At 45.6% G+C, this 71,016-nt stretch overlaps 2 protein-coding genes, 1 long non-coding RNA gene, 1 other non-coding gene and 1 pseudogene across 11 annotated transcripts; 2 read left to right on the top strand and 3 right to left on the bottom strand.

Annotated features, from left to right (window-relative positions):
- The first annotated feature begins 162 nt into the window (after window positions 1-162).
- Window positions 163-581, top strand: Gm40250. The gene is made up of 2 exons (XR_868150.2): window positions 163-291; window positions 486-581. It is a non-coding gene; the product is annotated as a predicted gene, 40250 (long non-coding RNA).
- Window positions 577-5,094, bottom strand: 5730409E04Rik (RIKEN cDNA 5730409E04Rik gene). Of its 2 annotated transcripts, none has more exons than NM_001145950.1 (2): window positions 4,936-5,094; window positions 577-3,272 (listed from the first exon to the last, which is right to left on the bottom strand). In NM_001145950.1, the coding sequence occupies exon 2, from the start codon at window positions 3,265-3,267 to the stop codon at window positions 2,575-2,577; it is 693 nt and encodes a 230-aa protein (NP_001139422.1). In that variant the 5' UTR covers window positions 3,268-3,272; window positions 4,936-5,094; the 3' UTR covers window positions 577-2,574. The 2 variants fall into 2 exon arrangements, with proteins under 2 accessions (NP_001139422.1, NP_001013777.2); NM_001013755.3 differs by having other exon boundaries at window positions 577-3,267.
- A 15,320-nt stretch (window positions 5,095-20,414) lies between these two features.
- Window positions 20,415-57,991, bottom strand: Clspn (claspin). 7 transcript variants are annotated; one of them, XM_006503124.3, is made up of 26 exons: window positions 57,811-57,991; window positions 55,632-55,740; window positions 54,596-55,029; window positions 53,029-53,190; window positions 50,964-51,041; window positions 49,943-50,015; window positions 49,150-49,258; window positions 48,367-48,977; window positions 42,478-42,669; window positions 41,601-41,812; window positions 40,132-40,307; window positions 39,789-39,853; window positions 38,906-39,102; window positions 38,452-38,606; window positions 37,106-37,335; window positions 36,514-36,625; window positions 33,913-33,988; window positions 33,419-33,516; window positions 28,946-29,110; window positions 28,722-28,843; window positions 27,263-27,390; window positions 24,306-24,408; window positions 23,682-23,764; window positions 23,192-23,353; window positions 22,147-22,296; window positions 20,415-20,976 (listed from the first exon to the last, which is right to left on the bottom strand). In XM_006503124.3, the coding sequence occupies exons 1-25, from the start codon at window positions 57,832-57,834 to the stop codon at window positions 22,186-22,188; spliced, it is 3,987 nt and encodes a 1,328-aa protein (XP_006503187.1). In that variant the 5' UTR covers window positions 57,835-57,991; the 3' UTR covers window positions 20,415-20,976; window positions 22,147-22,185. The 7 variants fall into 7 exon arrangements, with proteins under 7 accessions (XP_006503187.1, XP_006503186.1, XP_006503185.1 ...); XM_006503123.4 differs by lacking the exon at window positions 20,415-20,976 and adding an exon at window positions 21,034-21,908; XM_006503122.4 differs by lacking the exon at window positions 20,415-20,976 and adding an exon at window positions 21,034-21,905.
- Window positions 30,139-30,439, top strand: Gm12936 (annotated as a pseudogene).
- Mir7119 (microRNA 7119) lies at window positions 55,030-55,088 on the bottom strand. Its single transcript, NR_106067.1, has one exon. It is a non-coding gene; the product is annotated as a microRNA 7119 (primary transcript).
- Window positions 57,992-71,016: the final 13,025 nt, after the last annotated feature.

Raw genomic sequence — 71,016 nt, 5'->3', positions numbered from 1 at the left:
TCTGGGACTGAGAATTCTGACAGTTGTGTGCTTCCATGTAGGTGCTGAGAGTTGAACCAGGGAGGGTCCTCTGGAAGAGCAACCATGCTCTTAAACTTGGAGCCATTTTTTTTCCAGTGCCCAGAGTTTCTTTGTATAGCCTTGGCTGTCCTGGTACTCGCTGTAGACCAGGTTGGCATCGAACTCAAGAGATCCGCCTGTCAAGCACTGAGATTAAAGACCTGGGCCACCAAATCCAGTATGACCCTTGGCCTTTTGCAGTCAAGGCACCCTTCAGGACAGGGATCTATGGTATGTGCCTTCCAAATCTGTTCAAATACAAGTGTGACTCAGGACAAGGGCAATCCCCTGTGGTGCTATTACAGCAGGGGCCAAATCTCCACTGTCGGCCTGGGAGGCCCTGACACTGCTGGGAAAATCCTGCTTTTCTTTTATTGATTGATTGATTGATTGATTTCTGCTTTTCTTGTCCCCATAATCCCTAGGCTTCGAGCATTTGGCTCCAGCTTAAAAGTGGAACTCATTGTGAAAGAGACCACCAGGCAACAGATAGAACAAAAACATATCCTGGAACAATTGAATTTGCTCCCTTAGTTTATTTATGCTGCATCGGCCCAGAGGCCAGATTCACATTCAACATGCAAGTACTATAAAAGTCCCCAGGGCTCACAATTCACCTACCCTCCCATCAAGGATAGAACTGTTTGGAGATGGTGCGGGAAGGGTCCCCACTTTGCAGATGGGGAGACTGAGGCCAGACACAGCACAGGTGCTGTCCCTGTCACCTGCTGCTGCTCCTCCTTTGAGTCATTGCTTCACCCACTAGGATCCTGCCTTACCTTGACACCCAGAAACAAAACAAAGGGCTCCAGAACCTTAACTACTGACCTACCCAATACACATTCAACCTCACAGCATGAAGCCTTCCCTAGGGCCTGCCAATCCCTGTTCAAAGGGGCCGCATGTCCTAAGAGCTTCGGGAAGCTGGACTGACCCTGTCCTCTGACTGCTTAGAAAGCTGAGCTCTGGCTTCTCCAGAAAGTCCGATTCTGAAAAATGAACCAAACCAATCTGACATTCACTGCTGCTAAAGCGACGTAGGCAGAGGAGGGAAAGGTGAAGAGAAGGGAGGTCCCCCAACTGCCCGTGGCCTTGGTGCATCTGGCCCATGATCTGCATGCTTATATGCACAGTCCCATTCTACAGACTTAACTCAGTATGGCTTTCGGCCTCTCCTCACAGTGGAGCAGGATGGTGTTTTGGGAATTCTCCTGTTCTTCACAGAGTTCTACCAGAGTCATTCTCTCCCACCGCCACCTCCCACAGAGGAGCCAGACAGGGTTCAAAACAACACACCCACCCTCCCTCCCTCCCTCCCTCCCTCCCTCCCTCCCTTCCTTCCTTCCTTCCTTCCTTCCTCCCTCCCTCCCTTTCTCTCTCTCTCTCTCTCTCTCTCTCTCTCTCTCTCTCTCTCTCTCTCTCTCTCTCTCTCTTTCTCTCTCCTCTTTCTTTCTTTTGGGTTTCTATATGTAGCCTGGCTGTCCTTGAACTCACTCTGTAGCCCAGGCTGTTCTGGAACTCAGAGTTCCAGTTGCCTCAGCCTCTTGAGTGCTGGGATTAAAGATGTGCACCACCAGAACCCAGCTAAGAGGACAGTTTCTTATATCTTTCTTTATCTCCACTCCCACCCCTGCTGCAGCCTCCGCCACTGTGCCAGTTCCCTCCCTTGAGACCAATTCTCCACAAATTGTCCTGTGCACAGGAAGGCCAGTGCAGCCAATAAATCTCTGAACCGGGGCTAGGTGTGCAGCTCAGTGGTAGGACATTTGCCTAGCATGCACAGGGCTCTGGGCTCAATTCCTTGTACAGTAATAAGCAAAATAAACAAAAAGCAACCACCCCAAATTAAAAAAAAAAAAAAAACTCTTAGGAACAAGCCAACATTAGGGACAGTGGTCTTAGAGCAAGGTTGGAGGGGAAGGGATAGGAAAGGTAGCCTGGGAAACTGCAGGAGAACAGGTCAGCCACAGCCCTCAGAACAGGAGAACAGGCCACAGCCCTCAGATCTATGACAGTGGGAGAGGCTTCTATCTCTAGGAAGCTGGGAGGTGAGACTCAGTAGAATATAAGGCTGGGGTAGACTTTGGGAACACAGGAGATGGGTGGACGCCCTGCAGGTGCAATTGAACATACATTTACACACACCTGCCCTTAAGTCTCTGCAAACACACACATTCCTAGCACATGTTTCTTATGCCAGCACTGGAACGTGTAAGTCTCAACACACACCCAACACAAGCCTGTACATATAAACTGATACACATGCATATATATCTTTTGTCTCTACATTCAGGAATATATATACACATTCCTGGGTACCTAGCCACACATGCATACATAAACACACATGCCTTACATACCTGCTTACATGTTAGCATATAGATATTCACTTATGCTTACTTGCATACATGCCAGCTAATACTCACATCCTTCCTTGTGTATAACCACTCAAAAGCCTGCAAATGCACACACTTGTGCACACACACACTTGTGCACACACACTTGTGCACACCCTTAGCCCTGGTCCTGGTGCCTGCAAGGTGCTTCCCTCTGTTGCAGACAGCGGATAAGCTCCTTCCGGTTGTCCAGGATGGTGTCAAAGCTCTCTTGCAGTCGGGCCTGCTGGTCGACCAACTGGTGCTGCAGAGCCCGGATCCACTGGAGCAGCGCCAAGCGCCGATACATCACCAAATGCGCGTGGTGTTTCTCCTTCTCCTGTTCTTTGTAGCGCTCCTGAGCCTGCAGCTGCTGCACGGCCTGGGCCACGGAGGGCAGAAGGGGATCCAGAGGGCTCGGACCTCGAGGGGTATCGCAGACAGGTTCTGGACTGCTGCTGAAGCTGTCGATGCTCAAGGAACTGCTGGCATAGCCAATGTCCTCCAGAGGAGAGCAGACACTGCTGGCACCGCTCAACTTCTCTGGCTCAGCACCAGGGATCTCCGCACCCTCCGGGGGACTGCGGACTCCGGCCTCAGGGAGCCTGGTGGCTTGGAAGACCTGGTTATCAGAGGGTGACTCAGAGGAGCTCCTTATCAGAATAGGATCCACTTTGCCTGGCACACCATGCCAGTTCTTATTGGCATCCTTAGCACTCTCCACAAAGTTGGAGTTATTGTCTGGTTGGAGGTCTGGTTGGCATACTCCAGGAGGCAGGCTCCCTGGGTACTGGGCCCCCTCTGCTAGTCCTGGCTGGATGGCAGCGAACATCTGGACTGGGAAGGAGAAGGAGAATGAGACAGAGCAGGACAGGATAGAATGGCAACCTAGAGCCCAAGAACCTTGCAATGGTGTCCCTCCCTTCTCTCTGATTATTTGGTCTGTCTCCCTCCCAGGGTTTTCCCTCTAAGGCTCACCATCTCTTCACTCTACAAACTTCTCCCAAGGTCACTTCATCCTGTTATAGCTTCAAGAACCATCCTGTGTAGGTGACTCTCAGATCTGTGTCCAGCCCAGATTCAACCCCTACTCAACCCTATGACCTACCACCAGTTCTTCAGATCTACACATCCTGACAGCTCTCCTTCCAGGGTCCTTGGGCAGGACAGCTCTGCCATCTGAAGACAAGTCTATCTAGCCATGCCTAGGAGCACCCTGGATTACTGACCCTCCTCCCATGCCCACCTCACTGTCCACATTTTGACAAACTCTCCTTTGGCCCTGGTCATTTTGACCTGGGTGATTGCCACAGCCTTTCCACTGACCCTCGTTCAATTAAAAATATAAATTTAGGAGCTGGAGATATGGCTCAGCAGTTAAGAGCACTGGTTGCTCTTCCAGAGGACCCATGTTCCCAAGTCAGATGGTTTACAACTGTAGGCATCGCTGGCTTCACACCAGCCCCCACCCCCCAGCCTCTCTGTTCACCCACATGCATGCATGCATACATACACATGCACACACACAGATATGCTAATATTTTTTTTTAAAAAAGATGTCCTGTTAAATAACAAATAATACTTGTAAAAGGAACATATGTCTACATCTATACAGATGTATAGATATAGACAGGTATATTTCATAAGTCCACAGAAAACCACAAACATTTCCATGATGTCTCATAACAGTAGCAAAATTACAGTTATGAAATAGGAACAAAAGCTAAGTGGTGGCGGCGCACGCCTTTAATCTCAGCGCTTGGGAGGCAGAGGCAGGCGGATCTCATGAGATTGAGACCACCCTGGTCTACAGAGCGAGTTCCAGGATAGCAAGAGCTACACAGAGAAACCCTGTCTGGAAAACTCAGAAATCCACCTGCTTCTGCCTTCCGAGTGCTGGGATCAAAGGCGTGCGCCACCATGCCCGGCTACTGACCACATTTGTATGACTTGAAGAACTGAGGCCTCGTGAGTGAGACATACTATTAAGTCAATCAAGCAGCTACTAAGAAGGTTCCCCTATAGGGTGGCAGCGACCCTCCCCACACCCAGCAATGGGCAGAAGTCATGAAGAGAGACTGAGGTTGGGACAGATGTTTCACTCCTTTGGCTTGTGAGAAAAGGCCTGAAGACACCACCACCACCACCACCACCACCACCACCACCACCACCACCACCACCACCACCACCACCCCACCCCTCCAACTCTCTTTCCCTCTCCCTCTCTTAAAATTTGTCCTAAATCTGGCCACAAAGGAAGCTGGGGTGGGGCGGGGCTAAGGATCCAGGTTCAAAAAGTCAGTGAAATGAGTGCAGACATCCTAAGATCAGGATTTTCCCAAGTTAACCCACAGTATGGGGGCATGGGAGCGGCTGTAGCACGGGGATTGGCGGACTTGGCAGTGGTCCGAGCTCTGCGACCCTAATCTCTGCAGAGGCAGCTCCCTAACCCGCTTTCCGGCGGCTGGGCCCCAAGCCCTCCATCAGGGCCCGGACTCACGGCCTAGAGGCGCCCGCTCCTGCGGGGCTTGCTACGGTCCCTCGGGTCCTGCTCGCTGCAGGGTGGGGGATTCCTGGACCTGCGCGTGCACGCGTGGTGACGCGGCTGCTTGGTCCAGGCACAGCGGCCCTAGCCCCAGCCCGGGCTGCGGAGTCCAGCAGCGTCTGCGCGGCTGGGCGGAGCGGTCTGACCCACGTGGGCCGGTTCGGTTCTCCGCGCAGGAACTGCCTCCTCCCGCAGCTTGACCCGAGAGCCTTGTAGGTCCGGTGTCATCTCCTAACCACCCTGGCGAGGCGCCACGGATCCATTGGTTCTCCTTGCTGCAGACATGGCGACGAAATGCCTCCTTCCTGGGTTTCCCAGGGGCTCGGCAATTGGCGAGGCCGTGGTGCGGGTCTGGACCCGCTGTGGTCCTTTCTGTGCTCCAGCTCGGCACCTTTTCTGCCGAGAATTTTCAGTTCATCCCCACTTACTCTATTTTAGGATCTTTGAGCACCTTTCTGGCTTCTAGATCTGTTTTTTACTTATTATTTATTTATTATATGTAAGTACACTGTAGCTGTCTTCAGACACTCCAGAAGAGGACATCAGATCTCATTACGGGTGGTTGTGAGCCACCATGTGGTTGCTGGGATTTGAACTTTGGACCTTCGGAAGAGCAGTCGGGTGCTCTTACCCACTGAGCCATCTCACCAGCCCCTAGATCTGTTTTTTAAAAAGACCCCTTCACTGTACTGTACCTATTTGATTAAATGCTATGAGGATTTTATTGTTTGTTGTTTTGAAACAGAGACTCATTATGTAGCCCTGGCTACCCTGGAAAGCACTATGTAGACCAGGCTGGTTTCCAGTTGCACAGGGAGATCTGCCTGCTTCTGCCTCCCAAGTGCTGGGATTAAAGGCATGTCCCATCACCACCAGCCAGCTTTCTTTAAGATTTTATTTTTTATTTATGTATATGTGTTTCTCCCTCTCCTCCCCCCCCCCCATTTCTCTCTCTGTGTATATAACTAAGAAGGAGCCCCATTCCAGGTAAGTCACAGTTCAAACTATGGCTGCAGCAATCATATTTCCTGTCAAGTGGAAGAAGCCAAGTCTATGTACTAGGAGAAAAAATGATACTGACACACAGGAGCTCAAAGACAAATGGCTGACTAACATCCCAGCTTCTGCTTCCTGGGTTTCTAGTTTTGATGCCTTCCCATGAAGTTCATATCTTGCCATACCCAACCTGAGTGGAATTTATCTCACTGATAATCAAAAGATTCTTGAATTAATACACTAACACAATGAGGTACCCCTGGATTCTGATCATTCACTGCTACTGTGTAGCTGTTTGCTGTAAACTGAAGAGGGGGGCAGACGTGAGATTCGGAAGATTCTAGAAGGCCCTCTTCAAGGTAGTGGGTGATGTAAGGGGTTGCTGGGACAACAGAGACTCTTCAGTGACACTGCCTGCTAGTTGTGTTGGGAGCTCCAGGGATGCAGATTTTCTGAGTGGCCACCCAGCTGGACTCAGGTGCCTTTGACCTAGCTGCCGTTGAGCTAGCGATGGCACTGTGAGTGAGCCCCAACCCTTAAGCAACCCCGGTCAACTCATTGGTTCACCAAGCTAGACTTTGATGGGACTGCTCCCTGAGTCTAGCATCACTGACCTCTCTAGTGGGAGTGGTATCTGTTCATGTCAACCCAGAAGGGGACTTGCCTAACCCTCGGTAGGCACTAGCAGTTCATTTGCCCTTGATAGTCTCCATCAAGACGATAGGTCCTGTAGATCCTGATAGATCCGCCATCATGTAGAAGTTGAAAGGGTCTGAAACATAAAGAAACCATCTCTGTGTTCCTGGCTAGAAACATTCTCCCCTAGACACCCAAACTTCCTGACGCAGCAGAACCTAGGATCTCAGAAACAAGAAGCAAATGCGCAAAGTCTTCAACTGCATACGGTACTGAACCCTTCCACTACATACATACATGCATGCATACATACATGCATACATACACATATGTATTTACTGAACCCTTCCACTACATACATACATGCATACATACATACATGCATACATACTCATATGTATTTACTGAACCCTTCTACTACATACATACATGCATACATACACATATGTATTTACTGAACCCTTCCACTACATACATACATGCATACATACATACATGCATACATACTCATATGTATTTACTGAACCCTTCTACTACATACATACATGCATACATACACATATGTATTTACTGAACCCTTCCACTACATACATACATACATGCATACATACACATATGTATTTACTGAACCCTTCCACTACATACATACATGCATACATACACATATGTATTTTCTGAACCCTTCCACTACATACATACATGCATACATACACATATGTATTTTCTGAACCCTTCCACTACATACATACATATATGTATTTTGATTTGGTTTGGTTTTGTTGGGGGGGGGTGCTTCTTTTTTTGAGACCGAGTCTCACTGTTCAACATGGTAAACAGATTTATAGATCCAGGCCAGAGAGCCTTGCTGTTCTGCTGTTCCTGCAGGAGGACAATTGTTTGTTCCCAGTACCCATGAGGCAGCATACAACTGGCTGTAATTCCAGTTCCAGAGGATCAGACCTCGTCTTCTGGCCTCTACATGATCATCATGCAAGCAATCAGTCATACACATAAAATAAAAGTAAATATATCTTTTAAAAAAAAGACTATAGATAGAGAGAGCTGGAGAGCTAGCTCAATAAGAAGAGTAGAAGTAAGCGTACTTGTTGATCTTGCAAAGGACCTGGGTTCATTTCCCAGCACCCACACGGGGGCTCGTGATAGCCATAACTCCTCTTCTAGGGGACCTGACACACTCTTCTGGTCTCCACGGGCAACATATGTGATATACATGCTTACACACAGGCAAATACTCATACTCAAATAAAATTTAAAATTTAAATAAAATTTAAAATTGTGTACCAATTATGATTGTTGGTTTGAAGACTATAGTATACTTTGCATCATAACACCCCAACCTGGTACAGCTCACTCAATTCCATTGTTCTCTGTAGACCAAGCTGACCTTAAATTCCAGATTCTGCTACAGCCCCTGGAGTAGCTAAGGGTGATAGATCTATGTCACCAGGCCTGGCTTCTATCATCCTATAAAACTAGTTGGACTGAACTTGATGCCATATACCCTTAATCTCAGCACTTCAGAGGCAGAGGCAGAGGCAGAGGCAGAGGCAGATGGATCTCTGTGAGTTCAAGGCCAACCTGGTCCACAGAGCAAGTTCCAGGTGAGCCAGGGCTATACAGTGAGACTCAGTCTCAAAATAAGAAGCACGCTCCCCCCCCCCCAACAAAACCAAATAAAAAACAACCCCCCCCCAAAACAAAAAACAAACCCCTGCCAGTTGCTTCCAAATGGCACAGTGACACATAAGCCAAGTGGATCCAAGAGACAGTAGCCTCTTGGTCAAGGGTGATGTTGGCAGGAGACACTCCAGCATTGTATAAATGATGCATACAGCGATTCCAGCTGTTCCAGACTTCCCAGAAACATGAGACTGTGGAGACCGAAAGGCTCAGGTAGCCGTGGCTATCTATGTCTGGAGACAGAAGAAAACTGTTATTCAATCACCAGCAGCTTCTCCAGTCGGGATGCTGAGGGATCCATCTCCCCAAACATAGAAGTATCTTCCACTGCATTCACCCATCTCCTTGTATAGGCCAGAGACAAAGAAACCACAAGCTAACCAGGGCTCAGCTGCAGGCCAGGCCATCATGAAGACCTAGAAGTGAACATCACAAAGATTGGCAAACAGGATGGGGGCCTGGCTCAGCTCATCAAGTGTTTGCTTCCTGCACAAATTTGAGGACCTAAGTTTGGGTCCCCAGCACCCACATAAAAGCCAGGCAATGGCGTCATGCACCTGTAGCCACTAGCACAGGGGAGGCAGAGACGATCCCTGGGGTTCACTGCCTAGTCAGAATAGCTGACATCAGATAAGTCCAGGTTCTTGAGAGACTCAAAAAATCAGGTGAAGGTTGCAGGCGAGGTGGCTCAGCAGGTAAGAGAACTGGCTCTTGCAGAGGATTATGGTTTCCGTTCCCAGAACCCACATGCTGGCTCACAACCATATGTACTGCAAGTTCCAGGGGACCTAAAGCCTTCTAATCACCCCAGGCACTAGGTACAAGTTCAATGCATGAACATAATTACAAGCAAAATACTCATTCACATAAAATAAACCTGAAAAAAAAAAACACGATAACGTACAGAGGGACATAGGAAGATACTCGAAGTAAATCTCTGGTCTCCATGTGCGTATACAGAGACAAACACACACACATGGGCATACACAATGCATGCACGCATTAGCTAGGGACAGGTGACAGAGGCAAGAGAGGCCAGCAGTGAGTAGCCAGGTTCAGGCCCCGGGGTCTGCGGTATCAGACAAGGAGAAAAGAGGAGAGGAAATTCCCCGGCAACAAGGACAAAGATGAGGGCTCCTAATGGGCAGGTGATGTCTCAGGGTCAGTATGCCCAGGAGGAGAGGGGTGGATGGGATCTTAGTCTTTGGGCTTCAGCAACCTAGTCCCTTCCCATGCATCCACTCACAAGCAGTGCACAGCCACAAAGTGCTCGGTTTAGATACTGCGGTAGGAATTCAGGACAGAATCAAGCAGTCTCAAAGGGCTCCTCGTTTAGAAAAGGAAACAGAGAAGAGTAGATGCCAGACTTGGATGGGCCCTGCGGCAGAGCTGCTGGAGAACAGAATGAGCACAGGAGAGAGGGGAAAGCTTCCAGAGGCTATTATCAGAGACTGGGCTTGACTGAATGGAAGTCACCAACACACAGCGTGTTCCCAGGGCACTAAGACGGCGTGTTCCGAGGGCACTAAGAAAATGGAGTATTGGGGGCTGGTGAGATGGCTCAGTGGGTAAGAGCACCCGACTGCTCTTCTGAAGGTCCAGAGTTCAAATCCCAGCAACCACATGGTGGCTCACAACCATCCACAACAAGATCTGACTCCCTCTTCTGGAGTGTCTGAAGACAGCTACAGTGTACTTACATATATTAATAATAAAATAAATCTTTAAAAAAAAAAAAAAGAAAAGAAAATGGAGTATTGGCCTGGCGTGGTGGCGCACGCCTTTAATCCCAGCACTCGGGAGGCAGAGGTAGGCGGATTTCTGAGTTCGAGGCCAGCCTGGTCTACAGAGTGAGTTCCAGGACAGCCAGGGCTATACAGAGAAACCCTGTCTCGAAATCCCAAAGTGGCCGGAACTTGGGGATGAAGCCGAGGTAGGACATTCGGCTGAAAACTCAGCTCACAATCCAGCCTGGGGCTGCAGGTTGGTAACTGGGGGAGTCCCTAACTACTACACTGCAGAACATCCTAGCCGTGGAGGATATACTTACTACTTGTGTTCACTTTCTTCTCTTTTCCTGATATCACCTGTCCACTTTCGCTGGCAGCTTTGGGAACTTGGACAAACATTTCAACCTTTTTACAGTAAGTATAAGGCTAGTGTGCCTTTTGAATAGTTGGACATAAGTTACCTGTGAACTTTGTTATTTGTGCTTCAAAACATAGGCACAACACTGAAGGATCTTTGACTTAAGCCCGAGAGCCCCAGGGCAGATTAGAAGGAAGATTGCACCCCAGAATTGGCTGTTCTTGGGAAAGGAAGGTCCAGGGAGCCTGTGACCTAGTTTTGTTCATCCCTTTTCCTCCACCTCTTAAAGGTAAAGGCCACCTTAGACTATCTCAAAGGGACTTTGTGACTTGGGTTAAAAAGTCAGCTGTTTTCTCAGATAGGAAATGAGAGTGGCCTACTTCTAAAACCAGAAGTTTTACACTTCTTTTTGGGTTTTGGTTTTGTTTATTGTCTTAGGGGCAGAAAAACAGTTTTTAGTGTTGGATGGGGTCCCAGTCAAAAACTCAGGGCCTCTTACATGCTAGGCAGGGACTCTGCCACTGAGCTGTGCTCCCACCCCTGGTGCTGCAGGCTTCACAGGAGCCACTAAGATGCCTGGGAATCACTCTCTATGTTCTGTGAACCAAAATTTTATTCCTGCCAGGCAGTGGTGGCACATGCCTTTAATCCCAGCATTTTCGAGGCAGAGGCAGGCAGATTTCTGAGTTCGAGGCCAGCTTGGTCTATAGAGTGAGTTCCAGGACAGCCAGGGCTATACAGAAAAACCCTGTCTCAAAAAACCTAAAAAAAAAAAAATTTTTTTTTTTTAATTCCTAGCTGGGGGTGGTAGCAGATGCCTTGAATCACAGCACTCGAGAGGCAGAGGTAGATGGATCTCTGAGTTCAAGGTGAGCTTGGTCTATAAAGCAAGTTCCAGGACACACACAGAGAAACTTTGTCTCAAAAAAAAAAAGTAATAAAGGAAATCAATAACCAAATATAGATTTTCTTTTTGTTTTTTAATCTTTTGAACAAGGTCTCACTATGTAGCCCTAGGAATGCACTATGTAGACCAGGCTGGCCTCAAACTCACCATGTAGATCAGGCTGGCCTTGCACTCACAGAGATTCCCTGCTGGGTTAAAGGCCAAGTGCCATCACACGCAGCCTATCTGAGATCTTCTCTCTTGATTTCTCTACCCCAACGGCTCATGAGAGGACACTGAGGAAGCCTTTATTTTTGTGTCTTGTGGGTTTGTTTTCATTTGTTGTGCTGAGGACTGAACTGGGGGACATCTTAGATGCTAAACCTCTGAGCTACACATCCATACTAAGGGCAGGTGTCATTCATTCACTCATTCATTCTTGTGGGGAAGGAAATGCAGGCACACATGTGCGTGGGACAACTTGCAGGGGAAGCCTGTTCCACCATGGATTCCGGGGAATGAAATTAGGACCTCAGAGTTGTACAGCAAGATTTAAAACAACAACAACCACCACCACCTCCACCACCAAACTATTACTCCATCTTTCCATCCCCAAGGAAGGTTTTTTTTTTTTCCCCTGGGACAGAGTTTCTCTGGGTAGCTTTGGCTGTCCTGGACCCAAAGCCTGCGGATGGTTTTAAAGTTCAGTGGGGCACAGTTTCAAACCCACTACACCACGAGAACCCCAGAAAAATGGATATTCTTTCTATCCCTACTCCCATACCCCAAGAGAAAAGGAACAAGGTTGCTGGAAACCATGGAAACTCTCTGTAACACCTTCAAGTAGTGAATATCTTTTCCCAACACCTTCCAAGAGATCAGAGAAGTCAAATCCACAGCCCGAGGTTGTGGAACAGCCCAGGGCCCACAGCGGGAGTGGCTAGATGAGAAACGGAACAGAAGGAGGAATGAGGGGAGGGGATGCCTGCTCGGTCTTCCTAAGCATACCCCTTCCTAGCAGCTGCTTCTGTAGGCTCCCTAATCCCCTTCCCTCACCTCCCTCACCCTATCCTCTGGCCGCCCACCTCTCCTCCACCCATCCCATTCATCAGTAGGAGAGCACCATATTAGTGCAGCGTTTCAGGGCCTGACAGATCCTTTCTGGGTGCCCCCCACATGTAACCACTTAACCCCTAGCACAAAAGGCCATGGTGAATGGGCTTGAAGCCAGTGGCTCGTGCGGAGGGGGAGGTCTCAATAGGATTTGGGGAGCTGGGTGTATAAAGCGCTCTGCTCCAGCAGCCCTCAATGGAGGAGCTGAAGTTAGGCATGTGCCGAGGGGAGGAGCCCGGCAGCTGCATCCCGCCCCTGAACAATGATTTATTCATTCTCTTGGCACGCTCAGAGAAAACAGGCTCCAGGGAACGCGGCCCCACAAATCGCCCTGGGCCTCAGCTAATTCCCACCACCATCACTGAAGTTCAGAGACCTCACTCCCAACCCCCATAATTCACTGCCTAATGCCTGAGGTTCCTCTTCCCTGTCAGGGAGGCTTCTCGAAGCCCTAGGTGGGGATGGAATGGGTCAGGCAGGTCTCCTCAAGTTCCTTCTGGTGCCCATCTCACAGCCTATAGAGACCCATGTATACTCCCCTCCCTAAAGTAAAGAAATAAAATTGCAAGGCGCGGGGAGGGGGGGGGAGAGGACGGGGGGGGGGAAGGCGGGGCAAAAAAAAAAAAAAAAAAAAAAGCAAGGCGCATAGGGTGGCTTGGTTTAGAACTGCCTGCACAGGGTAGGCCAGAGGAAGAAGCAGGGTGTTGAGTGGCTTAATCTAGATAAACTAATAGGCAGCAGGAAAGCCATAAAGGGTCGCTGGGTAAAGTGCGGGCTGCTAGCCAAAAGTTTTGTTCTTGCTGTCCCCACTCTTCTGCCAACTCACATTCCTGCAGCAGAATCTCTGGAAATGGTGGGGATTGAGAACCATAATAAAAATGGGTAAGGTCGCCGGGCAGTGGTGGCACACGCCTTTAATTCCAGCACTTGGGAGGCAGAGGCAGGCGGATTTCTGAGTTCGAGGACAGCCTGGTCTACGGAGTGGGTTCAAGGACACAGAGAAACCCTGTCTTGGAAAAAAAAAAAAAAAGTAAGCTCTAGGTAGACACGGTCGCCCGGGCTCCACGGAAAGAACCAATCCAATAAATAAATAAATAAATAAATAAATAAAACGTCACGTTTGTATCCCTTTTCATTCCTGAGGAATTCAATCTGTGAGCCCTTGAGGATGCTAGCCTTGGAGGTCATCAGAAAAGATGGGATTTCAGTGTTGGTGATGTTGATGGTCAGACAAGTAGTTTCTTTCTTTTTTTAAAAAAATTATTTTGCCTGCATGTATGTATGTCCCCTCTGTGAGTGCCTGATGTTTGGCTTTATAGTTGAAACCCTATCTCATAATATCAAGTACCCTTTGGTACTTGATATTATGGGTCAAAGGAGGGTTGTGAGCTGCCCTGTGGATGCTGAGAATTGAACCTGGGTCCTCTGTAAGAACATTCAGTGCTCTCAACCACCGAGCCATCTTTCTATCCCCAAGACCGGTAGCTTCAAAAACAAAATTATGACAAGCAAACCTGCCTTCCTGCCTTCATAGCTCATGTCACCAGGGCCAGACATTTAAAAAAATCATAATAAATAAAACTAAAAAAAAAAAAAATCAATAATGTTAGCAGAACAGGAGTGTCAGGTTGATGTGACCATCCTCAGACTGGCCCCTGGGCCTCTGAGCTCCAAGCTTGTAATTACCTTGTCACACAGAAAACAAATCTACTGTGGGCCTTCCCAGTGAGAGGTGGGAGAGCCCAGGCAAGGAGGTCGCCCAGTTGGGAAGGGGAGGAAAAAACAGGAAGACTGATTGATGCTCAGTGCTGGAGGCAAAGAGAGCTTGAAACTGACAAGCTAAAGCCTAGAGAACTCAGAAAGTTTTCTTCCTTCAGAAGGGCCCACACACCAGGGGAGAGGACACAGTGACGAGGATGGGACCCCTTCCTGGAAGCCTCAATGAGGTGATTACTAAGAGGCTGCTGCCCTCTGGTGGGCAAAAAGAGAACCCTCAACGCCACCAACGCTGAAATCATACCTTTTCCAGTGACCTCCAAGGCTAACATCCTCACAGCTTTAATTCCTCAGGAACGAAGGTGATAGATACAGAGTGTAGCACTCACTCGGAATGCTTACTAGGAAGTTCTTTTTGCAATGGCATGGAGTCACCAACCTTTAATCCTAGAACCCAGGAGGTAGAGCTAGGGGGATCTGTAAGACTACGTGGTCTGTGTAGTGAAGCTTGATCTCAAAAACAAACAAACAAAAAAGTGCCCTTGCTCTTTGACTGGGGGTGTACCAGAGCAATGCCTCAGCCCTGCATGGTAGTGCATGGTGCAAAGCTGTAATCCCAGCACTCAGAGAGCAGAGGAAGGAGGATCAAAAGTTTATAGCAAGTTCCAGGCTGGTGGGATGGCTCAGTGGTTAAGAGCGCCACCTGTTCTTCCAAAGGTCCCGAGTTCAAATCCCAGCAACCACATGGTGGCTCACAACCACCTGTAGGGAAATCTGATGCCCTCTTCTGGAGTATCTGAGGATACTACAGTGTACTTAGTTAGTGTTTTTTTTAAAAAAGTTTATAGTAAGTTCCAAGCCAGCCCAGGCAACATGAGACTCTACATCAAGCACACCAACAGGCAACCCCAGTTCCCAGTGAGATATTGGGCTCAGTAGCCGTGAAAACAGGAAAGAAACAGGATCAGGCAAAGGAAGCTGGGTGGTAACTTAAGCCTGTGGCAGTCTCAGGTCCCCATAGGAGCTCAGAGCTTAGAATGGCTCTTCTGAGTTGTCCCTACCTGATCTGAGCGGCCATGCCTTTATACACCCTGTCACCACTGCAAGGTGGTGTGGAAAGAGACCGGACCTTGCAGGGTGCCCTGTGGCTGAGACAAGTCTCAAAGGGTGAACACAGGAAGCTGTCCTCAGAAAGTTCCCAGCAGTAAAGCTTTTAGGGATGGGTTCACCCCACACACCAGAGCTGCTCACCAAACGTGTTAAATCGACCATAGGTTCAGCTTGAGCTACAAGCTCTGGGCTCCAGGCTCAGCGGGACAGTGTATCAGTCCCAGTTACTGGCCTGCTATGCTCTGAGCCTTGGGGACGCTCAGGCGAGCTTAATATTTAGATTGTGAACTCATTCACCCAGCTACCATTCACTGAGATTTCCTGGGCCAGGCCTGGAGGCAGACAATTTCCATTTTTTCTATTTAATCCTCACAACTGTGGAGCGAGCATTAAGTCAGATTATTCAGATGAGATCAAGTTATTAAGTGGCTTTCACAGTCCAATGACACTTTAAAAAATGATACTCACAATGGGACAAGTGTTATTTCTGCTGTCAAGGATTCTTCAGGCCACAAAAGGCCTTGGCTCTGTTCTGCCTGTGTGTGCCCTCTGAATAGGATGGTTTGAGGTTTGCAGTCAGAGCATAGCCTCGGCTGTAGCTAAGAGCTCTGTTCCACAGGCCCTGGCTTCAGCTCTTTCCTAACAGTGCCACTTCCCAAAGGTAAGAGAGCCACAGACTGGCATAAGTCACTGACAGCCAGGAGGAAGCAAGGGTCTGCATTCCAGAAACCCCTCAGCTCCCTGTATCTCTCGCTGATCTCTCTGTTCTGTATAATATGACAAAGACTGGGGAAAGAAAGCCATCAGCTGCTGCTGTGACAGCCCTGACTTGTTTTCATTCTTGGTCAATTAAGCCTTTCCGACCCTGGTAGTGTGCCTTTGTAAATCCAGAACTTGGGAAGCAGAGGCAGGTGTGGGAGTGTGAGGCTAGCCTGGGCTACACAGGAGACCATCTCAAAAAACAAAACCAGAACCTTTCAGCACACCCAGGCATCAACAGCAAGTAGTTTCCTCATTTTAGTTTCAATTAAGACGAGGGGAGGGATATTATAATTTCTTTCTGAAAATGACTGGAGACATTTACTCAATACTTCTCTCCTCCTCACTACACACACACACACACACACACACACACACACACACACACACACACAGAGTCTTCCCTCCTGGGCTCCCAGAACCTAATTTTTCACGTTTAGAAAACCCAGATGATTTTTGCCTGGGTCCATCTGGTTTTCCAAATAACCTGTCTTTTTGATAAATAACGTAAGTTAAATTAGACAAGACAAACAAAGAGAGGGGCGAACAAACAGCTTTCCCCCCTTCTCTCAGCCTCTGAGAAAAAGAGGGGGCTGAAAAGCCCAAAGCACAGTGCATGCCCAACCAGGCCCCAACACTTTCAACCCTCTGGACTGGGCCCAGTACTTCCCCAGCCTGGAGCCAGGGGCAGCTCTGTCACCCCACTGCTGGCCTGCTAGACCACCAGTCATAAGAAAACCCACCACATGCAGTGTTTCATCTGAACATTAGCAAAGAACCCAAGTGTTCGACCCCAAAGCTTCCTCCAATCACCCTTAGGCTGTGGCTACTTCAGAAGCCTCTTCTCATTATGTACCCCACCGCAGGGAAGGACGAGATCAATACACTGAAAATGAAAAACCTTTAAGGTGAGAGAAGATGGGAAGAAAGAGGGGACTGGCGGGCCACGGGTAAAACTAAGATGCTACAACTAAGAGACTGCCTTGTTCTCAAAAGGTTGGGAGACTGACGCCAGCTACACACAAAGCCAGGCCTATCTCCCTGGTTCACTGGGAGAGCCCTGGCAATACCCATAGGCCTCCATTCCTACACCTGTCAATGATTCAATACAGCACTGTCATTGGCTGCTGGATCAGCCCCATGGGCTGGGAGACTGAAGAGCTTTGCTGAGGGTGGCTTCCTCTACCCACAGCGCACCCAGGCATCAGCCCTAGCCCTTCCTGAGCAGCGTGTTAGATATGCAGTGTTAAATATGTATAATCATGCCACATTCCATTATACCTTTAGACCAACCATAGCCCAGTGAGCTGCATAGTTAGTGTCCATGAGCATCCTCTGGTTGCTGGGTAAAGTCTAGAGAATGATTTAATCTAAGGTCACACCACTTGTAAGCTAGAGTCTCACAGTCATCTCTACTACTCCATCCTACACTGGAAAGCTTTGTAAGCCAGCCAGGCATGGTGGCTCACACCCTTATCCTGACACTGTGGAGGCTAAGAGAGGAGTGCAGTAAGTTTAAAGCTAGCCAAAGCTACACAGCGAGTCTAGGCCAGCTATATTGGGCTATACTGTTACATTCTTACCTCAAAAATACAAAAACAGGAGACCTGACTGATGGCTTAGGTAGTTCACAGCCGGCATGTGGGTGCTGGGAACCAAACTCATGAAGTGTTCTTAACTGCTGAGCCTGATTAGCAGGTTAGTGGTGGCGCACGCCTTTAATCCCAGCACTTGGGAGGCAGAGGCAGGCGGATTTCTGAGTTCGAGGCCAGCCTGGTCTATAGAGTGAGTTCCAGGACAGCCAGGGCTACACAGAGAAACCCTGTCTCGAAAAAAACTAAAAAAAAAAAAAAAAAAAACCAAACAAAAAACAAACAAAAACTAAAAAAAAAAATTTACACGTATGTATGTATGTATGTATGTATGTATGTATATGAGTACTCTGTTTGCATGTATTCCTGCATGACAGAAGAGAGAGTCAGATTCAGACAAAAGAGGGCATCAGATCTCATTATAAAGGGTTCTGAGCCACATGAGGGCATCAGATCTCATTATAAAGGGTTCTGAGCCACCATGTGGTTGCTGGGAATTGAACTCAGGACCTGTAGATGAGCAGCCAATGCTCTTAACTGCTGAGCCAATCTCCCCAGCCTCGTTTACACAGGGTTTCACTATTACAGTCCCCTGCAGCTACTTCTAATTTATGGCAATCCTCCTGCCTCTGCCTATTGAGTGCTAGGATTATAGGCATTCAAAGCTTGTTTTTGTGGTTAGGGATTGAACCCCAAACCTGTGCCTGTTAAGCAAATCCCCTGCCCGTGAACACCAACCCTCCCTGGGGAGAGGTTTAAGTTAAGACAGTGCATCCTGCACACATTATGTATGTGTAAAGGTCACCTTCTGGCTGCTATGTAGATTGGATGCAAGAGAAGCAAAAGCAGAAGTGGGGACATCAGGAGACTACTGCAGTACCTGGGAAGAAGCTGAAGTTAAGAGCACAGCCCTGGCTGCAGAGCGGGAATAGGCGAGCTGATTCCAGATACAAGTTCTAAGAAAGAAGCTAGAGAAAGGCCTGGCAAAGGACAAGAATGCTCTTCATTCTTCCTACCTGAAGGGCAGGGGAACAGCGATAACTATTTCTTCAAGATTTATATTTATTATTTTAATAATTATGTGTTAGGGTGAGTTTGTGCATGAGAGTGCATGGGGTGTGTGTGTGTGAATTCCCCTGGAGGTGGAGTTACAGGCAACTGTGAGCCACATGACATGGCTACAGGGATCTGAACTCAACTCTGGAAGAGCAGCCTCTAAAGCATTAGAAATGAACTTTTAAGCAGGTGTGGAGCTTGACCTGGAGGATTGACCCATACCTTCATTCCTGATGGGTCTGCGTCCTTTGTCATCCTGCTTGGATTAGGCTGTTGTAGTTTCCCATTGACTTTAATCACAGGACATGGTAGTACTAAGAGACGCCCTAAGGGATCTCCTGCACTCCAGACATAATCTTGCTTACCACCATTGTGAAGAGGTAATCCAATTTCCCCATGGTAATCTGGATCTACCCCTCCTAACACTGTTATTCCTTTTTTAGCCTGTTGGTTTAAGGGCATTAGAAGCCCAAAATGACCAGGGGGAAGTCTGAGCTTCCAGTTCAATGAAATGTTTGTTGTAGCTCCTGTGAGACAGGGTTTCTCTGTATAGCCCTGGCTGTCCTGGAACTCACTTTGTAGACCAGGCTGGCCTTGAACTCAGAAATCCACCTGCCTCTGCCTCCCGAGTGCTGGGATTAAAGGTGTGCGCCACCACGACCGGCCTGGCACACGCCTTTAATCCCAGTATTTAGGAGGCGGAGAGGCAGAGACAGGTAGATCTGTGTGAGTTTGAGGCCAGCCTAGACTTCAGAGCCAAGTTCCAGGCTAGCCAGGACTACACAAAGAAATCTTGTCTCAAAACAAAACAAAAAACACCCAGCAACAACAAAGAAAAAAAAAAATCTTAAACCAGGGAGTTTACAGAGAAGTTGGAATGTCAGGGGATCTTACGGAGATCTGAGAGGCTTGGCCTCCAGAGATCTGGGGAACATAATTTGATACTTTATAGGAAGAGTCTACATAGTTTATACAACTGTGGACTGAAGTGGTTAGATAAGATAGAAACTGGATTAAATGACTTCAATACTGCCTGCCCCTAATTTCGTATACAATGAGGAAGAGACAAAGGATACTGACTTAGGCTTAGGCTCTAATTCCTTCTAATAGGTAATTTCCAAGATGGCGAAGCTGAGTCCTACGAGGAGTCAGAAGGACAGAAGCTGGTGGCTCAACACCCTGGACAATGGTCAGGCAGAATCGCTTCAATCCCTGGCAGGTATATTTTCATAGTGAAAAGTGACCTATAGTTAAAGACTACATTTTTTTCTTCTCTAAAGTGTAGCGAGAACTTCTTGTGCACTGTATGGAAGCACCTATTAGCTGAGGCAGAAAATAGGAGGGCGAAAGGAACTCTGGGATAGAGTTAGGCGTGGGGTCTCTGTAGGAGACAGACACCTGAAGCTGAGGAGAGGTAACTAACTATGTGGCACACATAGACTAGAATAAAAGGGTTCCTTAAGTTATGAGCTAGTGGAGGAACAAGCCCAGGCTTATGGCCTAGGCATTTATTCAAACACAAAGTCTCTGGGGCATTATTCTGGGAACACACAGACCAAATAGAAAACGGCTCAACAGGTAAAGGCACTTGCAGCCAAACTTCATGGGTTCAATCCCCAAGGCTTATATGGTGGAAGGAGAAAACTAACATTTGCATATTATCCTCTTATTCCTCCATGTGTGTCTACACATACACACAAGCATACACATGCACACATACACAGAAACAAAATACATGAGATGCAGCAAGAGTAAGAAAATAGAATGCATTTACCCAGAAACTCAGAAAAGCAATTTATTTCCCAGGTACTGATTTTTCTCTTCAGACACACCAGAAGAGGGTGTCAGACCCCATTACAGATGGCTGTGAGCCATCATGTGGATGCTGGGAATTGAACTCAGGACCTCTGGAAGAGCAGCCAGTGCTCTAACCACTGAGCCATCTCTCCAGCTCCTGATTGTCTTCTATTTAGTGGTCAGTTCTTTTTTTTTTTCATTTCTCCCAAGGAGAGCATGTGGAAAGGCTGGAATGCCTGCTCAGCCTAGGCAAGGCCCTCAGCGTGCTCAGGGGGATGAGGGGTGCCTATATTAGGTGCTTTTGATAACACTGAGAGAGCAGCAATAACTATCACCTCGGATCCAGAGTAACACTGAAGTACACGGAGGCCAGCCAAGGGAAGTGTCTCTCCGAGGAGGTAGAATGTATGAAGTCTCTCCACATGAGCAGCTCTGAGTTCAGACCACTGAGTGGGTTGTCTGATCACTTCCTGGGGATGGAGAAGCCAGTGAGGGGCAGCTGCAGCACCCTCTACGCTGGTCGCAGAGTTCCCGGGAGGGAGCATCCTGAAAATGAAACCCTCTCTCACCTTAGGCACTGACCGAAGAAATGACCACTAGAGCTGGACAGCAAATCCTGCCCACAAGGCAATGAGATTTATTGAAAACCTACATACATATTAAAACAGCTTTGTACACATTTCTCCCATTACAAGATTACAAATATACAAATGTATGTTCTGTCCAAGTCAGCATCCTGAGTATTAGAAAAACCCAAACCAAAAGCCCCAGCACCTAACAGAAAACCTACATCTTAATCTCATCAGTCGAACAGGCTGCTTTATGTCTCTCAATAAAGGACGGACACAACCTCATCCAACTTCTCACGCTCAGCTTTCGACACTGAAGCCAACGTTCACCTGCCATGGTTTTTGCAAAGCAGCACTGAATTCTGCTCTGATAGAAGAGAACTGGCCTATGTTTCTGAAAGCCAAAGAAAGCGACTAATAGCAGTTCTCTTCAACGTTTTTATTAAATTCTACTGGTCTGCTCTCAATATTAGTGATGAAATATTAAAATGTCCTCTGATGGTCAGGGCAAGAAACTCGGCCCCAAAGCAGCAATAAATAGTGGTCAGGTTTCTGCAGAAGGGAGGGAGGCTCTGGAACAAATGCTTTAAGTTGAAACTCTAGTCCTGGGGAAGGTGCAGAAAGGGAGGGATAACCTCTTTCTCAACTAGGTACCAGCTTGAGTCCTTATGTCAAAGGCGATGAAGGTTAATCAGAGATCAAGACTAGAAGTTTACATGACACAGAAGGAACAGGACGATGCAACAGCTGGGTGCGTGCTTCTCGGCCTGGTACTGTGTTAAGGGCCGTGTGGCTGTGGGAGCCTCATCCCAGGCTGGCTTTCAGTGCTTTCTGCAATTTTCTATAATGCCACACTTTCTTCTTCCTCTGAACACCTTGACTTGAAAGTGGTGTCAACCCAGGAAACTGCTAGGAAAAAATGTCAAGTGCTTAACGGAAGAAGTGAGACTTCAATTATTCTGTAAGTCGATGCTGGGCACTCTGTTGTGCTGAGATTGGTGGCCAAACTGAAAAATAACACTAGGAGAGAAGAGTGCTGCTGAGAGCTGTGTGGGGAGAAGGGAAGCTCGGCTCATTACGAGTTGATTCTGAGGGAAGGGGAGGTCATCGGCGGAAACAGCAGTCCCACCCTCCCCGCCAGACCTACTCTGAGTACTTTCCACAGACACTGGCATCCTGGATGGCGTTAGCTTTCCAAGTATCTGAAGATGCTTCGCTTTGGCCCTGGACTGCTTCCGTTTGTCTTTAGCCGCTTAGGAGACGGTGACATCATTGACGACAGTCCCCTTCTTCTGACCTAGAGAGAACACAGACGGAGTCAAGACACACACAAGTGCTTTCCTTCAGTGAGTTCTTTAGCATCTCAGTTAAAGCACAGATGACTAACAGACAAAAAACAAAGTTTGAAGGCGAATTTAAAAGCTGATGAGCTGATTGTCCATTGGAGCAGCAACTCCGCTATAAATTCTTGAGACGTGAAACATTCTAACACCATAGCAGCTGTTAGATAAGAATTTTTACTTCATTTTATTTTATTTTTTTGGGTGTGTGTGATGTATTCATGTGCATGCACGTGGAGGCTGGAGGACATTGGCATCTTCCTCCATTGCTCTCTGACGGGTTCCTTTAAGACAGTCTGTCTCTGACCACAAAGTTACACACTTCAGCTAGGATAGCTGGCCAGCAGCTTCTCTCTGCCCGATGTTCAGGTTATAGAATTGCACAACCATACAGCTATGCCTGCCGTTTGTATGTGCTAAGATTCAGCTCAGATCCTCACGCTTGCACAGTAAGTGCTCTTACCCACTAAACCATCACACACCCCCACCCCCACACACACCCTCACATACACACCCACCTCCCCACCCCCCCCCCCACACCCACTCACTCACTCACACATACGTTTTTTAAAAATACAACACACAATTCTGGGACTGCAGAGATGGCTCAATGGTTTAGGCACTTACTCTTCTGGCAGAGAACCAGATTCTGTTTCCAGCACCCACAGCTTAACAGCTGTCTGTAACTCCAGTCCCAGGGGATCTGGCACCCTCTTCTCCCCCCCCCCTCCCCCCAGGTACCAGACACACACTTAGTGCATGTACATATATGTAGGTAAAATACAAACTAATCTTTAAAAAACAAATCCCCACAAGTAAAGTCTATCTGGGAAGTCCCACATATAATCCCACCTGAGGCTTAGATGAGTCCTTTGCTGCCTCTGCCTTGGTGGGAGAAAGTGTATGAAAGACAAAGTTCCTTGAGTTTCGGGGAGCGCTGGGGTTGAGGTCAGACAGGGCAGCAAGTTTTTGGAGCACAGCTTTGGGCTGGTTTAGCAGGGAGCCTGTCTTCAGCTGAAGAGAGAAGTTACCTGCTATCAAACCACAATGCCAACAAGAAGAAGGGCGTCTATCCCTGGCCGCCCACCCTGACCCTGGTACTGAGGGGATGCATTTCCACCTACGCAAGACCTCCCACGTCCTGTGTATACCCCGCTCCCTGGACGACAGACTGATCTGCACGTCCTGACTGACCCCCCACGCCCTGTGTGCGCCCCCCTCCCTGGACGACAGACTGATCTGCACGTCCTGACTGACCCCCCACGCCCTGTGTGCGCCCCCCTCCCTGGACGACAGACTGATCTGCAGACCATGATGTCAGATTGACATAGTCCCAACTAACCTGGTGAGCACCTCCTGGTCTGATGGTTTCAAAAGGGTTTCTGAGCACAGACTTTGATTCCTGAACAACCACAGTATGACTGGCTGGAAAGAAAACACAGAAAGAAGTGTTCTGGGCAAAGCTGGGTATAATTCCTGCTATATTTAACAAGCTAAGAACTCTTGTTTATTTTATACTCATGACTTTAAGACTATAGCAAGTGTCACTAAGGAAACAATGAAGCTGAGCTTGTCAGTTAATCATGAACAAAGACTAATGTAAGAGAAAACAGTCGTTGGTGCTGTGGAGTACTATGAGAGAAATGGTTCTGCAGGTTGGTACACCAATGTTCAGATGCCAGCCCTAATAACTGAGCGGATAAATCCTGGGCAACTCAGAGAGAAGCCACAATTCACCGGCCAAGCCTCAACACTTGAGCCAAAACAGCTACATAAACCCAAGTACAGTTTCTACTGACCAACAGCTAAGAGACAACGTCTGCCTCTCCTCACCTCAATGGCTCCTTTAAGACAGTATTACAGAATGGCTTATGTTAGCTGCCACAGTCCCTGAAGGTTAGAGTCCCCTCCAAGGCACCAGCACTCACGATCCAAGCTGCCAGACATAAAAGAAGGAAGAGCTCACCATTCTTCTGCAGTGCTTTGGCTGTGACTTTCTTGGCTAGCATCATAAACTGACTGTCGTCCCCAATGTCCTCTTCGTCAGCAGCAATTTTCCCCTGTTGAGCCTGAGCAGGAAGATCACGGTGTTAGCCAGGTATAGCACAAGCCTATGATCCCAGCCAGGTATAGCTCATGCCTATGATCCCAGCACTTGGAGAGCTGAGGCAGGTTTCGAGGACAGTGTGGAATACATAATGAGAGACCAGCCTCTGCCTCCAAAATAAACAAAACAAACTCATGCAACATTACATTACCTTCAGCTTTCCAAAATAGTCAGTGTAAGGGAGCTGGGGAGATGGCTCAGTGGTTAAGAGCACTGGCTGCTCTTCCAGAGGATACAGGTTCAACTCCTAGAACCCATATGGCAGCTCACAACTGTCTGTAGCTCCATTTGCAGGGAGTCTGACACCCTCTTCTGGGCCCTGCTGGCACCAGGCACACATGTGGTGCACAGACATACATGTAGGCAAAACGCCCATATACATTACAATAAAATTAAAGGCTGGGCCTTTAATCCTCACACTCCGGAGGCAGAGGCAGGTGGATGTCTATGAGTTTGAGGCTGCCTGGTTTACAGAGTGAGTTCCAGGACAGAGATACTAGTAAGATGCTGTCCCAAAAAAACCAAAACAAGCAAAAAATAGTAATATATACAAAAAGAAGATATACCAAAAATATGATATATATAAGAAAGAAGACAGGCTAGGCTATGAAGCCTGGCTGCTGCCATTTGTTCTCCTTGTTACAAGCTTTGCTGCCTTAGACTGAAAGCAGAGAAGGGCTGGAGAGGCGGCTGAGTGGAGAGGAGGGCGGCTGAGTGGTGAGGAGGGCAGCTGAGTGGTGAGGAGGGCAGCTGAGTGGTGAGGAGGGCAGCTGAGTGGTGAGGAGAGATGTCTGAGTGGTGAGGAGGGGGCTGAGTGGAGAGGAGAGATGTCTGAGTGGTGAGGAGAGATGTCTGAGTGGTGAGGAGGGGGCTGAGTGGAGAGGAGAGATGTCTGAGTGGTGAGGAGAGATGTCTGAGTGGTGAGGAGGGGGCTGAGTGGTGAGGAGGGAGGCTGAGTGGTGAGGAGAGATGTCTGAGTGGTGAGGAGGGGGCTGAGTGGTGAGGGGGGCGGCTGAGTGGTGAGGAGGGCGGCTGAGTGGTGAGGAGGGATGTCTGAGTGGTGAGGAGGGCGGCTGAGTGGTGAGGAGAGATGTCTGAGTGGTGAGGAGGGGGCTGAGTGGAGAGGAGAGATGTCTGAGTGGTGAGGAGAGATGTCTGAGTGGTGAGGAGGGGGCTGAGTGGAGAGGAGAGATGTCTGAGTGGTGAGGAGGGCGGCTGAGTGGTGAGGAGAGATGTCTGAGTGGTGAGGAGGGGGCTGAGTGGAGAGGAGAGATGTCTGAGTGGTGAGGAGGGTAGCTGAGTGGTGAGGAGAGATGTCTGAGTGGTGAGGAGGGGGCTGAGTGGAGAGGAGAGATGTCTGAGTGGTGAGGAGGGCGGCTGAGTGGTGAGGAGGGTGGCTGAGTGGTGAGGAGGGCAGCTGAGTGGTGAGGAGAGATGTCTGAGTGGTGAGGAGGGGGCTGAGTGGAGAGGAGAGATGTCTGAGTGGTGAGGAGAGATGTCTGAGTGGAGAGGAGAGATGTCTGAGTGGTGAGGAGAGATGTCTGAGTGGTGAGGAGGGCGGCTGAGTGGTGAGGAGGGCGGCTGAGTGGTGAGGAGGGTGGCTGAGTGGTGAGGAGGGCGGCTGAGTGGTGAGGAGGGCGGCTGAGTGGTGAGGAGGGCGGCTGAGTGGTGAGGAGAGATGTCTGAGTGGTGAGGAGGGCAGCTGAGTGCTTAGAAACATGTGCTGCTCCTCTCCAGGACCCAGGTTTGGGTCCCAGCATGCATGTAGGCAGTCAGCTCACAACTGCCTGGAACTCTAACTCCAGGGGACCTGACACCTTCTTCTGGCCTCCACAGGCACTGTACTCAAACACACCCCTCTCCCCGACCCCACGTGTGAAGAGCAAAAACTTATAATTTTGGGTCTTATAGCATTGTGGTATCTAAGTTCAAGAAATTCAGGGCTGAAGAATAGACCCAGGCGGGTCCAGGCACAGCCAAACCCACCCTGTAGCTAAGAATGTCCAGCCATAAAAGATAAAAAAGAGAATGCAGGAACTAGCCAGGGCTATCAGGACGGACCAAATGGCCATCTGGCAGGATGGCGCCTCCCGGGCGGCGCCTCCCTATAGCCCCCCATAAATCATACATTGACCAGGTGTTCTGCTGACCTCGAGAAGTCCCAAGCCCTTGTGCCTCCCTACACCTTAGCCGGCACATACTACCCTGTTAATTTGAAATCACCCCGCCAACATTTAAATAAGCCAATCATGTGTAACCGCGCAAATTCTTTTGGCTCCCCACTTTTGGTTTGTGGTTTTTGCCTTTATAAGCCTGTAAAAAGTTTGGGCCGGGGTCGAACTCCCCTGCCCCCTGCGCGGTGCATGAGTTTTGACCCCAGCATGCTGGCTTGAGCGCTCCTTTGTTGTTTGTGTGTTTGTGTGCCATTAAAGCCTCATGTAGTTACAGCGAGTTCGGTCTCAGTGTCCTACTGGGTGCGCGCCTCCCCAAGGAGGGACTCCCAGAGGGGGTCTTTCACGTGCACATACAGAACTCACAGAGATCTACCTGTCTCTGCCATCCAGATACTGGGATTAAAGGAATGTGATACAACTCCTATCACTAAAATACATATTTTTTAACATTGGATAGTTAGCCAGAGACTTACTTATGGTGACCTTTTCAGTGTGTGTGTGTGTGTGTGTGTGGTGGTGGTGGTGGTGGGGGGGGCGAGTGTGAGGGAAGCAAACCCCAAGATTAAAAGGATTAAATATGTTGTTGCTAAGTTTATATGGCAGGTGAAGTCAGAACAGGCGATTTTCTTGGACTCTTTCTACCTGTTCCCGAAGCCACTGCTCTCGCTCAATCCGTTCCTTCCTCCACTTGGCTTCGGTCTCGTCAAGCTGTTCTTCAACCTGATCGTCATCGGAGTCTCTGTGAAATAGATCCATCTGGGAGGTATCATCTAAAGGAGAGAGGTAAGGCGCTTAGCTAGCATTCGGGAATCCTCACAGAGGGAGTGCTCAGACAGACACAAACCAAACCCCTATCTGTGAACGCTTTGACATAAACCTTTCCCAGCCACAAAAGGAAATCAGTGGATACAGCCACATCTTCCACACAGCCTGGTGCTTTTTTCTGTTTGTGCTTGTTTTCCAGAAAGGGTTGCAAGCAGCGGTTGTCATTGAACTTGCTATGGAGCTAAGGATGATCCTGCCTCCCGGTTGTCCTCCCTCTACCTCCCAAACCTTAGGCTCATAGGCAGGCACCACTGCCAAGTCCAGCTTGGTCATGGAAGGGACAGTCTGACATGGTTTCCGTCCCTGACCAGGAGCGTGAGCCTCCACGAGTGTCAAGTGTCGACATTTCCTGGGGGGTGAGAGGCTTGTTTGTTTAACAATGTACATATTTTCACAGTCCTCCTTTGAGGAATGTCCTCTGCCAAGGTACTGATTCCATGATAATCAGAGACAGCATGAGTCTGGGAGGCAAGGACATGTCTATGTCTCAGCAAAATGACCCTCAGGACGCCCTTAAGGCTGTGGGACAGAATGCTGAAAACATGAGTTCAAAAATACATAAGTTCTCAACTACGCAAAATATAAGGATGCAATACGAATTGTATAAGGAGTTTCATGGATCTAAAGGACAGAGGCAGCTGCACTATGAGCCAGCTGGTCAGAAAGATACTAAGGAGGGAGATGAGGAAAATTAGGGAGCAATGATCGTAAGGCAAGATCCCACCCAGCTAAGTTGATTCCTGTGTTCCAGGTTAGCCTGGGACAGAGCTAGTTTACAGGCATGATCAACATGGTAATTTCAGGGCGAGGCCCCCCCCCCAGCTATCTCATTGTCTGTGTAAGTGCTTGTTTTCTCTAAGAATCAAGGGGCTGGGGTCATGGGATAATCAAAATGGGGTAATGACTGAATTAATATGCAAAATAAAAAAAATTTGGGCTTTTGATCTGCAAGAGATGAACTATCCACAGAGTTTTTAGAATAGCAAGAGAACTGTCTGGAGAGCAGAACACAGGAGAACAGTCAGCTTGGACCCAAGATTTGATACTGCTCGCAGATACCCCTTTGGTCAGAAACCCTCTTCAAGCTGAGGCAGGCCCTTGGCACACGGCCATGCCCAGTTGTTTTCTAATGTGTTACTGAGGCTAGAACTCAGAGCATCTGTTTCTAGGCAAGCATCTCTCTCCAGCCTCCTGGTTTAGTTCTGATTGCTATTTACCATCTTAAAGTGGACAAATATGTACATTGGAATCCTTTCTTTCTAAAGGACCAAGATACCTATGTGTTTCCATCGGAATTTTCTTGTTCGTCCAGGCCCGTCGCTGTGTAGATCCCCATCAGCAAGGTACCTCTCTTGATATAACCGTAGTCGCCGCTTATCATCATCCAACATGGTTTTCCTACAACAGAAACAAGGTGTCGGACACCGGGACCATTCTGCCTGGTAAACAAGGCTGCCCCAGGGCGTCTTGCTGCTTAGAAGGGCTCGTTAGAATACTAACATGTGTATCTTCTTGATCTGACTCTCCAGCTCCTCATCAGACGGAAGCACCTCATCAATGACGTCCTCTTCGTATTCATCAATCTCCTCCCCATCGTACTCGTCCTCACTTCCCACGTCACTGCCTGACACCTCTGCCTCATCTTCCAAGTATTTCTTCAGTCTCCTAGAAAGCAATTGGAAAGATTAGAGACGAGACAGTGGACACACACAGAATATGGATACAGTAAGAAAAGCAGAAAACCCCCATGGTTATCCCTGTCCCAGTGGACAGCCCCACATGACAGCCCTCATCAAACCCAGGAAATCAGAGCCAAAACAAAGCTGAAAGTAGGATGGTGAGGTGAGGGGTGGGGTGACAGCTGTCAGGATTGGGGAGAATGAGAGAGGGCGCAGGAATGTGCGCAGAAAGCATGATATACATGTGGGAAGAGCCAAAGGGTTAGTAATAAAGGAAAGCAGAACGTAGAACCATTAATAGTAGGTTTCAATTTATAATAACACACTTTGATAATATAAAGTACTCTTTTGATATTTAAACGCTGCACACTTAACCCGGACCATGTGCCAGTTGCTGTACTTTACAGGTGACACCATTAGCCTAATACCTCGTGTCATTTGCTAGCTAATAAAGAGAATGCCTAAGACGCAAGGAGACTAGAAGCTATAACCCTAAAAATACCACTCGTTCTGGAGGGATCTAGAGTTGTTCATATAGAAATCGTGTAAGGGGCTGGTGAGATGGCTCAGTGGGTAAGAGCACCCGACTGCTCTTCCGAAGGTCTGGAGTTCAAATCCCAGCAACCACATGGTGGCTCACAATCATCCATAAAGAGATCTGACACCCTCTTCTGGAGTGTCTGAAGACAGCTACAGTGTACTTACATATAATAAATAAATAAATCTAAAAAAAAAAAAAAATAGAAATCGTGTAAGGAGGCTCAGAGAGACCAACCGGTTCCCATGTAGGAGATGGACTCAACCTAGCTTGGGCAATCCTACAGCCAGAAAACTTTAAAAATGTATGTTGTGTGTGAGTGAGTGCCTGCAGGCTTCCACTGTGTTATGGGATCTCTGTTTCAGCTGCTTCACTGTATAGTCCAGGCTAGCTGGCCTCCAAGCTCCCAGGTCATTCTGACAGACTCTGTTTAAAAATCAATCAATTCATTCCGAGCTGATAGCGATCCTGCGAACATGGTGAACGTGCCTAAGACCCGCCGGACATTCTCCAAGAAATGTGGGAAGCACCCGGCCCACAAGGTGACACAGTACAAGAAGGGCAAGGACTCTTTTTATGCCCAGGGAAAGCGGCGTATGTTATGACAGGAAACAGAGTGGCTATGGTAAAAAGGCTAAAACTACAAAGAAGATTGTGCTGAGACTGGAGTGTGTTGAGCCCAACTGCAGATCTAAGAGGATGCTGGCTATTAAGAGATGCAAGCATTTTGAACTGGGAGGCGACAAGAAGAGAAAGGGCCAGGTGATCCAGTTCTAAGCCGATTTTGTTATGAAGACAATAAATTCTTGACTTTTCAACTCCTTTGCAGTTGTTCTTTTGGGAGGAATAAATTAATAAAAGCTTTCAGAAATTAAAAAAAAAATCAATCAATCAATCAAACCCCAAACCAACCAGCCAAAACCAAAACATTTAAAATTACTTGATTATTTTATGAGTGTTCTGCCTGTGCACCACATGCTTGCAGTGTGTACAGAAGATAAAAGGGGATGTCAGACCCCATTGTTACTGGGGTGACAGATGGTTGAGGGCCACCATGTGGGTGCTAAGAACTGAAACTGGGTCCTCTGGAAGTACAGTACCAGTACTCTCAACTACTGAGCCGTCTCTCCAGTCCTCCATTCTCCTATCTCTTATGTTGTGGGGAATTATAAATGCACACCGACACACCCAGCTGGCTTGCTGGCGTCCTTCCAATAGGTGGGTTCTGGGGATCGGACTCAGGTCATCAGGCTTGTACAGCTAGCAGCTTCACCTAAAGCCATCACCTGGTCCCAGAAAACTCGTAATTTTTACTACATATTTAGGAGTACCTGCTAGAAGGTTCACACTTATTTGTTTTGTATTTAAGCTCATCAGTGCTTAGAGAACAGTCTGATACAGCAAGACCAGAACTCCCTGTTGTCGACACTATTACAGTTTGTCTTTTCTAGTTCCTTTTCTGGTGAGGTGCTGGAGACTGAGTGTATAGCCTTGCACAAGTGAGGCTGTTCTCTAAAGCCCTCTAAACTTCAGCTCTACTCTTACATTTTGAGATACTTCTTGGTAAGTTGCCTGGGATAGCTAAAACTCTGTAGGCCAGGGTGACCTTGACGTATCATTGTCCTAGCTGAGCATTCAAGTAGGTAGTCACAGGTCTGCACCACCCGCCGGCCTATTAATTTTTCTAACTTCATTCTCTTTAAGAAGGCAGCCTTCAAAGTCCTCTTCTCTATGGTCACAAGAAGCAGAAATTTGGTGGGTCTGATAGATGAGTTATTTTTCTTTTTGAGACAAGTTCTCCTTATGTAACCCTGGCTGTCCTGGAGTTCACTGTGTAGATCGGTGCTGGGATTAAATGCACGGCCACTGTGCCTAGCTTGAAAGATGACCTCTTAGTCAGAGATATATTGTATTTTCCCTCTAAATGCTAGGCTTCCTGGAGAGTTCCTTCAACGGCCATTAGTCTCCAGGCTTCTCAGGAATGTTGCTGACAGTTCATCTTTGGTTGCCATTCTTTTTTTTTTTTTTTTTTTTTTTTTTTGGTTTTTCAAGACAGGGTTTCTCTGTAGCCCTAGCTGTCTTGGAACTCACTCTGTAGACCAGGCTAGCCTCGAACTCAGAAACCCCCTGCCTCTGCCTCCCAAGTGCTGGGATTAAAGGCGTGCGCCACCACTGCCTAGCTGGTTGCCATTCTTTAAGGACTGATTTGAAAAATCTCTGCAGTTAAATAAGTTTAACAAATACTACCTCTGGGGGTTAAAAGACCTGGTTATATTCTAAAGTTACACAAAAAAGTTAAAGTGACAGGTGACAAATGAGAACCCCAGCTGGATCTTAAGAGGATGAAATGACAGGCCAAAAGCAACAATATAAATCTAATAGAGATCAATATGACGTCCTGACATGAATGGAAAAGTCATGCACATGCTATAAGCTACTGGATCTTTATCAAATTACCTTTGTGAAACTGCTTAAGATTATGATACTATGGATATGCTATGAGGGAAAGTAAAGATGCAAAGTGAAACACACAAAGAAATTGTTTAAATCCCAGATGTTATGAGGAAATGTACTACCAATGCTTTCACACACATTCTGGCCAATTGATATCAACAGTTCCCTCCCTGCTTTCCTCCCTCCTCCCCCCCATCCTTCCCTTCACGTTTGTGGTGCTGGGGATAAACCAGAACCTTACACATACTATGCAGTGCTTTACTATTGAGCTTCACTGCCAATCCCTGTCCATCTGTCCATCCCTCCATTAGCTTACCCACCACCCACCCACCCACCCACCCACCCACCTATGTTTTTAGTAGTATGTGGTGGAGATTAAGCTCAGGGCCTCATTCATACAGGCAAGTCCTCTACCTATATCCCCAGCTCATACATTCTTTTGAATACTCTAAAAGTTTTACTCTCATGAGTGACAAATATTTTAAATATAAAAAAATTAAGCAGGCCATTTGTCTGAGACGAGAATCAAGAAAACCAGGAATGACAGACTTCATAGGAGCAGTTCCTGCCAAGGTCAGTTATCAGCATAGTCTTAGGGCATAGGGACTGACTCAGTTCTCCTGATCTTGGGTCACATGACTAATACCCATCTAACAAACAGCCAGAGCACACCTGATTAGAGAGAGACTATTCCAGGACACGATGAGAGTAGGAAGCAACGCTACTGAAATGTCATTGGGTCTGGGAGGAATTGAGAGATATTTGGTATTGATGTCACTTAAGGAAAATAGAACCATCTTTGAGTACGCAAGAAGTAGCCACAGAAGCCAGGCGTGGTGGCGCACGCCTTTAATCGCAGCACTCGGGAGGAAGAGGCAGGCGGATTTCTGAGTTCGAGGCCAGCCTGGTCTACAAAGTGAGTTTCAGGACAGCCAGAGCTACACAGAGAAACCCTGTCTCAAAAAAAACCCAAAAAACAAAACAAGAAGTGGCCACAGAAGGGTTTTAAAAAACTTATTCATGTGCATATGTGTGCCATGGCACAAGTGTGGAGATCAGAGGAAAACCTCTGGAAATTGGTTTTCTGCTTTCATCATGGGATCTAGACTGCCTTCCTGGCAGTCAGGGTTGCACAGGAAGCACTTTTACCTGCTCAGTCACCTCATTTGCCTCAAGGCCATGAAGGACTGGTTTAAATGTTAATCTCGAAAAGCAGAAACCAAACCAGCAAGTTTATTTAAAAAGGTAGCAGGCTATACCTCAACTTGGGAGAACTGTCTAGAAGCTGGACAGAACACCTACATTTGGCGCTTCATCTTCTCAGACTGCTTCAGGAGCTCTTCTTCATCATCCTCCAGGTCCAGGGCCAGCTCTTCATCATTGGAGTCACTGTGTTCATCCTGCCACGGCAGAGCAGCAAACTCAGTTACACACCGACAACAGGGATCACAGTAAGGGAGTGCTGCCACGCCTTAAGCACGGAACAGAGTCCTGTGCTCTTTTCCCTGTTCCTAAACTGTTTACTTTGTAGACAGAGTCTAGCTGTGCAGCACAGGCTGGTCTTGAACTCACAAACCTACCTCAGCCTCCTAAAGCACTAGGATTTCGGGCACATGGTCCCAGGTTTGAGCTCCAGCGCCATGAGACAAAACCAGAAGGCAACAAGAGGGTTTATAAAGTTCTGTCCCCACGCCTCAGCACAGGACACTGCTTCTGGTAAGACGCTAAGCTCAGTTCTCAAGAACGAGGGCAGGGGAGCACCGAGTGGAGCTTGGTTGTACTCTCTCTGCACTCACCTCGTCACTAGCAAATCCATTCTCCTTTGAAACAAGCTGGAAGTCTCCAAATTCCTCCTCTTCACCCTCTTCCTCCCTAGAGGACAAAACACTAAGTTACTGAAAGCACACCACAAGCAGCCAGCCAAGCTAAGGACTTAAGACACTCATCAGCACCAGAAATTTCTTTTAAGAAGCGGGAAATGAGGTATTTTGTCTTTTTAAAAAGGTGTTTTGAGCCTGAGGGCTAAAGCATTTACCCTGCTACTGTGAAAACTGGAGTTTTGACCCCAGAACCTGCATCAGTGCCAGCTTGGCAGAGTGGCCCACCTGTAATTACAGCCTCATAAGGCAGAGATAAGGATGCTCAGAGTGGACTGACTAGAAAGGCTAGTCATCCCTGGGTGTAGTGGTCCAGGCCTTTCATTCCAGCACTTGGGAGACAGAAGGAAGTAGGATCTCTGTGAGTTTGAGGCTAATCTGGTCTATAGAGTGAGGTCCAGGTCAGCCAGGGCTACAGAATGAGACCTAGTCTCAAAACAAAACAGAAAAAATTACGTTGAGACTATTATATAAGCAACCTCCGAAGTCCTTCAGGTAGTAAAAACTCTACGCCTATTAGACAAATCTTCCTCTCTTTCTCCAGCCACCATCTAATTTCCTGTCTCTGTCAAACTGCTTACTCCAGTGACTATATAGGCAGACTTATACAGTACTTGTCCCTCAGTGACAAATGTTTCTTGTTCCTAGCATATCGTCACGGTCCCTCCATGGTGAAGCATGTGTCATACTTCCCTCCTATTGGCTGGGTTTGATGTACACACTTGGTGGATGAAGCAGAGGATTACTAGTTTGAGGTCAGCCTGAACTAACAGTGAATTCCAGGCCAGTATGGGCTGCATAGGAAGACCTGGTCTCAAATAACAAAAACAAATTTCCTTCCTTTTAAAGCCATGTAATGCATATAAATTCTATTTAGCAGATGTGCTGGCTAGTTTTATGTCAACCTGACACAAGCTATAATCATGGAGGAGGGAGCCTCAATTGAGAAAATGCCTCCATAAGACAGAGTGGTACGCAAGTGTATAGGACATTTTCTTTTTCTTTTCACTGTATTATTTTACACTCATTGGTGTTTTGCCGGCATATATGTCTGCATGAAGATGTCAGATTCTAGAACCCTAGCTATAGAGAGTTGTGAGCTGCCATGCAGTTGCCAGGAATCGAGCCCAGGTTGTTTGGAAGAGCAGCCAGTGCTCTTAACCACTGAGCCACCTCTCTAGCTCCTGTAGTGCATTTTCTTAATGAGTGACTGATGGAGGAGGGCCCAGCCCACTGAGGTGGTCCTGGACTGGTGGTCCTGGGTTCTATAAGAAAGCAGGTTGAGCTAGTCAGTATGCACACTCCTCCATGGCCTCTGTATCAGCTCCTGTCTTCAGATTCCTGCCCTGCTTAAGTTTCTGTCTTGATTTCTTTTGATGATGAACAGTGATGAGGAAGAGTAAGCTAAATAAACCCTTTCCTCCCCAATTTGCTTTAAAAAAAAAAAAAGACTTATTTATTTATTATATGGTGAGTACACTGTAGCTGTCTTTAGACACACCAGAAGAGGGCATCAATCTCATTACAGATGGTTGTAAACCATCATGTGGTTGCTGGGATTTGAACTCACAACCTTTGGAAGAGCAGTCAGTGCTCTTAAACACTGAGCCATCTCTCCAGCCCTTCCAATTTGCTTTTTCTCGTGGTGTTTTATCACAGCAACAATAACCTTAACAAGTCAGCAGCCACACTTCCTCTTTATTTTGGCTATTATCAAATTATGTTAAACACAAATTATAAAAACCTGTTTTATTCATTTAGGTATAAGAAAGGAGTAGCAGGGCTGACCTCACCCTTCTTGCCTTCATTTATTTATACATTTATTTATTTACTGTGTGTGAATGTACAGGCATGTGCATCTATAACTACACACGTTATAACTACTATACTACATAAAGAGGCCAGAGGTCAACTTGTAGAGGTTGGTTCTTTCCCACCTCGTTAGACACTAGGGATTGAACTCAGGTCTTTAGGCTTGGTGTCAAGTATTTGACACTGAGCCACTTACCTGGCCTGAACTTGATTTTCTTGCCTGTTTCTAGACTATTGGATTCTAAGCACATACCACACTAGGCTTTCTGAGGTTCTTTTTGAGGTAACAGGCATGTGCCACCACTCAGACTTCTCTAGAGCCAAAGTGGAGCTGCTGGATCAGATGGCAATTCTATTATCAGCTCTGAGAAACCACTGAACTTGTTTCCCTAGCAGCTCACCAAGAACAAGCAGAGGTTTCCCTGATCTTTGCCAATACTTAGTTTATATAAAAACTGTAGTCACCTTAAAAGATCTGCCTTTCCCAAAGTTACTTAGTTTGTTGCTAAACACAGAGAACCGGATCCTAGGATTGCTTAGTTGGTTGTTTTTTTGCTTTTGTTTTCTCGGTGTATCCCTGGCTGTCCTGGAACTCAAGAGATCCGCCTGCCTCTGTCTCCAGAGTGCTGGGATTAAAGGTGTGCATCACTATGCCAGCGGATCCTAGGGTTTCATCTTCCTGCGTTCCCGACAACCTTTGAGACTCACCTGTCTGTTGGGAAAGAGCCGGAGCAAAGAGCAAGTGCCTCTTCCATCGGATCTTCTGTGCTGCTCTCCTTCTCCTGACTCCTCAGCCCCAGTGGGGCCACCGGGGAGGCATCTACCTCAACAAGGAAAGGCCAGTAAGGAAGGAAACGCCACCTCTGCTCTCCTGGCCATCTATGTACCCACCAGCTCAATTCAGTTCTTAGGTGGGATGTGGAAAAGTTCACCATCCATTCTTTCAACAAATCCTTCCTCATATTTACTGTGTGCTGAGCCCCAGGAAGACAGTCATGAACAAAATGAACACCCAATTACCTCAGAGAGCCCACTTCCTGTTTCAGCAAGCATGCAACGTTTACTCCCCACCAGACACTGTTCTAACCTCCGTAGAGAGATTAAGTTATACACTGTGATGCTGAAGCTAAAGCAGTCCTAAGTTGACAGTGTCACTGTAAAGGTGAGGAAGTGGCAGGATTCCATCCCATCCCTGTTTTCTGTGCACTTACAGAGAGGGGGCAAGAGCTTCTTTCCGGGGACGGTGACATGAGCTGACTGAATTCTCGCTGTGCTACCTGGACTCTCGCAGAACATTTACCTTGAGTAGGAAATTTGCCCGAGCAGAGATTCAAAAGTTCCTCCATGTTTTCTTTTTTGTCATTCTTCCTTGGTTGACATTTCTCCTCAGGCTGAGATGTAAACTGTCCAGTGCACAAATCCAGCAGCTCGTCCATGTTGGCGTCCATGGCATTCTCGTCCATGCTGGCCAGTGGCAACTGGGGCTTCACAGCCTGATATCGATGGCGGTGATTTCTAATGTTTAAAAATCTACGAGTACAGTGAAGTGTCGGAAATTACCCAGAGGAGAGACAAACGACAGGTAAAAACCTCCTGACTTCCAGCACCAGGGTTAGAAGCTGAACGTGGCCAGCAAGACCGCTGAGTGGGAAAGGTGCTCGCTGCAAAGCCTGAGGCGTTCAGTTCCATTCCCAGAATCCACAAGGTAGAGGGAACTAACTTCAGCAAGTTGTCCTGTGACCTTCTCATGTATACGGTGGCTCATCTGTGCTCACACATGTACACACACAAGATAAACAAAATGTAATTTTGAAGAATTATAAAAAGAAAACCAAGAAGCTAAATGTGAAGATCTCAAATTTCAAGGTGAAGGGACTTAGAATCACCACGGAAACACATCTCTGGGTGTGTCTTCAAGGGATTAGCTAGATTAGATTAAAAGAGGCAGGAAGACCCACTCTAACGGTGCGTGGTACATTCCATGGGCCAGGGTCAGGGACTGACTAAACAGGAGAAAAGAAGATGAACATCACTCATCTCTTTCTTCTTCCTGACTGTGGGGGCGATGTGCCCCATGCCTGTGCTCCTGCTGCCATGACTGCCCCGCTGTGACACACGATGGCCACTGGAACCAGTACTCAAAGTAAACCTCCTTTTTTAGAGGCTTTCTCAGGATCTTGTCAGAGCCACAAGACCAGTAACTAACACTGGGCCTCAACCCAGGCAACAAGTTTAGCCTCATGCTAACCTAGACAGGGAGGACGGGCAAGGTTTGTCAAAAGGTGAGGTATAAAGACTAACTTCTAAGGTATAAAGGTGGCTTCTAATGATATATCAGGGATGGGTACTATATCCTAATCTTACCCAACAATCAGAACACAAGGGGATGAACAGCGAAAGCCCTTATAATACAAGGACTGTGTATATGAAATGAGATCAGAGAATAGGAATGCCAGCAAGGGGTATTTACATTTTATTTTCTGGAGACTTCGTTCAAACTCGTGGAATATAAGACTAATGGCCAGGACACCTTCTCTTTCTCAGAAGAGAAAGCGCAGATGGAGTGGCAGAAGCTCATTTTATTTTTAAACAAAATTAAGCAGCACCCAGCCTTATTCCCACCCACAGAAACACAAAACTACCTACCCATCTGCATCCAACAGTTGGCTCTGAGTGTCATCTTCCAAACAGAACTGGAAGTCTCCTGCTCCTAGGAAAAGTGTCTTAGGCTCTGGGGAGGCGGTGTACAGATCCTGGGAATCCTCTACGGGAAGTGAAGGCTCAGACAGTTTTCCTGAACTCTGGCACCAAAACAAAAACAAAAGCAAAACATTTCACAAATGCCATCCAGTGTCACCACAACAACAGAAGTTGCTACTTGCAATATGTCATCCGCTCTCAAGCAACCACAGTGAGGAAGACAATGTACTGTCAACAGAACCCGAGGAAAACTACCTGTAAGCAAGAACGCCTGCTAATACACGAAGCGGGTGGATTTCTAAAGCTGAGCACCTCGGTGGTGGGAGTTGGTTGGCTGGGACGCACTCTATTTAGCAATGTGGGCAGTGAACAGAGATGAGAACAACTCTCCCCGCCTTACCTTAGAAGCCGAGCTGATCAAACTCCCTCGGAACAGCCCAGGGGACGGCGATCTGAATCCTGCTGTAGGGAGAAAACTTGCCCCACGGCCTATCTGTCTGTTGCAAGGCTGATAGGATGGAATTGTGGAACCAATCAGCTCAAAGCTGCTATTGTGACTGCTCTCCTTTGTTAGCAGTGAACTCGAGTCATCCTCATCTAAAGGAGAGGAGAGAGGTATCATTCTGAACACAGGAACGAGGTACATTTGTTTAGAAAAGAGAGCAGAGAATCGAACAGGTGAAATTCACTGGCAAATCACTTAAGTTCTAGGCTCCAGGTCATCCTGACAAGAGTGTTGTATACTTAGGGCTCATTACTCTGAGCTCAGTGACACGCGGACACTCTCTTCCTTCTCTTCTGTCTAAATACATACTTCTCTGTGATCTTTGCATAAAACTATCTCATGTGTCACTCAATCAACAAATCAACACACACCCACTCAGGATCCACCCTATGTCCATGGTCAACTATAGACATGCAGCCCAGGGCCTGGAGGGCCCTTACTTTCTTACAGACGACCCAGGTTCAATTCTCAGCACTCACATGATAGCTCACAACCATCTGTAAGTCCTGGTCCAGGACCCTCTCCGGCCTCTGTGAGCACCAGGCACACACATTCACACAGGTGTGACACTCATGCTCACAGAGTAAAAGTAAGTCAATGTTAAAAAAATAAACAAAAAATGGGCCATGAAAACCATTTTAATTCATAAATCCCTGCCATTGCTACATGTAAGAATGTGCTATTAATAGAATAAAAAAGGAAGGAAGAAACTTTTGAGAGACTATGGCCTTTACATATCAGAACTAAAGAAACGTTCTACATAAGGATCACTACTTACCCAGTTTGTCAGACTGCTTGGCCAAGTATTCATCTGTTTCTGACTTTTCTTCAGTAGGAAAGTAACTACAAAATAAAATAGTAAACTGCTGAGTTCTTACTTCCTATTCTCTTGTAAAAAAAATTCAAGGATGGGCTGGAGAAATGGCCCATAGTTAAGAGTGCACACTGCTCTTCTAGAGGTTCCAAGACTGGTTCCCAGCTGCAGTGGATCCAGTGCCCTCTTCTGGCCTCCTCAGGCACCTACACTCGTGTGCGCATACCCGTGCACAGACACACTCACACACCTTTAAGAAAGTCTTCAGAAATCCAAAAGAATTTTGTATTTCCTTATAAGAACTTACCCCATCTTAGAAGAGCTGTCCTTAAACAGAAGTAAGGTGGAGTCTGAAGAGAGAGGCTTGGGGACACAGAGGGCAACAGACTTGCCAATGTCACTACTGGTGTCTGTATTTTCTTTATCTGTTTCTTTTTCATCTTTGGTTTCTGTATCTTCACTACCAAGAAGATATTCTGTAGTCTATGCCAATCATGTAAAAATAATAATAATACAAGTCAAAAAATGTTAAAAGTAATTCCACACCTAGCCTGAAATGTGGATTCTTGGTTATAGGCTACAGCTCAAGCCTGAAAAGGTGACTGGAAACAAACTAAGTCCAAGCACTATCAGTAATCTCACTCCTCTGACAGAGTGGGTTTTTTTCTTTTTCTTCTCTTCGTTTTTCACACAGCATCTCACCACATGGGCCTGGGTCCCTGACTAGTCTGAACTCACTCTGTAGACCAAGCTAGCCTTGAATTTACAGAGACCAACCTGCCTCTGCTTCCTGAATGCTAGGATTAAATGTGAGTGCCACCACACCTGCCTAGCTTTTAGAGCTTTCCATACTCCTCAAATTGCTACAAAATTATGAAGGACGATTATACTGGCATGTTACTAAGGCAGTAGGAAAGTAGTCAGCCTAGAGGAAAGATGACTGTGCATCCTAGTCAGGCACAGACAATACAATGTGCTGCCCAGCTCAGACACTCCCTGCTCTTTCTTTACTCAGGGTTAAGGACTTACAATGTCTTTCAACTGAAAAGAAAGCTCTTTTCACACCGAATAGCCATATAACGGATACCAGCCTTCCCTGAGCTGCAAAGCTACTATGAGACAGGGCCAGAGGTTCTTCCATAAACACCCTCCTTTACTAAGAATGGGACGAAGTTAGAAAGACCTCCTGCCTGAGAACTTTCCCTGACCTCAGCCTAAAGAAGAACAATTGCTTTTCAAACTCAGTCAATGACAGTCAGAAAAGTCCTTATTAGTAAAGTTATTTTCAATATAGCACTATATCAAAATACATAAACTAACAGGTAGAAACAGGACACACACAGCTGTGAACTGCAGGTACTCAATAATGGTAAAAGAACTGTATGTGCTGAGCTTAGAGGACACACACAGATAGCTATTTTCATCCATCTGCAAAGCACACACATGGTATACACGCATACATACAGGCAAAACATGCACGCACACACACACACACACACACACACACACACACACACACCCTGGGGGGTGGGGGGGGGTGGAAAGATGATGCAGCACTTAAAAGCACTTTCTACTCTACCAGAGAACTCTGTTTCAGATCCCAGCACCTAGCTAACAACTACCATGTCTGCAGTTCCAGAGGACCCAGTACCCTCTTCTGGCCTCTGCAGGCACTGTAAGTAAAACACCCATACACATAAATAATAAGTAAACCTTAGCTCTTATCTTTCTCGTATTCATCATAGCCAAGTAACAAAATTATATAATTTCCCAAACCTCCTGAATGTCTTGATCCTCCTCCTCCTCCTCTCCCACCTCCTCTTCTCCATCTTCCTCAGACTCATCTGTCATTTCTTCCTCTTCCTCCTCCTCTTCAAATCCATCTTCATTATCTAATTTAAATAATGCTTGGCGCTTCTGCCGCTCCTCAAGCCTTCGGAGTTTCATTGCCTCCTGCAACTTAGCTTTCAACATCTGCAGTTTTTCACCTGAACAGAAAAATAGCGACATGCTTTGGGTATGACAGGCTACAAGGCACAAGAAATAACCACGCAATTTAAGCAACTGAATACAAATGTAAGCAATTTAATACAAACTCTATTTGTATTCTGAACACCCAAAAGGAAAACCCAAGACTTTAGGCTTTTACTTATTTCAGTATGGAATAGTATAAAAGAGAATGTCTGTACCCAGGCGATTATGAGTAACTGTTAAAAGGAAGGGAAGGAAGCTTCAGAAGTCTCTAGCTCAAAGGGATAGGGATGTGGTTAGCAAGCAAGGGGCCCTGGGTCTGAGTCTCAGCACTGGAAAAGTCTCTGGCTCAGAAGTCATGAGGTAGACAGTGATACACTTACTACATAAAGACAAACAGTTAAAAAGTAATATAGTAAAAGTGGTAAGTCTTCTGCCTCAGCCTCCCAAACGCTGGGATGTGCACCACCATGCCTGGCTTCTCTTTTTCTACAGTGAATATTTATTACTTTTTATAATTAGGTAAATACTATTTTTAAAAAATGAAAGCTATCTGGCCCACCCCCATCTCTCTCCGTGCCACCTTCGAATCATCCTGAAGGCATGGTTCAATCTCTAAGTCTCCAAAGGGAAAAGGTCCTGTGACTTCCTACCACAGGCTTTTCACAGTAAAGACAACTACCTGGCTTTGCGTGGCTTGCTCCCTCCAGCTTCTCTGCTGCCAAAGTGACGGGTACCACTTCTGCCTTCAGCTCCTCCTTCCCGTTAGTGCCCAAGTCCTTCACGATGATGTTCACGTTCACCGTCTGACAAGCCCTGGGACTGGCTGCTGGGTTAGCGTGCCTCCAGAAACGTTGCTTCAAGGCTTCCAATTCTAAACCCAAATGTGAGCCAGTATGTCAGTGTGCCATGCTCATGTGAAGATCCCAGTTAAGAATAAGTTTTCCAGCTTAACAGTAGTGAGGAAAGTAACAGAGAAACCAAACTCCCCTTGCTACTAAGACCTGCACAAAATTAATGCACTGTAACCTATCACTGTTCTCTCCCTCTATCTCTCTCTGGTTTAAAAACCAGACTTTTAATAGCAAGTTTGTATTACTTATTTATTGTGTGTGTGTAGGAACGCATGCCGCAGCCCTGTGTGATGTCAGGGGACAAGCTTTAGTCCTTTCTTCTCATCTTGTGGGTGCAGGGATCACCAGGCCAACAGGCTTGGTGGCAAGTGCCTTTACTCTCTGAGATCTCTGCAGCCCTCAGTTCCTTTTTTAGTATCAAATCAGTAGGGAAACAACAACAACAAAAAACAAACAAAAAACTGCCTTCATTTCAGCTATTAAAAAGGTTAATTGGATCCAGATGTGGTGGTGAATACCTTGATTCCAGCATTTGGGATTAAAGAGACAGGTGGACTCTGTGAGTTCAAGGCCATCTTGGTCTACACAGCAAGTTCCAAGTCAGCCAGTGCTACACATTGAGACACTGTCTCAACAAACAAGTATAATTTAGAGCTGGAGAGGTGGCTCAGTGGTTTGGAGCACTCACTGGTTGCAGAGGACCTGGGATTGGGTTTGTTTCGGCCCCCAGCACCCGCATGGTAGCTAACAACTACCTGTACCATTCTGAGGGATTCAGTGCTTTCTTCTGACCCCAGGGGCTCCTGCACACACGTGGATCACTCATACATTCGGGCACATACGCGTAAAATCAAACAAATAATAACTTTTTAAAAGAGGCAAGATTAGCCAGGCGGTGGTGGTGCACGCCTTTAATCCCAGCCCTTGGGAGGCAAAGGCAGGCAGATTTCTGAGTTCGAGGCCAGCCTGGTCTACAGAGTGAGTTCCAGGACAGTCAGGACTGCACAGAGAAACCCTGTCTCAAAAACGAAAACAAAAACAACAAACCCCCCCCCCCCTCAAAAGAGGCAAGATTAATTAAAGAATATAAAAAGTTTATTTTTTTGCTGGATCTTATTATTTTGTTTATTTTTAGAGACAGGGTCTCACGTTGCCCAGGCTTATCTTAAAGTATCAATCTTTCTGCCTCCACCATCTAAGGCTCTAAGCGCACAGCATCACACCCAGCCAATGGTTCACTTCTTAAAAGCATGCACTCAGATCCATGCCATTGGCTGTATGGTTATGGCCTACAAGTGTTCTTTACTTTCCCTAGAGAAGGAAACAAAATCTTCTTATTGTGCCTCTAACAATTACCAGCAGTAAAACCCCAGCTCTAAAAGATGGTGTATCTACTAACAGACAAAAGAACAGTGAGAGAAAGCCTGAGTCTGCCTCCTATTAATAGTGACTCGGTAAAGTTGGAAGCAACAGGTGGTACCAGCAGAAAGAGAACAGAAATAGGCAGATCACTATTGATGCTAATAAAATAAAACAGTTGAGTAGGAAGGTTTCACCGAGGCTCTAAAATAACATCAAGGAAGTGTCTTCATTCATAATTAGAGAATGTGACGACTCTCAAGCTCTTCAGCCTGGAGTCAGGTGAGGCAGCCACTTCCTTCGCCTTTATTACCTGACTCACCCATCCCTTACTCTCCTTCTCTCCATTTTCCTAGTATCTCATCTCTTCAAGTGAAAAACCTCTGCCCCAGCTCAAGTCTATGCCCGTAGCTCTGGTCCACTGCTCTCATTCCCACTAGGTTCCTGTGCCCTCATAAAGAATAGGAATAACATATTTAAATTTAAATCTACATTCATTTCTCTATGAGATAAAGAAATTGTGATAAATCACTGTTTTCTTTCTTGTTTCTACTTTTTGAAATCTATTTAAAAGTTTTAATTATGTTCATGTGTGAATGTGTGCCTGTGTAAGTGCACATGAATACAGGTGCCCCAGAGGCCAAAGTATCAGATCCCCCAGTGTTGGAGTTACAGATGGGTATGAGCGCCCAGATGTGGGTGCTGGACCTGAACTTGGATCCTCTGTATGAGCAGCACATGCTCTGAATTACTGAGCCATCTCTTCAGCCCCCTTTTCTGTTTCTTCTGTTTTTGAAACAGGTTCTTGGCCATGTAGCCTTGGCTAGTCTAGTACTTGCTATATAGCCCATGGGAGCCTTGAACTTTCAATAATCCTTTTTCTGCCTTCTAAGTGCTAGAATTACAGGCACACGGTATCATGCCCAGCCCTCTAAATTTTAATCTTAAATCCATACAAGGCATCAGCTGTGCTAGTTATCAGCTTGAACTTCCTAAAATTAGTGAGTGAGCCATTTCCCTGCTTAAAACAAAAATTTTCAACAGTCCTTTACTAGAAAAGGCTCAACTGAAGCTCTACCGCTCTAAAGTGGTCCCAAAGCCCTTCTGGATCTAGGCTACCATCAATGCCCCTACCACCTTGAAGTCCACCAGCCGGCACTCCTGATTTCTAGTATCTGTGTCGTTTGCAATTGTCTCTACCAGAAAAGCTGTCTTTCCCCATCTCTACCTCAGGTTTCAGGGATCTGTGTAGCCAGACTTATGTTACTTTGTGGACTCCTTTTCTTCCACCTTTCTCCACCCCCTTCTTCTATCTTTTCAACCCCTAACACTTGGTAGGAGAGAATCAGGGAGAGAGGGGAAAGAGGACGGCATTGTCGTTCGACTGCTTCCTGCCAATTGGGGCTGTCAAATTCCTCGGAGCAAGTTTGATCTTCACTACCATCAGGATATCTAATTTCTTCTTGTTGTTCCTTCTTCAAGCACAACTATTTAACAAACTGTGACCGACAGCAACTCCCACCTCTGATATACCCTCAAGAGTCCCCCAAATTCCAAACATCGCACAATCACAGACATATCCGCAGTTGGCAAAATCACACCCTTTCTAGAGCATGAGACTAATTAATCATCATGGTCAGCTGCCATGGACAATCTGAAAAAGCCCCATATCTCACACCTGGGATTAAACTGAAAACATATTCTTAGATTATTTCTGTGGGTTGTTTTGTTTTTTGTTTTTTGTTTTTTTGGTTTTTCGAGACAGGGTTTCTCTGTGTAGCCCTGGATGTCCTGGAACTCACTTTGTAGACCAGGCTGGCCTTGAACTCGGAAATCGGCCTGCCTCTGCCTCCCGAGTGCTGGGATTAAAAGCGTGTGCCACCACGCCTGGCTATTTCTGTGTTTTTTAAAGAAACCAAAATTCTCGTTACAACTCTTTCTCTTTTCCTCTCCCTCTTTCTTTCTAAAACGTCCCAGAATCTCCAATCCAAGTAGGTGTCACGTGCTCTACGGCTCCTATGCATCTTCTCCAGTGACACAAACTGATCGCTTTACTTACCATCCAGTCCCACAATGGTCTGCTTGCCTATCTCAATTATATTTTCATTTCCTTGAATATAGGGGTTGTGTCTTACTTGCACACACAGTGCCCAACCAAATGCTAAATCTAAGTTTACTGCATGGACAGACTCCAAGGTCATGTACAGAATACAATGAAAAAGACTGCTCTGGAAACCGAACTTTCATGTCAATCATATTTAAATGAAAAAAACTTTTTTTTTTTTGGAGTCAGGGTCTTAACTCTATTCCTGGTTGGCCTGGAACTCTATGTAGACCAAGCTAGCATTGAGATCTCCCAGAGATCAGCCTGCCTCTACCTCCTAAATGCTTGGATTAAAGTGCAGTGAGCTACCGCACCCGGCTGGAAAGCATGCTGAGTTAAAAGAAAGTGTGCATCCTGTGGCAACTTTCGCACTAAGCTCTATATAAGCTAAGTGCCATGCTGGAAAAATGACCCAACTCACCAGCCTCAGTTTCATTTTTCAAAGTAACCTCGCAGGCCTATAAGAATCAAGGAAGATAATAAAGAATCTACCAGTATTTAATTAATATGGTATGTTCTCAAAATGTTTTCCTCCTGTATCTCAGCTCAGGACTACTCACAAAACATCTTAGATAATTCCTAGAATCATTTAGCAACAGGTTTTCCTCGGTGCTGTGGGGAGCAGTTCCTTCTTGTCCTCTGCTAAGGAATCTATGCTAATTGTGTTACATAACCCTCAACTGTATACTAGTTCCAATCAAACTCTCATCTTCTCTCAATAAGTACTGTGCAGAGCCTCTTCTGTCCTTTCTAAAACTGTCCTTCTCAGGCATGCTGGGAGTGCACCCCTGTAATTCCAGGACTTGGGAGGCAGGGGTGGAGGAAGGCTGCAAGTCTGAGGCCAGCTTCATCTACACCGTGAGTTCTGGGATAGTCAAGGTTATATATTGAGACCCTGACTCAAAAAAAAGTTAAAAAAATAAATATCTTCCTAAAATATCATTCTCTCACCTCTACAAGCCCACAAAGCCCATCTATTCAACAAAACCACCAAGCATACTCTACACACCAGACCCCGTGGCTGACATAGCACCTGCCAACAAGTTGTTGCTGACTGGTACAGTCTTGATGTAAACGGCTTTAGTTACCACCATGTGAATGCTTCTTTAGTCTTTTTATTTGAATACACTATTTCAATATACCTTTCGTATAGCGCCTGAACCATACAGTGTCTTTCCTTTTTCTTTCTAAGAAGGGTTGGAGAGAGCCCAGGCCTGAGCGCCAGCACATACCAATTCCTAACACTATGACGGAGAGGCAGGAGGGCTGGGAGTTTAAGGCTAGCCTGGACTACACAGAGAGATCCTGTTTCAACAACTAAATACCTGATACTCAGTTAAACAGTTTGTAATATATGCTAGGGAAGGGATGAGACTCAATTGGCAGAGTGCCCGCCTAGCATGCATGAAGTCCTAGGTTTAATCCCCAGCACCCACTAACCAGGTATGCCTGCAATCCCAGTACTCAGAAGGCCAAGGTCCTCCTTGGCTACACAGTGAGCTTGAGGCTAGCCAGAGAAACACGAGACATGAGAATGTCAGAGTCCCTGGAGCTGTAGTTATAGGGAGTTAAGATCCACCAGACATGGATGCTGGGACTCAAACTCCCTCTTGTCCTCTGGTAGAGCAACAAGTGCTTTTAACCAGTGAGCTATCTTCCCAGGTCCTGCGGTGAAAGTACCATAAGTGAGGGATAGGTGTCTGATTTACCTGCATGTGTGACAGAATGCCTCCATTGCAAACAGGACTCTTACAAGGTCACAGGTGACCTTGCTCTGTCAGCCCAGAAAGGAGTAGAGCATTTTATAAATACACCAGATAGTTTAGTATCTTTTGAGTGTGGGGGTGGAGGAAGAAATTCAATTTTGCAGACAATTTAAGTGGATCAAAGTGTTTCTCTCTGGGTGTCAAAAATGAAATGTTTTTATGAATGATTTAATATAAGATTTGACACAGGGTCATAGAAAAATCTAGGTGTTTAAGTTGAAAAGGCAGAAATAAATTCCTAAATACCATAACCCAACAGCAGTATGCCTCCTCAGTATGTTAATTATCACCAGGTTTCCATCTGAAAAAAGACTTAAAAGATTACCCTGACATTCTGCCAACCTCATCTGAACAGGATTCTGCCCACTTCTAGTGCATCTAGAAGATCATGTGCAATCACTGGCTTCTCCCACGCTCCCCATCTTCCACAGCAGCAAAAGTTGCAGGTAGGAACCACCCCAGAGAATCTTCCCTGTTTCAAGGGTTACCTCTGTTGGTTTTAGGTTCATCAAGTATCACAAAGGAATCTTCATCAGCGCCCAGCCGAGGTTGACTGGAAACATCCACTCCCAGCTGTCTAAGTCGGTCCACGGTGAATCGTCTCACCTTTTCAGGTGGCGCCGCCGCCGCCGTCACTACTGCCACTGCCGCTGCTGCTGCAGACTGGGTTTTCTGTTCAGGCATTCCCTCTTTTGCGTCTGTTTTTTCTACTGTTTTCAGTTCTTCTCCCTCCAGGGCAGGAGGGTCAGATTCGGTGAGGTCTCCAGCCTGATGCCCCTCATTGTCTTCGATCCTGGGGATGGAGGATTCCTGCTGTGACATGGATCTGTCCCCAGGAGAATAAGGTCTGTCATCACTGTGCTTCTCAGTCTCCTCAATTTCCAGCTCTCCTCGTCTTACCGGATCCTTCCCACAAGCCTCATCTGATCCAGCAGTGATCCCGGCTTCTTCTGAGACCTCAGAGAGAACATTAGTTTCCGCTGCAATTCCAGCCCCTGTCCTCTGCTCAGAACCTCTGCTGGAGTCCTCAGCACCCATTCCAGCTGCATCTGCAGGGTTTACGGTTTCCTTGTAATGGCCCGACTGATACTTACATGACCTAGAAGGGACAAGAGGTGGAACTGAAAATTCTCACTGTGAAGTGCTCTCATCTCCCAACTCGGGATGCGTGGTTTAAATCAGTTAAGGGACTAAGGAGTCTAAACTTTATACCAGATGCTACAAAACTGAACATTCACTGAGACTGTAACCACAGGAAAGCAGGTTCTTACTTCAGCAGGGCCATGGCACTGCCCTGGCACGTGGGCCGGGGCTTACGTTTGAAGAAATCGTGAATAGTTTTACTCTCAGGCATATGATATGGAAGATTAAGTGCAGATTCTAAAAAAATGGAACAAAACAAGGAAATACTCATGTGCATATTCTGAAATGTCACTTCATATTCAGCTAACCAAATAATATAAAACAAAGCTACCATGAGACAGAAAACAGTCCTGCGTTTTTAACAAATATATATTCTTGGATCCCATTTCAAACAGAATCCTTTATATATCTCAAATAATTTCATGTGTTTCAAACTTCCTACAGGGATCCGGATGTAGCCAGTCCATTGACAACAGTTTCCTCTCTAGGGAGGAGAGCACTCATGTTCTGAGAGAGGATCAGAGTTCAGTTCCTAGAACCCGTCAGGTCAGCAGCTTACATAAGTCGAGCCCCAGAGGATCTGACATTTGTGGCCTCTGGGCAATTACACTCACATATACACCACCCCACACGAATACATACACAAACATATAATTTAAAATATTTTTTAAAATAGGTCCTCTTTAGCTCTACCACAGTTCTGCAAATTTTCTGTTTATATTAATGGTCCAAGGGCTTGGGAAACAATGGACATTTATCAAGTTTAACTCTAAATTTTATACCACACTCATGTGTTATGAATTCACATTATGAGTGTTAACAAACCAACTCCCCAACATCCAAGATGAGCTGACAAAAAAACCACAAAGCAAACCAAAGCAAACCAAAGCCCATTGTGCTGCATCGCATGGCTTGTATTACCTCGGACCAGACGCTGGGTCTCACTATGCAGTTTTTTTAATGCTTCCTTACTTAGCCTCGCTGCCTTTCTTTCCTTAAAAACAAAACAAAGTGAAACTACATTAATGGTGTTTTCCAGGAAGATATTTATTCCTGAAGAGTCGTTGTCTCCAAGAAACAGGAAGAGAAGGAATTGGCACTAAACACTCACTACAAGAATAAGGAATGCATTTATTAGCAAGTCTCTGAAAACAAATTTATCCTAATGAACGATATTTATTTCTGTTCCTACTGTGTACAAAGAAACCCCTTGCATGACAGAGAGATGGCTCAGTGGTTAAGAGCACCTGCTTGTCTTGTGCAGAGGATCCGGGTTTAGTTCCCAACACCTATGTGGTGGCTCACAATCATCAGTAACTCCAGGTTCAAGGGCTGGGATGCCTTCTTCTGGCCACTAGGCACTGCATGCATGTGGTACACAGACATACATGCAGGCAAAACACATATGGTACACAGACACGCATAAAGGCAAAACACACGTAAAGAAACACGTGGTGAGCCAGGCAGTGGTGGCGCACGCCTTTAATCCCAGCACTTGGGAGGCAGAGGCTGGTGGATTTCTGAGTTCGAGGCTATCCTGGTCTACAGAATGAGTTTCAGGACAGCCAGGGCTACACAGAAAAACCCTGTCTCGAAAAACAAAAACAAACAAAAAAAGAAACACGTGGTGGTGCACAGACACCATACAGGCAAGACACATGTACATAAAATAGACATACATACAGATACACACAGGCAAAACACATGTGGTACACACACATGCAGACAAAACACATACACATAAAAATTAATATGACATACAGACATATAGGCAAAACATATACATATAAAAATAGCACAAATCTTTTAAAAAGAAGTAAATATAAAAAAAGAGGAAAGAGCTTGGTTACCAAGAGACTCAAATAAGATACGATATTGATCTTGAGAAACGCCCACTCCTGTGGAAAGAGACTGTACAAACAGTGGGTAGGGTGTGCCTTACCTTCCTCGCACTGCCTTTGGATAACTCATTTCCGTCTTCTAATGAAAAAGCCTCACTCTCCAGAGTTGGTTCCTTTTTCTAAAAGATTGAAAATCGATTAAAGAAAGACAAAACTAAACTCAGATAAAAAGATGTTTTTCTCTTGTTGGTATAAGGAGTAGAACTCAGGGCCTAGCACATGCGAGGCAAGTGTTCTACGACTGAGATAAATCCCCTGGCCTCAAATTTCAATTAAAGACAGGGTTTCATTAAGCTTCTCAGGCTGGCTTTGAACTTGCAATCCTCCTGCCTCCCAAGTATCTTGGATAGTACAACCACCAGGGCTGGTAAAATGATGCTTCTTATTACACCACACTACTTTACTCTTAAGTTAATAATTACCAGAGAAAAGTTTTCCTACTGTGCTTAAAAAGAAAAAAAAAATTAGATACAAATGGAATTATAGCCCTAAGTTTTCTGTTTGGACCTAACACCTACATTATAGTTCACAGAAGTTTATAACTCAAGTTCCAGGGAATCCAATGCCCTCTTTTGGCTTCCACAGGTACCAAACGCATACAATATACATACGAATGCATGTATATACATACATGCAAATGTATACACTCATACACATAAAATATAATCGGGAAAAAAAAGAGAATGAAACAAACACACAGAGAGAAAATCCTTTCTGCTGGTTGATTTTTGTTAACTTGACATGAATTTAGACATATCTGGGAGAGGAGACCTTAATTGAGAAAATGCCTCTCTAAGTTTGGCCTGAGGAAAAGTCTGTGTGGGTACTGTCTTATTAATGTTTAATGGAGAAGAAGCCCAGCCCACTGTGGAAGTTGCTATCCCGGGACAGGTGGTCCCAGCTTGTATAAAAGGGCAGGCTGCTCATGGAAGAGCTGGGGGAAGGATTGAGAACCCTAAAGGAGATAGGAACTCCACAGGAAGACGAACAAAGTCAACTAACCTGGACCCTGGGACTCTCAGAGACTGAACCACTAGCCAAAGAGCATACACAGGCTGGACCTAGCCCCCCAAACCACACATATGTAACAGATATGCAGCTCTGTCTTCATGGGAGTCCCCCATCCACTGGAGTGGGAGCTGTTCCTAAAGCTGTTACCAGTCTGTGGAATCCGTTCCCCTTGTCTGGCCTTAGTGTGAGAGGATGCTCCTAACCCTGAAGAGACTTGATGTGTATGTGTGTGTAGTGTGTATACCCAGGAGGGGCCTCTACCCTCTAAGAGGAGAAAGGAAGCAGGAGATGGGGGGGGGGGAGAACTGTGTGGGAGACTGGGGAGGCAGCCATTGGGATAATTAATTAATTAACTAATTAAAAGAAAAAAAATGCAGGCTGAGCAAGATCTGAAAAGTAAGCTAGTAAGCAGGACTCATCCATGACTCCTGCTCCTGCCCTGACTTCTCTTCACGCTGGGCTACAACTATAAGCTAAAACAAACCCTTTCCTCCACAATTGCTTCTGGCCATGGTGTTTATTACAGCAATAGTGATAAACCTAGCTAAAATATTCCTCTTTTTTGTTTCGGTTTTAGTGTGTGTGTGTGTGTGTATACATGTTTGTTGTATTTATTTATTTGTGTACTGGTGTACACATGGAGGCCAGAGAAGGCTACGAGGTGTCCTACTCTCTTATCCCTCCCCACTCCCCCACTTCCTTGAGACAGGGTCTCTTCACCAAGTCCCAGCAACCCAGTGCTGGACTACGGCTCATGACCACACATGGCTTTGTGATCTGGGCTTTGAAGATTTGAACTTCGGTCCTCACACTTGGACAGCAAACCATCTTACCCACAGAACCAAGTACAAGGGACCAAGGTTCGTTCCCAGCATCCACAAGACAGCTTACAGTCATCTGTAACTCCTGTTCCAAGGCATCTAACACCCTCTTCTGGCCTCCATGGGCACTGTATGCACACACAGACATACATGCAAGCAAAACACCCACATACAGAGAAGTATTTTAAGTTTAAAGTCTGCAAGCTCCAACAATAAATGCAACCGTGAGACAGAGACTGACACAGTGGCTGGGCTGGGCTGGCTCTTGACTTGCCTTGCGATTTTTCACCTTGTTTTTTACAGCCGCCCTTATTGACTCTAACGACTCTTCATCCTCCAGTGCAGAGTCATTTTCTTCCTCCAAACCTGTCTCAAAAAGATCACTATCTTCAAGGAGACAGCCACTGTCATTAAGCGGCCGGTCTGCATCACTTTCCTAGACAATAAAGAGAATGCACCATCAAATCACTTTGAAGCCTAGCATCTCACAGCAGCATATGGTAATTTAACTGTCTCTCATCTGGAACATTCTCACTGGCTCCTAACTTACACTTACCCTTTGAAACTCAAGCTGTGGTTTTTATATAACTACCCAATATTTACTTAGCAAACAGTAAATATGTCTTGGAAAATCAACTAAATACGTATGGAACGATTAATTACTTTATAAAATTTGAGGATGGGCTGGAGAGATGGCTCAGTGGTTAAGAGCACTGACTGCTTTTCCAGAGGTCCTGAGTTCAATTCCCACCAACCACATGGTGGCTCACAACATCTATAATGGGGTCTGATGCCCTCTTCTGGTGTGTCTGAAGACAGCAAGAGTGTACTCATAAAATAAGTAATCATTTTTTTTTTTTTGAGGCAGGATTTCTCTGTGTAGCCCTGGCTGTCCTGGAACTCACTTTGTAGACCAGACTGGCCTCGAACTCAGAAATCCGCCCGCCTCTGCCTCCCAAGTACTGGGATTAAAGGCATGCGCCACCACTGCCCTGCTTAAATAACCTTTTTTTTTTTTTTTTTTTTTTTTTTTTAAGTTTTTTCGAGACAGGGTTTCTCTTGGGTAGCCCTGGCTGTTCTGGAACTCACTCTGTAAACCAGGCTAGCCTCAGACTCACAGAGATCTGCCTGCTTCTGCCTCCCAAGTGCTGGGATTAAAGGCATGTGCCACCACTGCCCGGCAAGTAAACTTTTAATAGATAAAATTTGAGGATAATTTTCTAGTTAACAAGTAAACTTTTGATTGATACATGTGTCATTAAAAATTCTCCTCTCAAAGGTCAACTTCATCAGAGGAACAGTAATGAAGAATTACTACAAGAACACACCAAGAAAACAATACCCCATTTATTTGGAAATGTCCTTAATGCATCTACAATGGCAAAGAAGATCAATAATTGCAAATTACATAACCATCACTCTTTATGCAAAGAGGTTAATTTAAAGCTATATTTTGTGTGCAGAAATGATTATCAGGAATTAAAATCTATGTTTCTAAAATATCAACCTACCTAAAAAACAAAACCTAATTAGTTTTTAGAATGTACCTCAACAAGCAGATACATAAAATATTCATCCATACTCAAGGGTATATTGTTCACCCATTTAAAAAAAAAAAGAAATTGTGTCATAAAAAATAAAAAGAAAGAAAGAAACAGCCGGGCAATGGTGGCACACACCTTTAATCTTAGCACTTGGGAGGCAGAAGCAGGCAAGTCTCTGTGAGTTCGAGGCCAACCTGGTCTACAGAGTGAGTTCCAGGACAGTGAAGGCTCCATGGTGAGACCCTGATCAAAAATAACAATAACAACAGTTACAAAGGTCAGAAAATTTCAGCATACCTCACATCTTGTTTCCTTCTTTTTTAGTCTCCTGATTTTCTCCATTGTTCTCTCCTCTTTCTCCAGCCGTCTCTTGGATTTTGCTTTTCCCTCAGCTCCTTCTCTGAGGAGTGTTTTGGAGAGCTTTCTGCCGGTGGTGAAGTCCACAGAGTGTCCTGTCTGGTGGCCTGGCTCCAAGGAAGGAGCCTCTTGAGTCTCAGGACTCTCCTGACTCGGAGTTTCCTCCATGTCACTCTCATCACTGTCAGCCAGGGCTTTGGGAAAGCTTCTGCTCTGACTCTTCCCTGAATGTAAGTTCTCCTGAGTGTCCTCTGCGCTGTCGTCGTAGGTGGGTTTCTCCGGAGCATCGTCTCTGTCCTCAGCCTCAGAATCGCTGTCTTGTAACACTTTCCTGCTCTTAGGTTTCTTGCTCACAAAAATCTCTTCATCAGAATCTGGAGGAAACGGTGTTTTTTCTTTTTTTAAAAAGAAGGCACCCAATCCCCCAGTCCTTTGTCCTTCTTCAAAGCTACTTAAAAACATATTTAATTACACATGTGATATATCACCTTATGGGATTACACAACTGCCAGTAAGAACTCATTGAAGCAAAGCATATCTAAAAATATATTTAAAAGAAATTTCTGTGGCAAAACCTCTCTTGCTAAGAAATGTAATTATATACATTTATACATTTATAATGTGTAGAGTTGTTCTAATCATCCTGGCAGGTGTTAGAAATCCTGTTCTATAGTGAATGCATTTAGCCAGGCAATGAAGTAACTATTAGACATTTTATCTATTTTTAACTAAAAAAAAATAAAAAATAAAAAAATAACATATTACTTATTCCTGTTATATAACAGGAATGGATGTTCTTTAAAAATATATGTAAGCACTGCTATTTTTTTATTTATTATAAAGAAAATAAATAATAAAGTTGGGGCACTAACAATTTAATTCGATAAGTCAAGAAAATAATGAGATTAACTGAAATCACTCACAACCCAGGACCCCACATTCTATTCCTAAAATTAACATAACATATATTACAAACCTCTTTCACTCAAGGGCTCGAGTGTTTCAAAGCTGCCCTGTCCACTGTCTACAGGACTGTCTGCTGCTTCTTGTGAAAGAAGTTTTAGATCGTTGACTTCCAGGTTAACCTAGAGAATGAGAATAAACCTAGCATTAACAAGGAGGAGACAGAGCTGAGTATATATGGGGACACACAGTGTGGGGACATCAGCTGCAACTGGGAAGAACCAAAACGGGACAGTGTAACACACAGATGACATTTAAAGTCACAGACCAAAACCAAAACCAAACACACACAAACCGAGACTAATTGCTACAGGATACTAACTGAACAGCTCCATTTACTTTTATTAAACACATCGATTGCACAAATCAGATTCGCTTGGTTTTTCGGGTTTTTTCAATTGAAAAGAAGATGTATTAATTTTATAAGTGTTTCATCTGCATATATGTCTGTGCACCATATTCATGAAGTGCCTGTAGAGGTCAAAATGTTCATGAGACACCCTAGAGCCGTAGTTACAGTCATGATGTGGACACTGGGAATTGAACTAGGATTCTCTGCAAGAACAGCAAGGGCTCTTAACCACTGAGCCATCTCTCCAGTCCCTTTTAAATTTTTTTTTAAAAAGATTTACTTTGTTTATGTGTAGGAGTATTTTCCCTGTATGTATGTAAGGGCACTGAGTGCAAACCTGATACTCATGAAAGTCAGAAGAGGACACTGGATTCTCTGGAACTGGAATTACAGATGGTTGTGGGTGACAGGAACCAAATCCAGGTCCTCTGGAGGAGCAGCAAGTGCTCTTACCAGATGAGCCACCACTCTAGCCCCCCTTTTCATTATTTTGCATGTGTGTGTAGGCACATTTAGAGAGGGAGTGGTGTGCTATAGAGCACCGAAGGAAGACAGAGGACAACTTGCAAAAATCTAATCTCTTCTACTAGGTGAGTCCTGGGGATAGAAGTCACGCTGTCAGGCTTCAAAACAAATGTCTTTATTTATGAGCCATCCTTCAGATCCCACTGTGATAGTCACACACACACACACACACACTCACTCATGTCATAATTGTGCTCACATACCATTCTTCTAACTTTGCCTCCCTGTCTTTGTCTCCTACTTTTATGTTTGTTTTCTTTCTTTCTTTCTTTCTTTCTTTCTCTCTTTCTAGTAAGAGTCAGCAAAAGTGTGGCTTATGAAGTCAGCCACCTTTTGAAAATAATGTTATTTAAATTAAGGCTTTTTAAAAAAATCCTAGTGAGGCAAAAAGACAGGTTGGTGCACAACGAGATCTTGATTAAAGTCTGTTATTTTGTTCAATATCTAATCGTGAAAACTTCATGTCAAAATAAGGCTTTCATAGCCAGGCGTGGGGGCGCACGCCTTTAATCCCAGCACTCGGCAGAGGCAGGAGGATTTCTGAGTTCGAGACCAGCCTGGTCTACAGAGTGAGTTCCAGGGCGGCCAGGGCTACACAGAGAAACCCTGTCTCAAAAAAAAAAAAAAAAAAAAAACAACAACAACAACAACAACAACAAAAAGGCTTTCCTTTGGTGATTAGGTTTTTCTGGTACCCCCATTAAATCTGTTCTTAAGGCAACTATTTGGCCCTAGTCCTGGCTCCAGAAAAGAACACAGATCACGGAAAAGGTTTTCTATGGCCAAATTCCACTAGTGAGTCACCAGCTACTGGAAGGACGCTGTGAGCCAGGCCACTGTAGGCAAAGACTGTGGGCCCACGCGCGACACCCTTACAAGTTCCTTCCAGAACCAGAGTTCCAACTGCTTATACCCCTCACCCTGTGCTTACAGAGACTCCCACCCCACAACTTCCAGGCCAGGCTGGCCAAGGCCTTTTTTTTTTTTTTTTTTTTTTTTTTTTTTGTGGGGATGCTGTAAAGGGAGCTTGCGCGGCAGGAAACGCGCCAAAGAGCAAGGCGGGCTGCAGTGACAAGCTGAGGACCCGGCTGGGCGGACAACAGCGCGCGCCGCCGAACCAGAAGCTGTGGGGACTGAGCGCGGGAAGCCAGATGGAGACCCTCCAGAGGCCCCCAGACTCAGTCCAGTGGTCTCGGAGCGGTGCACGCCGGGAATTGTAGTCCTCCCGGCTCGGCGCTCTGGCCCTGCTGGGTTGACTGTCCCACTCGGCCCTCAGCGAAAGGCCTCCACAGCCCGGACCAGAGCCTAAACTCACCTCAGAACCCACCTCGCCGGTCATGATTCCGGCCTCCCTTCCGCACAGCTCCAGGAGAACGTGTCTGCAGTAACCTCAACTTGACGGCGACAGCTCCCGCCGTCTCCAGCTCGGCAGCGAAGTTCGAGCTTTCGCGCCCAGACGCGGTACAACGCTCAACCTTGAGGGTTTGCACCAATCCGAGGGAGGGTTTCCCTCCGAGGCCCCACCCCTATCGCCCTGCCAATCAGGAGGCGCCTCCTGCCTGCCCGGCAAATGTAATTTGCGTTGGTTTGGCGGGTTGCGGCTGCTCTTGTCAAACAGATCTAGGAGTGGCTTTGGGGTGTCTGGGGGTTCTCGGGGAGCGAAGAGATCCCGCGCTATGGCTTAGAAAGAAGGTATCTTGCGAATGATGTTCTTGGACTTTTGACCTATGTCTTCGTTCGATGGGTCGTACCGTATGCAATTAGAGGAGAGAAATTTCAATGCAGGAAGTGAACTGGGAAGAAGTTCCCAGGATTCTGGGAGTGTCCCACACCTGAATTTTTTGCTGAGGGAACCTTAGACCCCAGTGGAGGCTTTCTCCATCAGTTCATCCCTGGAGCAATCCTAACCTGCAGAGTTAATGTTTTTACCTCTTCGGGTCGATTCTCTGTCCTTTCTTCCCCATGTTCTATAGGCAGGCAAGAATGTCCTTTCTGGACTGTATTGTCCCAGCTGACTTGTCTTTTGTCTTCTGAATGGTCAAGCCAGTGTTAAAACTCCTTACAAAGTTATTATAAAGAGACCAGCTGGCACAGGGAAAGAAAGATCTGAGTATTTATTATCCTCCATCCCACCCAAACCCCCCTCCTCTCTAACTCCCCCCACCCCCCTTCACCTATTCTGGTATGGTGACCAACTCTGTCCAGTTTGCTTAGGACTTTCCCAGGTTTAGCACGGAAAACCTCACATCCCTAGAATCTCCTCAGAGGATACGAGGGATGACAGTCACCTCTGACACTGGTCTCCCCTTTATCTGAATACACATTCAGATAAAAAACAACTCCATTTCTCCACATCTCCGCCCACTTCTACACCCCTAAGGGTCTTGAGCTGGGGATGCAGCTCAGTAGTAGAGCTCTTGCTTAGTTAGTTTGCATGAGGCCCTCCCTGGTATAATCTCCAGGCTTCCAAAAAATACAAAAAAGAGTCCCATCCTCATATTTTACCCCCTTTTTAAAAAAAAAAAGGCTATTTTACTATGACCGTATACATCAATGATTCACAAATATGCATCTATCTGTAGCACTTCCTCCAGCATTTGGAGGACTGACTTTTATTGGCCATACAGTTTGTGACAAACAATGGGCAGAATTTTATAATCATCATTCTCTTAATCTTTGGAGGAAGCGTGTAAGGGAAGTAATGTGATCGTCTCGCGTCCACTGTCACCTGCTCTTTATGATTTCCAGGCTCACCGAGAGCATCCTCCAAAATCTCCCTTCTCCTGTTCTGTTGCCCCAAATTACACTTCTGTCTAAAGAATTATTTCTGAGGGCTGGAACGACAGTTCAGAGGTTAAGATCACTGGTTGCTTTTCCAGAGGACCCTGGTTCAACTCCTATCACCAACATGGCAGCTCAAAACTATTCATAACTCCAGTTCCAGGAGCCCTGATACCCTTTTCTGGTCTCCATGGGCAACAGGCATGGATGTGGAGCACAGACATACATTCAAGCAAAATACCCATAAACACCAAAATGAATAAAAATGACTTTCATCTGTTAGCCTGTACTTCTAAAATTAGGCACTTTGGATCTTGACATAGCACACAGAATCAGTATACACAAATCAGTTCTAGGCCAGCAAGATGGATCAGCAGGTGAAGGTGCTTACAGCAGAGGCCTCAACCACCCTAGAGCCTAGGCGAGTTCTGTCCCTAGAACCCACAGTGGACGGGAAGGAGAGACTCCTCAAAGTTATCCTCTGATCTCCACACATATGTCGTATGCAGCACTAGCATATGTCTCTCTCTCTCTCTCTCTCTCTCTCTCTCACATACACACACACACACACACACACATAAATAAATAAATAAATAAATAAATAAATATGCCGAGATTACAAGTACATGAGAAAAATGGAACTTAACACATTCGTGCCATTCTCAAGTGTTCTGTTATTATTTGTTCCACGGAAATGAACAAAATCGAGCTAAAGAGTAAGAAAAGCTTGAAGAGATGCCTACAATGCTATTTTTGACTCTTGGTTTTGTGCTGAGAATCAAAGCCGGTGCCCTCATCCATGCTAAATAAATGCTCTCCCTCCCTGATATGTCTCTATATTTCTTTTCTTTTCGAAAAAGAGTCAATCATGTTACTATAGCTTTACTATAATTCTGTAGAATTTATGAACTGATTTAATCCAAAGGCCTGTGACACCTTATTTATGGAGAAACACTGCCACCCAGTGGTAAGTTTCAGTAATGTTATTCTACTTTTTTTTTTTTTTTTTTTTGGTGGAGGGAAGGCCCTGGCCCATGTGGAGGACTGATAACAACGTGTATTCTCCTTCTAGCATGTGGAGTCTGGGACTAGAATCCTCTGAAGCTGGAGTTAAAGGGACTGTAAATCACTAGGCAGAGGTGAGAGCAGCAAGTGCTCTTAGCCTCTAAGCCATCTTTTCAGCATCCCGATACCCTACTCTTCTTATCTGAAGCCATGTAAAGAAGGCTTGGGATGTAGTTGAAAAGGAGAATCTCTGTAAGATTGTTCGAAGAGTTATTTAATCAAACTTGTCTTTGGTAGTAGAATGGAATACTTATATCACCAAGCACTGAACTTCAAACTTTTTTTTTCATAATTTAATTTCAAACAGCTTTAAAGCTTTTACAGAATATCCTTCCTTCAGGACACATCTGGTTCTCTTTTTTAACACAATACCTCCTCCTAATTCTTAAAAAAGAAAAGAAAAAGAAAGAAAGGAAGAGAAAAGAAAAAGAGAAAGGAAGAAAGAAGGAAAGAAGGAAAGAAAAAAGAAAGAGAAAGAAAGAAAGAAAGAAAGAAAGGAGAAAGAAAGAAAGAAAGAAAGAAAGGGAAAGGAAAGAAAGAGAAGGAAAGAAAAAGAAGGAAAGAAAGAAGGAAAGAAAGAGAAGGGAAGAAAGAGAAGGAAAAAAAAAGAAACAGCTGGAGAGATGGCACAGTGGTTAAGAGCACTGACTGTTCTTCCAGAGGTTCTGAGTTCAATTCCCAGCAACCACATGGTTGCTCACAACCATCTGTAATGGGATTGGATGCCCCCTTCTGGTATGTCTGAAGACAGCAACTGTGTACTCATATGCCTAAAATAAATTAATTTTAAAAAAAAAGTCATGCGAGACCTGAAACATAGGTGTTTAATTGTTGAATGAGTGATCAAAAATCATACAAAAGGCAAAAAAAAAATCCCCAAAAAAAAGACAAAACAAAACAAAAACAAAACAAAAACAAAACAAAACAGGACCTTTCTCCAGGGTGAGTCAGCATCCAAACGGGTTATTTTCTGTGTAGAGAGGCTCCTATGCCTCAACTTTGTCCAACCTAAAGTACTTATAAAAGAGTCACCTGCTCTTTCCATAGCACCTGTTTTAAGCCTATGATAGACATGAAGCATGCAAAGACACATAAGAACCAGCTTATTCTCAGAGACCCCCCCACCCCCTACTGCCAGTTGGAGACAGGCAAGCAAGCAAGTATATGCAATATGTAAATGTGTGCAAGCGACTGTGGAGAGCTGGAGGGAGAAGCAACCATAGCTGGCGACAGACGATGGCTGGGGCAAGTCAGGGAAAATGACTCACTCACTGAATTTCAAAGATGAATTAGTGCCTCCGGCTGGCACAGAAAGCCTTCCATGTATGTGCAGGGGCTTGATAAAGCAGGTTGTGTTTGGGGAACTGAAAGTAGGTCACTGTGACTTGAGCACGGGGTATGGATGTGGGGATGGAGGGGGGGCCAAAATGAAGGCCGATAGTTACACGAGGAACAAAATGTCTGGAATGTTCTACTCAGAATTTAAACAGAATAAACGGGGCAGTTGAGGAGTCGGGGTAGAAATGGTTAAGGAGAGTGACGTAATCAGATGTATATGCCTGAGAAAGATTACTCTAGCAGTGTGTGAAAGGTGAATGGAAAAGGGATTAGACTGGGGGCAGAGAGACCAGTTGTCTCTGGGAGATTTCCGGAACTTGAACTAGGTTGATGATAGCAACAGCGGAAGAGAGATGGACTGGAAAAAAGAGGCAGAGTTAATAGTGCTGGTTGGATGGTTAGCTTTGAGGGGTGAGAGTAGAGGTGACTCCAGTGACAGACCATGATACTACCCATCAAAACTAGGAATACAGGTCACTAAGTAAAAACTCACTCATCAGAGGCTGAAGAGATGGCTCAGCAATTAAGAGCACTGACTGCTCTTCCTGAGGTCCTGAGTTCAATTCCCAGCAACCACGTGGTAGCTCACAACCATCTGTAGTGGGATCTGATGCCCTTTTCTGGTGTGTCTGAAGACAACTACAGTATACTCATATAAATAAAATAAATAAATAAATAAACCTTTTTTTTAAATTTGCTTGGCCGGGCAGTGGTGGCACACGCCTTTAATCCCAGCACTTGGGAGGCAGAGGCAGGCGGATATCTGAGTTCGAGGCCAGCCTGGTCTACAGATTGAGATCTAGGACAGCCAGGGCTATACAGAGAAACCCTGTCTTGAAAAAAAAAATTTTTACTCATCACTCAGGAGGTGAAGAAAGATTGTGGGCCTGAGGCCAGGAGAGGAGGGAAAATGGGGACAGAAGGACAGAGAAAGCAAAGGAGGATTTGAATGTAGCTCAGGCGCTAGAATGCCTGCCGGGCATGCCAAGGCCACAGACACGGGATGCTGCACACATCTGTTATCCTAGCAGTACAGAGAACCTTAGCTCAGCAGCTTTTCATGTCCTACTCACTCACTGCCTTTACTACTCCATTTCTTCCCTGGTTTCCTGACCACGAATCCGTATAACAGAAATTCCTCTGCCCTGGATGGATTGAGTTTTCTCTGGTGTTTTATCTCAGTACAAAGATTATTGAGACATTAGGATTCCTAGCACTTGATTGACCAATATACATCAGCCTGGACTTGAGAGAGAGCTTAGCAGTTAAGAGCATTTGCTGCTCTTGTAGAACAGACTCAGTTCCCAGCTTGAACATCAGGTGGCACATAACTGCCTTTAACTCCAGTCTTAGGGGATATGACACCCTCTTTTTGTCTTCCATGGGCAGAGAGAGAGAGTGAGAGAGAGAGAGTGAAAGTGATAGAGAGAAATAAACTATAGCTTTTAAATGTAAATAATGTATGTAGGTCACATATTTTACACATATTCACATATATTATGTATATAATAGCTAATCATGTATATGTATACCTTGATCATATAAGCCTTAGCCAATGTAGGGAGACTTATCTAGGTATATATGCTTAAGGAAAAGGATTTTACCACAGAAGGAAGAGGAGTGCTGGTCCATTTCTACATCCTGTTCAATCTTAGCACCTACTTTATAGGTTGATTAATGTCTGAGCCCTTTCAGATATGTGAGATAGCTAAAGTCTATCAGGAAAGTTACAGCTGACAAGGGACAGATAGTACTGGACAGACTAGCGCTGTGCCCACCGTCAGCCCAGAGGATGGTTTTACTAGAGTATCAACTAGTAAATCAAGAGATTTCTCATGGCTGTCATCATGATGCACATGTGGTTGGCATTTGGTGGGTGGGTGGGGGGCAAGTTTGTTAAATGTCAGTGAGAAACGTTCAAATAGGTAAAGAGGAAGAGGAGAGGAATAATTTAGGCAGGGAAAGTAGAATGAACAAAGGCGTGGAGGTAGGAAGGACCCAGAGGTTCAAGGAACTATTCAAGGAATGACTGTGGGAAGAGTGGGTGATTATGATGGGGAAGGAGACAGCTAATGAGACAGAAAGGTTAAATCCAACTCACTAGCACTCTGCAGTGTTATTGGAGCCTGAATGTCTGCTAGAACCAAGCTGTCTTTCTTTGCGGATGGAATATGCACACAAAGCTGTAGGTTATGGAACATTGGATGGACAAGGCCAGGTTGATGCATTTGGATCATCTAGACTCAGTGAGTCTCCAGATGAATAAGCAAAACAAACAAAAAGATGAAAGGAAGGAAGGGAGGGAGGAAAGGAGGGAGGAAGGAAGGGAGGGAGGGAGGAAGGAAGGAAGGAAGGAAGGAAGGAAGGAAGGAATCAGCTTGTCCTGTCTTATCACATAACAGAACTCCAAAGAAAGTGTTACCATTTCTAGCATTTGTTTAAATAGTTTAACAAATTATACACAACATAAAATGTAACATATTTATACACATTTTGTATATGTGCAAATCATAGTGTTTTCATGTACATTAAAGTTGACATATAGGTGTGTTAACTATCTTTAATATAAACTCCAAGAGCCATATTTAGCATTTGAAGATTTTAGTAAGAAATACACACTCCAGACATGGCAAAATATTTGCCTAGAATTTGCAAAGCCCTAGATTCAATTCCTAGAAACATACAAAACCAGGTGTGGTGGTGCATGCCTGTGGTGGTGCATGCCTGTGGTGGTGCATGCCTGTAATCAGACTCTGGGAAGTAGAGGCTGGAGGGAGGACTCAACAGCCTGGGCTCTATGAGACCTAGTCTCAAAGAAAGAGAGAGAGTGAGAGAGAGAGAGAAAGGAAGAGAGAAAGAGAGAAAGAGAGAAAGAAGAAGAAAGGAGGAAGGGAGAGAGGGAGGGAGAGAGGGAGAAAGAGAAAAGAAAGAAAAGAAAAAAGGAAAGAAATACTTTTACACTCTAGGAGTGGTTAGAAGTATTTGAGAAATTCCCATCATAAACCTGCATTCCAGTAGCAATTGCTATAAGATCGTTCCCTCCAGTCATTGCTACAAGGTCCTTAAATGTGTTTCAGCATTGGCCATGGTTTTTCCTGAGTGAAATGGGTGGAAAGAAGTTGTGTGATTTGGTTCCAGGCATTGATTTTTACAGCTGTCCCCACCCTTGAATGTTTAGAGAGAAGAATCTAGTGGGCCCAGGAATTAGATTCTTTTTTTTAAATATTAATTTATTTATTATTATTTATACTAGTACACTGTAGCTATCTTCAGACACACACCAGAAGAGGGCATCAGATTCCAGTAAAGATGGTTGTGAGCCACCATGTGGTTGCTGGGAATTGAACTCAGGAACTCTGGAAGAGCAGTCAGTGCTCTTAACCACCGAGCCATCTCTCCAGCCAGGAATTAGATTCTTCAGAGAGATGGATAGACTAGCTCTTTATTCAGGCTTTTGCACCCCTTTCAGCCAAGAATTCCATTTGCTATTTCTGACTGGATTTGATGAATCCTGTCACAATGTCTTATTTACCTAAAGTAAGGCTTGCGTGAAAGATTCTTGATATATAGTACATAAGATGCCTGTGGTGGTTTGAGTATGCTTAGCCCATGGGAAGTGGATTAGGAGGCGTGGCCTTGTTGGAGTAGGCGTGTTTTGGGTGGAGGAAGTGTGTCCCTGTGTAGGTGGGCATTGAGGGCTCCTATGCTCAGGCTACACCCAGTGCAGCGGAGAGAGCCTCTTCCTAGCTGTCTGCTGAAGCGAGTCTCCTTCTGTCCGCCTTTGGATCAAGATACAGAACTTTTGGCTCCTCTAGCACCATGCCTGCCTGCATGCTTCCATGCTTCCCACCGTGATGATAATGGACTGAACCTCTGAAACTGTAAGCCAGCCCCAATTAAATGTTTGCCTTTTATAAGAGTTGCTTTGGTCATGGTGTCTCTTCACAGCAATGAAACCCTAAGACAATGACCAAGAGCTGAAACTTTATTGAGTTTATGAATTGTATGAATGATTTTACCTGATTGTTAATAAGTATTTGAATCTGTGTCAGTTTCAGTCTGAGATTTGATGTCACTGTAACACATGACCGGTAGTAAGATGGAGGAACATAAGGCCTATCTCTCCATGTTGAGGTAATGTCTGCCCTTCACCTATGCAACAATAAAATCCAGCCTGATAATAAATTAATATAATATATTCATATAAGGCTAAAAATGATCAGATTGGTTTGAATCAACTTGAAACAGAAGATGGCTTCATTCACATAACAAGTTGGTTCTCAGTGACATTAAATGCCCAACCAAATTAAACCCATCTGATGAAAGAGAAGTCAGGTTGAGTCACGTTAAACAATAAAATGTTTCATGAAGGTGAATATGCTTCAGCCCGGAGAATGGGTCAGGAAGGAACACACTGGATCCAGGGACATGAGAGAGGAAAATGTCACTGTGATAGGCCCAGGAAAAGCAGCAAGAAGGGCAGATGGTGCATTGGAACAAGGTAGGCACCTGCATCAGCGACTTCCTTATCCAGATGCCAGCTCTACCACTCAGCCATGCAACTGAAGAGAAGTTGTCTCTCTTCTCTTGGGCTCAACATGCATGCATACGTGTGCGCACACACACACCATCATCATCACGTGTTATGGTCATCATCATCATCATTGTTGTCATCATAATGTGTTGGTACAGATCAAGTTCTCTAACTCACTGATTGGTATGTGTCAAGTACAAAATTAATGCCAGTTCCCCCAGCCACCACCACCACTGTACAATGCTACGGTAGTGTGAAAGCTGAACGCTGAAATGAGTGTAGGGTCTGGCCATTCCTCTGTCACTGAACATTACAAGAAATGCTTGATTGAAAACTTGCTCCCATGCTCTTCTCTCATGGCAAAGTCCTCTTAACAATGCATACTTATACTGAGAGTAGAGATGATAAATAAGATGGTGTCTGCTTTCAGAGAACTCCTGGGTTATTGTTTTGGATCAATGTTAAGTCCTCATTCTGAGTTAAAACTAGCTTTCCCAGTAGTGTAGCATCAGATTCAACTGCTTTGTTTCTGCAGTACTGAAGATCCGATCCAGGGCCTCATGCATACTGGACAAACCATGCTACCACTGAACTGTATTCTCAGACACACCCTGCCTCCAGTTTCAGTTATCATTACTATTTAATTTTTTATTTTGTATACATGAGTAAATATTTTGGCTGCATGTATGTCTGTACACCACTTGTGTTCCTGGTGCCAGAAGAGGCCAGAAGAGGGCATCAGATTCCCTAGAACTGGAGTTACAAATAGTTGTGAGTTACCATGTGGGTGCTGGGAACCCAGGTCCTCTGGAAGAGCAGCCAGTGCTCTTAAACACTGAGCCACCTGGTTTTGATTTTTCAGTAGTTTGGCTAAAATATATCCAGGTATGATTTCATACATGATTATCTTGTTTAGGATTTTCTTGGATTCTTGGATCTGAGTATTTTTTTTCTTTCCTTTGTTTAGGGAAATGCATGTTAGGCTTGGGCTTTGATGTCTGTCTCTGTCTCTATCTCGTGTGTGTGTGTGTGCGTGCGTGTGCGTGTGCGTGTGCGTGTGTGTGTGTGTGTGTGTGTGTCTGTGTAGAATAGAGGTCATCATCCCGTCTCGTCCTCAATTACTCTCCACCTTATCTTTTCAGTCAGGATCTCCTATTGAGCCCAGAGCTCTCTGGTTTGGCTAGACAAGCTGGCCAGCCAGCCCAGGGATCCTCCAGTGTCTGCCTCCTGAATGCTAGGATGTAGTGCATACACCATGGCATCTATCTTTTTACGCATGTGCTACGATCCAAATCCATGTCTTCATGCTGTAAGGCAAGTGTTTTGCCAACTAAGTCATCTTCCCTGTCCCTGCTTTGATTTCTTGGGTTTTTTTTTTTTTGTTTTTTTTTTTTGTTTTTTTTTATTTTTCGAGACAGGGTTTCTCTGTGTAGCCCTGGCTGTCCTGGAACTCACTCTGTAGACCAGGCTAGCCTCTAACTCAGAAATCTGCCTGCCTCTGCCTCCCGAGTGCTAGGACTAAAGGCGTGTGCCACCACACCCGACTTGGGCAGTTTATTTATTTATTTATTTATTTATTTATATAAATATTTTAAAAGATTCATTTATTTATTATATGTAAGTACACTGTAGCTGTCTTCAGACAATCCAGAAGAAGGAGTCAGATCTTGTTACAGATGGTTGTGAGCCACCATGTGGTTGCTGGGATTTGAACTCCGAACCTTCGGAAGAGCAGTTGGGTGCTCTTACACACTGAGCCATCTCACCAGCCCCTGCTTTGATTTCTTTAGCAGCAAACTAGAGATGATGGCAGTAACTACATCATAGCCCCGTTGAAGATTATGTAGTTAATACGCAGTTACTTTATTTTACAAATGGATATTAAGTATTTAGAGCTGGGTATGGTGGCACATAATCTGTGCACTGTAGTTTGAGCACTCAGGAGATGGAGGCAGGAGAATCAGGAGTTCAAGGTCATGCTCAGCTTCATATCCACTTTGAAGCCATCCCAGGCTACGTGAAATGCTGTTCTAAGAAAACAAAATCCAGTGGGACTGACTGGGATGTAGCTTAGTTGGTAGAGTGCACGCCTACCATACACACACACACACACACACACACACACACAAAGTACTTAGAATAGTACTGCTTTACAATGAAAGTGTTTTCAGTTATTCTTAGCATCAGCTTTGTAAGAAACACTAGGATTGGGTGACATATTCTGGGGACCCCTCTGTACTACAGAGACCCTACTCTGCTCAGTAAAATCTTGCTTGCTTGTTCTTTAGAGAAGGGAGGAAGAAGGGAGAGATGCACACAGAGAGAAAGACTCAAAAAGAAACTCATGCAAATTTGTGACCTAAATAACCTTTACCCACGCCACAAGGATGCAGTCCAAAGTGCATCCTAATTTTTGAGGACTTAATATAGTTGCGTATTGTTCAACATTAAGTCCTATGTGACACACAAGCCTTGACAGCACAGGGACAGCTTGAGTTGACTCCTGGAGATGTCTGGATAGTCAGATAGCTGGGAAAGAGCATGTGTCCTATGCAAAAATTCTTCTGGCTCACTTTTAGCATTTGGGGCAGGGGGAAAGGAAAGTCCAGACATACCAGGATCTTCAAGGGGTCTATAGAGAAGACTATTTCCCCTGAAATCCTGTCCCCAGAGCTGATAAATTTGCTATGCGGCAACCATACGCTTGATAAGGAGGAAGGCCGTAGCTTTGAACATAGTTGGTAATCTCCTCTTCTTCCTAGAGCTTCACAAAAGCCAGAGCAGGCAAATAACACCAGAATAAACCCACGAGGATAGCAAGTGGGAGAGAAACATCAGAGGGACGGTGGGAAGCTGTGCTGAGAAAGCTGTGCAGCAAGTGTGCAGAGATGATGCTGATGGCAGGCAAGTCTCCCTGCCCCAGAACTTCAGCTCAGTTCAAATACCAGAAGGCCTAGAAACCCAAGTAGAAAGATGGGGCGGGGGGGGGGGGGGGGGGCGGGAATGGGTGGGAGACAAGAGCATTTGTAGGAAGCACCTTTGTGCTTTGGGACCTCTGAAGGTTTATTTAGACCAATGAAAAAGGGGGGAGGGGATTGGAAACATGACCTAGTTCTTTGTCCTTTCCCAGTTCGACCCCCACAGACTCCCTTATATGCCTTAGTGAGACAAGAAAATGGTGAATGCTCTGTAGAACGGAACTTCTTTAAAGAAACAAAGCTCTTATTATGAAAGACCATCAACTGGCAACATATAAAATGGATAGAAGATTCCCATTAACCCCACCACCACCACCCATACCCTCTCCCATTCTGAAATAGTAGCTTACTATGTATTACAAGCGAGCCTTGAACTCATCATCATCTGTCTCAGCCTTAAAAATGCTGGAAGGCCAGGACTGTGCCTCCAGGCCAGTTTCCAGTCAACTTTTATTTTTAATTATGGCTATGCATGTGTCTAGGTGTGAGTTTGTGCATACCCATGCAATAACCAAAGAGGCCAGAAGATAGCATCAGATTCCCCTGGAGTTGGAGTTACAGGCTTGGCTGTGCACATCTGTAATTGCAGCCCTGGGGAGGGAGAGCCATGTTTGAGGCAGTCCTGGCCTATATTGCACATCACTGTCTGACATGAAGGAGGAAGGAGGTGGGCTATTTATAACACACTCCAGAGAGTTGTTTCCTGGCTCTTCAGGTCTGAGGTTGGAACTATTGGAGTGGCTTTTCTTTATCCATCTGAGAAAGCCCTCAGGCACCAAGAGGCAGATCCCGTGGGGCACTGACAACACTGAAATCTTGAAATCATTGTTAATGCCTCTCCTTTTTTATATGCCGAATTCAGCTCATCAGCAAATCCCATCAGCTCTGTTTTCAAAACACAGCCGGGAATGTCGCTATACTCCTTCACCAGACCTGTGGTCATTCCCCTGGGTCATCGTGTGACCTGCTTCTTCAGCTTCCTGGTTTTGCTCCTGCTCACCATATTGGTTTACTAGCGCTGCAGTAACAAGATGGTACAAGCAGCAGAAGTGTACTACCTCATGGTGTCTGAGATCAAGCAAGGCCACACTTCCTTAGAGAACTGGAGAGCAAGCCTCTTGTACCTCTGCATAGTTTGTTTGCATTCACCTGTGTAGTCTGTTTCCAGCACTGTCATCATAGTCTTCTTCTCTTCCTTTCTATTTACTTAGTTTTGGGTTTGTTTGTTTTTTGTTTTTTTTTTTTTGTTTTTTTTTTTTTTTGTTGTTCTTGGTTTGTTTGTTTTGAGACAGGGGCTCACTATGTAGCTTATGCAGCTCTGGGTGTCCCTGACCTTGCTCTGTAGACCAGGCTGTCCTCAGCTCACAGAGACCCACCTGCCTCTGCCTTAGAATGCTGGGACTAAAAGTGTGTGCCACCACACCTGGAACATTTTCCTCTTTTCATAAGGATGTCAGTCATACTGGATTAGGACTCATTGAACGATGCTGTGTTCTAATAATTGGCTATCTCTGCAAAAACTATTTCCAGGTAAAATTTTATTTAATGCTTCTAGGGCCTAGGAGTTTAATTATCTTTTATAAGGAATACTAGCCAACCCATTACATTCCTGCCCATTTCCATAGTCTATTCTTTCTCTTTTTTCTTTCTTTCTTTCTTTCTTTCTTTCTTTCTTTCTTTCTTTCTCTCTCTTTCCTTCCTTCCTTCCTTCCTCTCTTTTCCTTCCTTCCTTCCTTCCTTCCTTCCTTCCTTCCTTCCTTCCTTCCTTCCTCTCTTTTCCTTCCTTCCTTCCTTCCTTCCTTCCTTCCTTCCTCTCTTTTCCTTC

The sequence above is a fragment of the Mus musculus genome, chromosome 4, assembly GCF_000001635.26.
Source record: "Mus musculus strain C57BL/6J chromosome 4, GRCm38.p6 C57BL/6J".
In the NCBI taxonomy this organism is placed as follows: domain Eukaryota; kingdom Metazoa; phylum Chordata; class Mammalia; order Rodentia; family Muridae; genus Mus; species Mus musculus.
Note: the sequence above shows the minus strand (reverse complement) of the source record. Positions and strands in the feature narration are given on the sequence as shown.

Bases quoted from the DNA above. Each gene is read 5' to 3' on its own strand.
- Clspn (XM_006503124.3), bottom strand. From the start codon at position 57,834: ATGACCGGCGAGGTGGGTTCTGAG. The intron at 55,741-57,810 runs GTGAGTTTAGGC...CTCATTCTCTAG, and splicing joins CCGGCGAGGTGGGTTCTGAG to GTTAACCTGGAAGTCAACGA. The intron at 48,978-49,149 runs GTAAGAACCTGC...TGTCCCTTCTAG, and splicing joins AGTGCCATGGCCCTGCTGAA to GTCATGTAAGTATCAGTCGG.
- 5730409E04Rik (NM_001145950.1), bottom strand. From the start codon at position 3,267: ATGTTCGCTGCCATCCAGCCAGGACTAGCAGAGGGGGCCCAGTACCCA.